The sequence below is a fragment of the Lepisma saccharinum genome, chromosome 19, assembly GCF_977018435.1.
Source record: "Lepisma saccharinum chromosome 19, izLepSacc3.1, whole genome shotgun sequence".
In the NCBI taxonomy this organism is placed as follows: domain Eukaryota; kingdom Metazoa; phylum Arthropoda; class Insecta; order Zygentoma; family Lepismatidae; genus Lepisma; species Lepisma saccharinum.
Window position 1 is genome coordinate 32,697,951 of NC_139247.1, and position 72,089 is coordinate 32,770,039.

Genomic DNA, 72,089 nt, shown 5'->3' on the forward strand with positions numbered 1-72,089 from the left:
GATGTTTTATTGAAAACCCAGCTGGCTTCAGGCAAATAAACAATCCCTGTGGCGACTAATACCATAAGTAAATTATTAAGCAAGAAAGGGCCGACCCTTCCTTCGGACTTGGCGTTCCCACCTGAAATGTCCATGCTACGCCACTGATGACAACTGATGACCACTTTCTCCTCAGGGTTAAATAAGACGTAGAACAGCAAAGGGAAAAGGTGAAAGAAATACAATGCAATTCGGGAGAAGGGGACGTGGGGAACAGGACGAAAGAATACGTGTTTGTGAAACTCACTTTATTTCCCTACCTTCATTTTTTAGTATTTGACAACTGCCCACCAATAACGGCGCCAGTCTGAACTAAGTGGGGCTACAGGTTTCGGTTTTAAATTATCCGGGGACGGGGGGAGGGGGTAACTAACGTGGACGCAACGTTGGCCTGATTTTTGGTGGGAAGAAGGGGCAGAATCGAAAAGTTTTCCATCCCACAAAAAAAATTTCTAGGTGAACTTTGCTAAAACGTGATGCGTTGGGATTACGCCACAGTTATACCAGTGTTGCCACATGAAGGAAAATTTCCTCTTTGCAGGGAAATTCAGACTGAAATTTTAGCCGAAAGGGAAAAGGGAATTTCGATTAAGAATACCACAATTTCAGAGTAATTTTTAGACATCTGACTACATTATTACAGTTTATGTTAAGTTCCAATTTCATATTCACATTTTCATTTTTTCTGTTCTTTTTTCTGCTCCCTTGAATATAGCCTGTATATATTTATATTTCTGTTAAGTACCTCGCTTTTCTGCATCTTCGGATAATAGTAACGATGAGGATTAATGATTAAATGGATTCCTGATCAGCATCCAAATCTGGGACATCTGGTCAGGAAGCGATGAAAGTGACATGTATGTGAAAAGTTTAACATTTTTTATTCACAAGGACATGGACCAACGGAAATACTACTACTACTGCTTCCACGACCAGCACCACCACTAATAATAATAATAATTACAGCAACTTCTACTTTCACTACTACTAATTATTATTATTATTGTATGATTTGCTTTGTTGAAGGTCCAAAAGGGAATTTTGCCCCTTGGAAAGGGAAATTGTCTTCACATATTGTGGCAACACTGGTTTGTACCATTACAAGCAAATCAAAATGGCGGACGAGTAGAGGTCGTTGCAGCAAGAGCTCTCGTTTTTTCCTCCAGTCTCGCTGGCGAATACTCATCTCATACATCACTACAAGAAGAAACAGGTGCCAGCATAGGAAAACATCACTTCCAGAACCTCAGTGGTGATCAAACAGCACACAAATTTACTAAATCGTACATAATTATGCAGAAAGCTTCCATGAACGTAGTTGCCAGCCACGTGGAAACGTGGAGAAGATGCTTCGGGCCTTCAAGAGCCGGCTTCGGGACGTCGCCGGACAGCAACCATCCGCTGGAAGCAGGAACAAGGGATCACAACGGGTGTTGCAGGATCTCAGCGCTGTCTTCCTCGAATTTATCGGGAGACGGAGGACACACTGAAGTCGGTCAGGCTGGATAACCAGGAAATCCAGAAATCCACAGAAAGAAACTCGACAATGATCGACGACATGGAAATGTATTCCAGGAGAAACTGCCTGCTGTTACACGGCATTCCTGAGACGGCCAACGAGGACACGGACGAACTTGTCCTCCAGACGATCCACAATAATCTCCACCCTGGACCACATCGAGCGCTCCCACCGCATCGGCCCCCGGAGGAGAACAGTGGCGGACGCGGTCAAAACTGGGAAGAGGCCCAACATCTTCCGGCTTTGCAGCTATAGAACCAGGGACGCCATCTGGAAGAACAAGAAGGCGCTGAAGGGAACGAGGTTCTCATCACGAAATCCCTGACTGCAGCCAGGCAGCAAGTGCTGAAGAAGGCCAAGGAGCAGCATGGCCCCAGGAACATGTGGACTCAGGATGGCAGAATCGTCATACTGAAGAACAATCAGAAGATCTCCGTCACCACGCTGGAGGAACTGGACAAAGTGGAGTGAACTCGAGGGGAAAAAGAGTACGTGCAGGGAATAAGCAGCCACTCAGAACGTTTATTTTGCTTACTGAGGGCGCATCAAATTCCGTATGTTAGTTATTGGTATTAATGTTTTTAGCTTTTCAAGAAGAGCGGGCATCTTACACTTTTTCTGAGGAAGGTTTTGTTGTCATTGCCTTTTTAAAATGTTGTGTACGTCCTGTGCAGGTCTCTCTCTCTCTGTCTCTCTCTTTCTATATATATATATATATATATATATATATATATATATATATATATATATATATATATATATATATATATATATATATCGCTTCACAGCTCTCTCTCCTGAGACAGGTAATTTAAATGCAACTTTGTTCCTTCAAGCTTAGATGGTTCTTGAGATACCGAGAGCTAACACCTATAAGATATTATTTTGCTTTGCTGATTAATATCCTGAACAGTCTCCCTAAAATAAACCTCTCATTTGTTTGATTTGAATTATTTTACATTGTTTTTTCTGAAACGATCGACAATTTGCGACGACAAGAATGAACGGCGAATAGATGGAATGGATGGAGGCATAGGCGAGAGAGACTCGTTAACCTGCAAGAACGTAGATCCACTGCCCACCCAAATATCTTACATCGGAGATGTTCATGATCATTTAGAGTAGAGGAAGATTCTCATGTGCATGAATCATGCAGTCACTTAACTAGATTCCCCTTCCCAATTCCCCTTTATTTAAATATTAAAGAGAAGGGGAGATAGAAACAATAGGAGACAGGGGAAGACAAACAAAGGAAAACAGATAATACAAATTGGATAGAAGATGAAATAAATTAACAGACAGAGAAACAGAATGAGAAGAGACAGAAAGAGAGAGGCAGGAAGAGGAGAATAAGAAAGAGGTAGAAAGAGAGAGAGAAAGAAATAAAGAGAGCAAGAGAAGAGGGAGAAGAAGAGGCAAAGAGCAGAGGAAAAAAGAGAGACTGGAAGAAGAGATAGAACAAAAGAAGATAGAAAGAAAAGAGCGAGAAGCAGGAAGGGAAGGAGAGAAAGAAGATAAAGAAACAGGAAAAGAAGAAAAAAGCAACAGAGCAGCAGGAAGAGCAGAGAAGAAAACAGATTAGAGAAATAAAAGAAGAAAAAGTGAGAGATAGGAATGAAGATTTAGATAAACAACTAAAATAAAATAGAAACAAAGGAATGTTAGAGAGAAAGAGAATACGAGAGGAAAGAAGAAAGATTCTCAGCGCCATAACCACCATCTTCATGGACTCTTGACCCTGAGCGAAAGAAAAATCTCTGTTCACCCCACTTCTTAGTTGCAGGGTGCCAAATCGTCAGTGTCAAGAGGGACCACATTGCCACGGTTGCCAGATCTCCTGGTTTTACGGGGAAAATCCCTGTTTTTAAAGAGTGAATGAAAAATGCTTTATGGACGCCTATTTTCCCCGCTTCTATTTTACCGTTTCTTTTCGAAGTTGGCAACACTGCTCTATTGTTAGAACTCAAAACAAATGGCGATACAGCTCTCAGTCGTACTTTCTTGTAGCTCTGTTACAAAATAAGCGAGTGTTTATTGTCGATCTGAAGAAGTTTGGCTACAATGGAAGAGTGACATTGCTGACGTAAATTAAAAACCAAGCCACGTTGATTCTTCTGTTCATTGAGGATCTGCAATTATACTACAAGGGTCGTTCAAGGTTGACCGGGATTTTCGTACGTAAAAAATCGATGAATAGCCGGATCATGATGAAACGTGCGGGTGACGTAATGTATTCCTTCGCGAGTAACTAGCGCCCGGCATGACGTATTTCGCGCATGCACAGCAGTTGCAGCGAACATGGCGGCAAGCAGTGTGTCTGTGGCTGTGGAGCAGCAGCATGTAATCAAATTTCTCGTGAAGGAGAAAGTGAAACCAGCTGAGATTTTCAGAAGATTGCAAGCACAGTATGGTGAAAAAACGATGTCGCGGACAAGAGTGTACGAATGGTGTGAGCAGTTTCGCGAAGGACGGGAGCTGGTGACAAATGAAGCGCATGGACACATTCGCCCGACTGCAGTCACACCAGTGAATATCGCACGTGTTGAGCAAATGATTCTTGAGAACCGGCGAGTAACAGTGCGGGATATTGCTGCTGAGGTGAATATCAGTGTCGGGAGTGTTGAGACAATCATTCACGACCACTTACGCTTCCGCAAAATCTGTGCAAGGTGGGTTCCCCGCCAGCTGACATTCGATCAGAAGTGGACACGCAGGACGGTCTGTGAACAGCTTCTGAATAGGTTTCGAGCAGAAGGTGATGAATTGTTGCAATCCATCATCACGTGTGATGAAACATGGTTGCACAATTCAACCCCAGAGACCAAAAGACGCAGCATGGAGTGGCGGCATAAAGGTTCCCCGCCCCCCAAGAAAAGCAAAACGCAGCCGTCCGCTGGAAAGATCATGGCAAGTGTCTTCTGGTACATGAAGGGCGTTATCCATGTGGATTTTCTGGACAAAGGGAGCACAATTAATGCCCAGTATTACTCCACATTGTTGAGTGGTGCTGTACGAAAGTCCATTCGCAAGAAAAACCTGGGATGTTGTCTGGAAATGTCATTCTTCTCCATGACAATGCCCGCCCTCACACGGCCAATGTGACAACAACAACTCTGGCAGACATGCGCTGGGAAGTTCTGCCCCATCCCCCCTACAGTCCTGATTTAGCCCCCAGTGATTATCATTTGTTTGCACCCCTTAAATACCATTTGGGAGGGAAGAAATTCACGACAGACGAAGCACTGCGGAGCGATGTCCTCCAGTAGTTACGACAACAACCAAGTTCTTTCTATGCCAAAGGAATTCGGGAGCTGCCAGAACGATGGCAACGGTGCTTCGGCGCGCACGGAGAATACCTTGAAAAACTGACATAGTTTGGTGTTTCTTCTGCTACCTATTTCCTCTGCAGAAATAAAAGTCCCGGTCAACCTTGAACGACCCTTGTAATAATTAGGTTTCAGTTACTTTAACTTTAAAGTTTAAATGTGAGCATGTACACAATAAATCATTAAAATTAGCTAAGTGTCTAAAACGTATGCTCTTCTTAACTTTATTATTTCTAATGTATTGTGTAATGTTGATTTCCAGAGTACGTTATTTGGAAATGTATTTATTGAAAAAACAAGATATTATTTATTATAATATAGCGACGGTACTAGAACAAAACCTAATATGGAAGTAACAGCTACTTTTTATGAATTGTAAATTTATCTAGCTAATTTTAAAAGTAAGTAGACGAAACATTAACACAGCTAAAGTTTTGCAACAAAAGTAACATTATCAATAGTTACTAGTAGTGTATATTAGCCGTTTCTACGCCACAGTTAGTAGGTATGCATTTGTAGCCTCTTTTTTTTATCAATTGAATATCAGTTTTTGACATATTTTGACAATTTTTTGTCGATGTTTTAGCGTTTAGCGATGTTTTAGTAAAATTTCCCTTTTTTCGCACTCGTTTCTAACTCACACTTAGTAGGTATTGTCTTTTAGCCTCTTCTTTTATTAATTGAATATCAGTTTTTGACATATTTTGACAATTTTTTGTCGATGTTTTAGTAAAATTTCCCATTTTTCCCACTTGTTTCTAAGTAACACTTTGTAGGTATGCTCTTTTAGCCTCTATTTTTATCAATTGAATATCAGTTTTTGACATATTTTGACAATTTTTTTGTCGATGTTTTAGCGTTTAGCGATGTTTTAGTAAAATTTTCAATTTTTCCTACCTCACACTTGTAGGTATTTCACGATCTTACGTGATATAACTTAACCTATCCTTTTTTCTTACTTGTTGTTTCAAAACAGTACTTTGTAGGTATCCCCTTTCTTTATCAATTGAATATCAGTTTTTGACATATTTTGACATTTTTTTGTCGATGTTTTAGCGTTTAGCGATGTACGTGATGAATCCGCAAACAGATTTTTCCTAAGTCTTACCGTTTCCAAGATAACACCACTTCCGGTCGCCATTTTGGATTTCCGAGCATAGGTTCTATTCATATTTTACTTACATATAAACGTACCTGATGAATCACCAAACAGATTTTTCCTAAGTCTTACCGTTTCCAAGATAACACCACTTCCGGTCGCCATTTTGGATTTTCGAGCATAGGTTCTATTCATATTTTACTTACATATAGGTGTACATGATGAATCACCAAACAGATTTTTCCTAAGTCTTACCGTTTCCAAGATAACACCACTTCCGGTCGCCATTTTGGATTTTCGAACATAGGTTCTATTCATATTTTACTTACATATAGGCGTACGTGATGAATCCGCAAACAGATTTTACCTAAGTCTTACCGTTTCCAAGATAACACCACTTCCGGTCGCCATATTGGATTTTCGAGCATAGTTTCTATTCATATTTTACTTACATATAGGCGTACGTGATGAATCCGCAAACAGATTTTTCCTAAGTCTTACTGTTTCCAAGATAACACCACTTCCGGTCGCCATTTTGGATTTTCGAGCATAGTTTCTATTCATATTTTACTTACATATAGGCGTACGTGATGAATCCGCAAACAGATTTTTCCTAAGTCTTACTGTTTCCAAGATAACCCCACTTCCGTTCACCATTTTGGATTTTCGAGCATAGGTTCTATTCATATTTTACTTACATATAGGTGTACATGATGAATCACCAAACAGATTTTTCCTAAGTCTTACCGTTTCCAAGATAACCCCACTTCCGGTCGCCATTTTTGATTTCCGAACATAGGTTCTATTCATACTTTTTCTCACGTATAGGCGTACATGATGAATCCGCAAACAGATTTTTCTCAAGTCTTACCGTTTCCAAGATAACCCCACTTCCGGTCGCCATTTTCGATTTCCGAGCATAGGTTAGTAGATCACAAATATGCCTTTGACTGCAACCCTGATTTTTCGACCCCTCAGAAAATCGCACCGAAACCTCAAAAACTCACTTTCTCTCCACGTTCCGCGTCTCATTTATTGCGCTGACGATGTTTCACGGCGCAGAAAAGCCGGTACGAGAAAATTCACTTACTCATCCTTGAAGTACGAATGCACCTTATCGTAATTTTTTTCTAAATGTTTATATATCGTGACCTTTGTAAACCTCTCGCGAACGATGTGCCACACACACACGCGCGCGCCTCTTATTATTTCTGTATTGTGACGCAAGCAACACCGGATGGGGGTGTTTTTCAATATATATATTTTTTGATAACTCTTAACATTTTCGAGATATTTGCAATTTAAGATTTCTTTTAACGCTATATAAAATAACATACCTGAAAATTGTATCGCTATATATACTAGACTTTTTGATTTTCTGTGATTTTGGAGAAAGCAATGGCATCCACCACCAGTTTCAATCGTAAAAATGATAAAACTGAATGTGTTACTTGTGGGAAGCAAATCTCAAGGAACAATTTATCGGTACATAGGGCAAGATGTAACGAAACAGCTTCGAGTTTAAATCGTTCGTTACCTTCTAAGCCTTGTGCTCGATGCGGAAAGATGATCAGCATTGCACATTTAAGTAAACACCTCAAAATTTGCAAACCATCGACCGAACAAGGAACATTGAAAAGAAAAATCGATGATCCAGGAACCGAAGCTCCCACTTCCAAGCAAATTAAATTATCCAATGAACGCAAACCAATTAGATCTGCATTTAACCGTCATATTCAGGATTTCTCTTTTACATCGGAACCAGGCTGCGACATTCTTAGTTTCTTGCGTGAAACGAAAACATCCGTGATAAATATTCTAAAAAATAAATTGGAAAATAATTCCATAAAAGTATACGTTGATCTATTTTCCGAATACGAAAAAGTCGATGGTACAACAAGAGTTTTTTATCATCGAACAAAAGACCAGGCTCTTCATTTGGCGGACGTCGATAATTTGGACGAATTTTATTCTGATCTTTCAAATGAGCTGGTTAAGAAATACGACGATTTCGAGGCTAAAGGATCGGGATGGTCTCTGTGTGGTAGTCCTCACACGTTAACTGTTTACGTGAACCGATTCTCGCCTCTTCGTGCATCCAGCTACGTTCCTCTTCCAGTGGATATTAAAAATAAAAAAGCCGTGCTGAACATTCAAAATATAGATGATAAATGTTTTCTTTGGTGTGTGTTGGCGGAACTTCACCCGATTCATTGGTCAAATCATCCAGAACGGGTTTATTATTACAAGCAGCATGAACCTGAACTGGAAAATGCAATGTCTGGCATCGAATACCCGGTGACCATTTCTGATATATCAAAATTCGAAACACGAGCACGAGATGCAGAAGGAAAACGCTTAATCATCAACGTGTATTCCTATACGTTGGATAAACATGTCGTGCATCCCGTCAGGATAAGCGATGTCGACGATGATGATGCTCGTGTGATTAATCTTCTTCTAATTTCAAACGACAGTGTTCACCATTACTGTCTCATTCGTTCACTATCACGTTTGGTCGGAAGTCAATCAACCAAGCATGCACACCACATCGAAGTTTGCCCAAGGTGTTTGACCACGTTCGACGATCAAAAACAACTCAATTATCGAAAATACACCGGACGTCAAATTGCTATCGATAAACTTGTTCAACATAAAATTTATTGCGGTGACAACAGACCGGTTCGAATGTTGATGCCCGAAAAGAACGAAGTGGAAGAATTTAGGATGCACAAGGCGTTGTTGGAACATCCGGCCATCATCGTTGCTGATTTCGAGGCGTTCCTCAAACCACTCTCATACTGCGATCCGGATCCCGAAGTTTCTTCCACCACATCTTACCAGCTTCACGAACCAAACAGTTTCGGTTACGTTGTCGTGCGACAGGATAAAATAGATGAACCGTACGTATACCGAGGACACGATGCAATCGAACGCTTCTTCGAAAAGATGATCGAGGAGGTTGGGAAAATTGGATGCATGCTGCAAACATCGAAACCGATGCTTCCGTTATCTGCTACCGAACTTCAAAATTACTATGACACTGTCAAGTGTCCTGTGTGTGATAACCACTTCACAGACGACAATCGTAAAGTGTTTCACCATTCGCATACGGACGGTCGCTTCATAAGCGGAATCTGTAATGCATGCAACCTCAAAATCCAAAAACCAAAATTCGTCCCCATATTCTTTCACAATGGCTCTAATTACAATAAATAACTAGCAAGGACAATGAATCTCTTTGGTTTCCGAAAGCAAACAATTGAGACTGTACACCGCACGGCAGATCATGAATTTCTACCTTCCATGTTATCTAAACTCAACGACCTGTTGATCAATACATTTTCGGAACGCTGCTCTTCTTGCTGGAACAGTGACGATTTCGGATTCGCGACGATCGACATGACGAGGAAACCCAACGACGGAAAATACAGAAACAAAATCAACGACTTTCTAAACGTTGCAACGTTGTGAGAAACGTTTCCATTGTTTGCTTTCGGAAACCAAGGAGATTCATTGTCCTTGCTAGTTATTTATTGTGTATGTGATAATTTGAGACAGTTAAAGTTTTTTTTATTTTAGTTATAGTTATTTAAGTTTTTTTTTATTTCATTTGTATTGCCTACAATTTTTACTAATTTCTAAACGATAGTGTCCCCAAGGCAACGTGTGGATTCCACAAGACAAAATACATCTTTTATCGTCATGCGGATCTAATGCTACTTTCCTAACTTTGTTTGTTGTAATCACGTGGTCTACACTTTGGATTCTTTGTTCTATACTTAGTATCGTCGATTGTGAGTAAAGGCAATCGACGTAATCGTGGAAGGTGAGTTTGTTCTCCATCGTATTCTTGCACACACCTTTTGCTTTCTTCGTGACGCTACTTTCTGTTCTCATGGCATACATTTTCGAACGCAAACCCGCGAACTCGACAATAATATCACCGTTACATTCATCTTTCAGTTTACCTAGGACTTTTTTGTTGAGGGAAGGAATCCCAAATCTGTTGGGTTGAGGATAAGGAGAAGTATCGAAATACTGAAGCATGGAAGGATTTTTTATGTCTTCATAGAGGTTAGGTGTTTGTATGCTGTAAATGAAGCTGTCGGTGTCCGTGTACAAAAGTGATATCTTATCATTGAAGAAGGGTTTCATCACGTCGTAATGAAATTCGAACATGTAAAGTTTCGACAAGTCGAGAACCGTTGCGCCAACGTAAATTGGTTTTCTGAATTTCATCAATTTTATATCTAGATTGAAAAGTGCCAAATTCTCATTGTAAATTTTTCTCGACTTGAATCTAGGATCGGCCACCCACTTCATGCATTTATTTTTATCCGAAACCAATTTCACGTCTACATGATTCCGCACGTTTTCCATCGTCTTGCCATACACCGCGTTATTCATCAATTTAAAAAAAATCTTTGTCTAAATCGGAAGTGGCAACCGTCCTATGTTGCGTGTTTGTTTCAATCTACGGTTTGAGCCACTCGGAATGTTTAAACCTGAGGACTCTTCTAATATTCGCTACCTTAACACCCTTCCCGATCAAGAATCGGAGATTCGTGTAATGAACAACGTATCTCTTTTCCCCTCTAGAGTCAATAAAAGCTTGCATTGATTAGAATGAGGCGAAGATTTGAACTCGGATACCGGTGGTAAATCGCTGAACAGATCGTGTAAATGGTCGGGGAATTCGATATCCACCTCTGCGAAGAAGCCATACTCACTATCATCGAAATTTTCTATATCTATTGATGCCCATTCGAATCCCCCGTAAGGAAGTTTCTGTACCATTGCATGTCCGTAGAGATTATTAACGTCGGCGTAGAAGATGTAATTTGATGCTCGATTTGAATCATAATCTTCTTTCATGTGCACGTTGTTGGCTTTTGCATATCTCTGTACACATTGTACCATCCCGCCCCGAATCCCCCTCTCGATGAAAAGTAACATGTCCACGTCCGATATCAGTTCCAGCTTGACCTTTGTCTGGAATAACATTGCCGACCACGCTAATCCCTGTAGGCTGTAGAAATACGCTGGATCTAATTTGTAAATATTCGTTGCCGTTTTCCTGAACGCTTGAAAAACATCCGCGAGTATCGTTACGTCTAATTTTAAGTAGGCATCGTGGTAGTCTCCGAGTGTCCTACATTCTAATTTCTCCCACATGAGTTGCGCGTGTTGGTATTCTTCGTCCGTGATTCCTTTCTCTCTGAGTCTGCTGTAAAATTCTCTTGGAGGTGGGAGAGCGTCGTCATTAAATTTAGAATTATCACTAACATATTCGTAAGGATAAATCCCTTTACGTCTAACGAGTTCTATGTCTACGTTGGGAAAACTAGCTTTTGTAATTTTGAATTGTTCGTCTAAAAGTTTGCTGGCAAGAGCGTTCAGGCTGGCAGAGAGAAATCTGTATGAATCCAGAAACCTCATCTCGATGGTATTTTTAGTCTCAGGAATCATAACTTTCTTACTTATAGAGATGTATCGTTCTTCGTTTTGAGCAAGAATATCTATTTTTTGAGCGTCGTATCCGAGTTTCCTAATTAAGGGATGAAAATCGTAATTAGAGCCATTGTGAAAGAATATGGGGACGAATTTTGGTTTTTGGATTTTGAGGTTGCATGCATTACAGATTCCGCTTATGAAGCGACCGTCCGTATGCGAATGGTGAAACACTTTACGATTGTCGTCTGTGAAGTGGTTATCACACACAGGACACTTGACAGTGTCATAGTAATTTTGAAGTTCGGTAGCAGATAACGGAAGCATCGGTTTCGATGTTTGCAGCATGCATCCAATTTTCCCAACCTCCTCGATCATCTTTTCGAAGAAGCGTTCGATTGCATCGTGTCCTCGGTATACGTACGGTTCATCTATTTTATCCTGTCGCACGACAACGTAACCGAAACTGTTTGGTTCGTGAAGCTGGTAAGATGTGGTGGAAGAAACTTCGGGATCCGGATCGCAGTATGAGAGTGGTTTGAGGAACGCCTCGAAATCAGCAACGATGATGGCCGGATGTTCCAACAACGCCTTGTGCATCCTAAATTCTTCCACTTCGTTCTTTTCGGGCATCAACATTCGAACCGGTCTGTTGTCACCGCAATAAATTTTATGTTGAACAAGTTTATCGATAGCAATTTGACGTCCGGTGTATTTTCGATAATTGAGTTGTTTTTGATCGTCGAACGTGGTCAAACACCTTGGGCAAACTTCGATGTGGTGTGCATGCTTGGTTGATTGACTTCCGACCAAACGTGATAGTGAACGAATGAGACAGTAATGGTGAACACTGTCGTTTGAAATTAGAAGAAGATTAATCACACGAGCATCATCATCGTCGACATCGCTTATCCTGACGGGATGCACGACATGTTTATCCAACGTATAGGAATACACGTTGATGATTAAGCGTTTTCCTTCTGCATCTCGTGCTCGTGTTTCGAATTTTGATATATCAGAAATGGTCACCGGGTATTCGATGCCAGACATTGCATTTTCCAGTTCAGGTTCATGCTGCTTGTAATAATAAACCCGTTCTGGATGATTTGACCAATGAATCGGGTGAAGTTCCGCCAACACACACCAAAGAAAACATTTATCATCTATATTTTGAATGTTCAGCACGGCTTTTTTATTTTTAATATCCACTGGAAGAGGAACGTAGCTGGATGCACGAAGAGGCGAGAATCGGTTCACGTAAACAGTTAACGTGTGAGGACTACCACACAGAGACCATCCCGATCCTTTAGCCTCGAAATCGTCGTGTTTCTTAACCAGCTCATTTGAAAGATCAGAATAAAATTCGTCCAAATTATCGACGTCCGCCAAATGAAGAGCCTGGTTTTTTGTTCGATGATAAAAAACTCTTGTTGTACCATCGACTTTTTCGTATTCGGAAAATAGATCAACGTATACTTTTATGGAATTATTTTCCAATTTATTTTTTAGAATATTTATCACGGATGTTTTCGTTTCACGCAAGAAACTAAGAATGTCGCAGCCTGGTTCCGATGTAAAAGAGAAATCCTGAATATGACGGTTAAATGCAGATCTAATTGGTTTGCGTTCATTGGATAATTTAATTTGCTTGGAAGTGGGAGCTTCGGTTCCTGGATCATCGATTTTTCTTTTCAATGTTCCTTGTTCGGTCGATGGTTTGCAAATTTTGAGGTGTTTACTTAAATGTGCAATGCTGATCATCTTTCCGCATCGAGCACAAGGCTTAGAAGGTAACGAACGATTTAAACTCGAAGCTGTTTCGTTACATCTTGCCCTATGTACCGATAAATTGTTCCTTGAGATTTGCTTCCCACAAGTAACACATTCAGTTTTATCATTTTTACGATTGAAACTGGTGGTGGATGCCATTGCTTTCTCCAAAATCACAGAAAATCAAAAAGTCTAGTATATATAGCGATACAATTTTCAGGTATGTTATTTTATATAGCGTTAAAAGAAATCTTAAATTGCAAATATCTCGAAAATGTTAAGAGTTATCAAAAAAAATATATATTGAAAAACACCCCCATCCGGTGTTGCTTGCGTCACAATACAGAAATAATAAGAGGCGCGCGCGTGTGTGTGTGGCACATCGTTCGCGAGAGGTTTACAAAGGTCACGATATATAAACATTTAGAAAAAAATTACGATAAGGTGCATTCGTACTTCAAGGATGAGTAAGTGAATTTTCTCGTACCGGCTTTTCTGCGCCGTGAAACATCGTCAGCGCAATAAATGAGACGCGGAACGTGGAGAGAAAGTGAGTTTTTGAGGTTTCGGTGCGATTTTCTGAGGGGTCGAAAAATCAGGGTTGCAGTCAAAGGCATATTTGTGATCTACTAACCTATGCTCGGAAATCGAAAATGGCGACCGGAAGTGGGGTTATCTTGGAAACGGTAAGACTTGAGAAAAATCTGTTTGCGGATTCATCATGTACGCCTATACGTGAGAAAAAGTATGAATAGAACCTATGTTCGGAAATCAAAAATGGCGACCGGAAGTGGGGTTATCTTGGAAACGGTAAGACTTAGGAAAAATCTGTTTGGTGATTCATCATGTACACCTATATGTAAGTAAAATATGAATAGAACCTATGCTCGAAAATCCAAAATGGTGAACGGAAGTGGGGTTATCTTGGAAACAGTAAGACTTAGGAAAAATCTGTTTGCGGATTCATCACGTACGCCTATATGTAAGTAAAATATGAATAGAAACTATGCTCGAAAATCCAAAATGGCGACCGGAAGTGGTGTTATCTTGGAAACAGTAAGACTTAGGAAAAATCTGTTTGCGGATTCATCACGTACGCCTATATGTAAGTAAAATATGAATAGAAACTATGCTCGAAAATCCAATATGGCGACCGGAAGTGGTGTTATCTTGGAAACGGTAAGACTTAGGTAAAATCTGTTTGCGGATTCATCACGTACGCCTATATGTAAGTAAAATATGAATAGAACCTATGTTCGAAAATCCAAAATGGCGACCGGAAGTGGTGTTATCTTGGAAACGGTAAGACTTAGGAAAAATCTGTTTGGTGATTCATCATGTACACCTATATGTAAGTAAAATATGAATAGAACCTATGCTCGAAAATCCAAAATGGCGACCGGAAGTGGTGTTATCTTGGAAACGGTAAGACTTAGGAAAAATCTGTTTGCGGATTCTTCACGTACGCCTATACGTAAGTAAAATATGAATAAAACCTATGCTCGGAAATCCAAAATAACGACCGGAAGTGGTGTTATCTTGGAAACGGTAAGACTTACGAAAAATCTGTTTGCGGATTCATCACGTACACCTATATGTAAGTAAAATATGAATAGAACCTATGCTCGAAAATCCAAAATGGCGACCGGAAGTGGGGTTATCTTGGAAACAGTAAGACTTAGGAAAAATCTGTTTGCGGATTCATCACGTACGCCTATATGTAAGTAAAATATGAATAGAACCTATGCTCGGAAATCCAAAATGGCGACCGGAAGTGGTGTTATCTTGGAAACGATAAGACTTAGGAAAAATCTGTTTGGTGATTCATCATGTACACCTATATGTAAGTAAAATATGAATAGAACCTATGCTTGAAAATCCAAAATGGCGACCGGAAGTGGTGTTATCTTGGAAACCGTAAGACATAGGAAAAATCTGTTTGCGGATTCATCACGTACGCCTATATGTAAGTAAAATATGAGTAGAACCTATGCTCGAAAATCCAAAATGGCGACCGGAAGTGGTGTTATCTTGGAAACGGTAAGACTTAGGAAAAATCTGTTTGGTGATTCATCATGTACACCTATATGTAAGTAAAATATGAATAGAACCTATGCTCGAAAATCCAAAATGGCGACCGGAAGTGGTGTTATCTTGGAAACGGTAAGACTTAGGAAAAATCTGTTTGGTGATTCATCAGGTACGTTTATATGTAAGTAAAATATGAATAGAACCTATGCTCGGAAATCCAAAATGGCGACCGGAAGTGGTGTTATCTTGGAAACGGTAAGACTTAGGAAAAATCTGTTTGCGGATTCATCACGTACATCGCTAAACGCTAAAACATCGACAAAAAAATGTCAAAATATGTCAAAAACTGATATTCAATTGATAAAGAAAGGGGATACCTACAAAGTACTGTTTTGAAACAACAAGTAAGAAAAAAGGATAGGTTAAGTTATATCACGTAAGATCGTGAAATACCTACAAGTGTGAGGTAGGAAAAATTGAAAATTTTACTAAAACATCGCTAAACGCTAAAACATCGACAAAAAAAATTGTCAAAATATGTCAAAAACTGATATTCAATTGATAAAAATAGAGGCTTAATGAGCATACCTACAAAGTGTTACTTAGAAACAAGTGGGGAAAATGGGAAATTTTACTAAAACATCGCTAAGCGCTAAAACATCGACAAAAAATGTCAAAATATGTCAAAAACTGATATTCAATTAATAAAAAAAGAGGCTAAAAGACAATACCTACTAAGTGTGAGTTAGAAACGAGTGGGAAAAAGGGAAATTTTACTAAAACATCGCTAAACGCTAAAACATCGACAAAAAATTGTCAAAATATGTCAAAAACTGATATTCAATTGATAAAAAAAAGAGGCTACAAATGCATACCTACTAAGTGTGGCGTAGAAACGGCTAATATACACTACTGTTACTTTACTACATTTAAATTGTAAACATAAAAGTTTGTACCGTGTGGAGGAGAATATAAATTTGGCAATCCTTTTTCCAAATATGTCTTTTCTGGGTGCTAGGGTGATAAGATTTTCGCGGAATGGCCTAATGCAAGGAAACTACGCTTTGTTACAGGCTAAATTTAGAGCTCTACGCTCAATTGTAATTCGACATTTATAATTGCATTTGAATATTCTATTTTTACCATTTTGTATTTTGTAGTAATAATGTTAATTACGAAGACTTATATAACATAGCAGAAGCATAAGTAAAACACATACACGTGTTCATATATTTATTTAATTTAATTAATGATCATTGAAGTGAGTACTTTATTTGCAAAAAGTTCGAGCAGAAAGTAATTGTTACTGAAACAGAGTTACTTTCTAGAATGAATAACTCTAACCTAATACACTTCTGTGTGCTGCAACTCTGTTAATTGTTTAAGAAAATTTTCCGAACTCAGTTTCCTTGTCTCGGACAGTTGTCCCTATTTTTCATTTACAACATCTGGCAACCCTGCCCCGAGCGCTCACTTTTTCTTTATTTTGTCAATAGTTAAAGAATCTATTACCTTCCCACTGTGCCTGTTGAAGAGCTGAAGATTTTGGAATGCAAATACACATGTCAGAGGTAAGCAGTAAGTGACGTCATCTAATTGTTGTTAAAATCTTTATTTTCCTGGTATGATACAAATCTAGACTGAAAACCTCGTCAGGAATCATTGAAAGGAAGAAAATCCTTCTTACTCTTTAGAAGTTACCTGCAGAATATAATCGAAGATATGAATTAAATATGTTATTGAAATACAAATAAGATTGAAAGCATTCAACCAAAAATGAAACTTCCTTTGATGCTACCTAGGTATCATACTCGTATTCACAACACGTGTACGTACAGCGTCTCTAAAAAGTCTTAGGACAGCGACATTTTATACTAGGTAACCCAACTTACACATCGCGTTGGTGGATTGCCTATAGTGTTAGGCTCAATTTCAGGGTTGCCACATGCATAGCAGATATCTACTTGAAGAAAGTCGATTTTGCACTATTTTATTCTTGATGCGTCTACTACACCAAAGAAGTGAAAAAAGGAGATTTGAATGCTTCTCTAACACACGCATCGGTTTTGGCTTTCAGCGGCAGAGCCCATGCGTATTTTGAAAATGTGTCTATGACGGTCAGGAGGTATTTGTCACCCTTGTTGACCTTTTGCAAGTTCTTCAGATTACCGCTGCTCATTTCGACTCCAGGAGGCTGGAGTTGAGCATGGATTGCAAGGCCTGCATGTCGCTCCTCAACTTTTTGACCCTGACGTCGAGCATGAGAAGCTCGTCGCGTTTCGTGTGGGCAAAGATGTTGTTAGGCATTGCTACTATGCTTATTTATTATAGGGTAAGTGATTCGTCACTCGACGAAGAGGGGGGATGAGTTTGTCGTAATCACCCAGAAGCTCGACATGCAGGCAATCGTCGGCAGACACATCGTACTTGGTGGTGCTGTCCATCTTATCGTGCTTGATGCGATAAATATTCTTGCCGAAGGAAACCTTGATTTCACCCGCATTCTTCGGATTCACAATTATTTGAAGTTTGCCACTGATCGGAATTTTGTAGAAATTTAGGTTGTTGTTAAAAACGTAAAAAGTTTTTCCAGCGTCGTCTTCGTATTTCGTCCAAATGCTGTTCAGGTGAATGATTAACAATCTGTTGAGTTTGGACAACATGGACGGCAACAGGTCGAAGCTTGGCGATGCAGCCAGACTCAATGCTTCCATGACAGACTGCTTTTTGAACCCGAACAAGTTCATAGGCATGGTTATTATTATATATATATATATATGTGTGTTCGTGTGTGTGTGTTTGCGTAGAGCAAGGGTGCCAGAGCATTGTCTTAATTTGTAGAAGCATTGCTGGCTGTAGGGTTAATTGGCCCCCTTTCCCTTTCACAAATTAAAAATTGCATTTTCATTATGTACAGCTCTCTCTGTGTGTGTGAGACAGAGGTATGTATGTTTAAATCCATAGCATATGCAATTAGTTACTAAATACACAAAATAAGCAGCCAATAGGGAGTCAGCGACAAGGTTTGCCAACAGCCAATCAGGGGCACACGAGATAAGCAGCCAAACAGGGTCCAAAAGACATAGTTTGCCAGTAACCAATCAGGCTCGTTAGTAGCCAATCAAAAGTTAGGTGACGTGTGATCCAAGATCACATGATTGTCAACAGCCAGTCAGGGAGCAGGGGCGAAGCTGCCAGCAGCTAATAACATGAGTTCTGGCCACACCTCCCAGTCACATGATTTCCGGCCACACCCCTCATACCGAAAGTGGACGGCTAATTCTTCTATTGCACCTAGTGAGGTTAACATACATCGTAAAAGGCTATGGCCCTCAAAATATGCATAGTAAAAGGCTACACCGAGCTGGCAACACTGCGAGTGACGCCACTTCCGGTCACATGGTTGAAAGTAGGTCAAAGAATGTGTCCAGCTCCTACCAATACTCACTACTACGTCATAAGCAGGGTTGCCAGCTCCTTGATTTAGGTTTGCTTAAGGCATGAGAAAATTATGGTATTTTTTCGGGACCGAGTTGGCAACACTGAGAGCTACTCTTAAACGAAGCATCTTACCTACTCTACACCTACACAGGAGAAAGTTTACATCCTAAGCAGTAAGACTTAGACTAAATCTGTTTGCGAATTTAGAATGTACATCTATATGTGAGTAAAAGTATCAATACAACCTATGCTCGAATCCAAGATGGTGACAGGAAGTGGGTCCATCTCGGAAACCGTTATTAGACTTACCTGAAATACGTTTACGGATATATAATATATTCTCGGTTATGAGTAAAAGTCTCAATACAACCTATGCTCGGAAATCTAAAATGGCAACAGGAAGTGGGTCAATCTCGGAAACTGTTGGTTGTAGAAAGTTCGGGTTTTCTGCATTAGCATTTGTCTTGGAGTCCAAGTTTGGTGTTTATAAGATTTAAAGAGAGGGGTTTGGTCCAAATGTCGATATTATGGATTTGTTAATGACAATGAAGTCTGATTCGGGGCATCCATGATAGTCTGCTTCCTGAACCCGAACACATTCATAGGCATGTTTTTTTTTTATGCGCGCGAGTTGAAATAGCACAACAATAAGTTGCCATTGTTGAAAATGGGGATTTTCGCCAAATGCTATATATCCGATTAGTTAGCCACATCACAATAAGGTAAGGTGTCATCCATTTAGATTAGATTAAATCGTAATAGAGTACGATGTTAGTTTAGATTAGGGTGTGAAAGAGTAACATGAGTCGGTAACACTTCGAGCTCCATTTTCCAAACAGCGTAAAAGGGTACAATAAGCTGGCAAAACTGTTAAATATACGTCTTAAAAAGGCTATGAGTTGTGTACACTGTAAAATATACATCGTAAAAGGCTAGAAGTTAGCAACACTGCGAGCCCCACTGACCCCCATTTTCGGGCGCAGAGCCGGTCCACCTACACTACTAATAATGTTCACGCAATATCAACTAGACGATATATCATCACATTATTTGGCGATATACGAGGCGTATTCGTAAAGTAAGTACCGTTTGCAAATATTGCCGCTGTAGAGATGCAGTCGCAAACGTGTGAGTTCTCGCTGACGTCCTTCATCTGTTAGTTAGCCACAGGCGCACGTGGGAGCAGGTCATGTTTTTTTCTTCGTAGTTTTCTGAAGGTTTGAAATGTTCAAGAAAATCAATCGGCCCGCCGACTGCGAAGTCCGGTCTGTGATTTGTTTTCTCAATGCAAGAATGGTAGAATTCTTGACTAGAGGACAGACCACCAACAAAGATGCCTGCTGTGACACATTAATCCGGCTGCGTCGTGCAATTCAAAACAAAAGACGCGGAATGCTTAGCGAAGGCACTGTGTTACTTCACGACAATGCTCGTCCGCATACGGCCGAACAAACTCAAAATGTCATCACGTCATTCGGCTGGGAACAATTTGTCCATCCGCCAACAGCCCTGACTTGGCACCAAGTGACTACCATCTCTTTCTTCATCTGAAGAAGAAGTTTCTTGCTGATCAGCGTTTCGGCGAGGATGACGACGTCGAAGCAGCAGTGCATGGATGGCTTTCGTCACAGGCTGGAACATTCGATGATGATGGAATACAAAAACTAGTTCCACGCTACGACAAATGCTTGAACAATTGTGGAAACTACGTAGAAAAGTAGTTTAAGGTCTGTAGAATGCAATGCAAATGAAAAAGGTACGAAACTATTTTAATTTATTTTTTACACCCTTTCGGTACTTACTTTTGGAATACGCATATCGTAACACTATTTTGGCAATGTATATCATGTTAGCAATTAGTGTTGTTCACGGGACGAGACGGGACAGGCTTTTAAAAATTCGAGACGAGACGAGATTGGCCATGTGTCATGAGACAAACGAATATTTTCGAGACGAGACAGCATTTCCAGGAGACTTCCACGATATCAAAATTCCAATATCGTCCATCCCTAATGCTAACCATTGACTGATTTGGTTTATGCTCTTCTGCCACTTTTGGCTAATTGCAAAAATGAGGATGAGTGATGATATGACTAAATTGATTAATGGGCACTCACAAAAAGTACCTATGTCCAGGCCGGTATTCAAACACAGGACCTATAGAGTCGTAGCACTATGCGCTAACCACTCTGCCAAGGCGGCTGCTGGATGATAACCAATCAATGCTGCTATAGAAAGCAAACTATGAAATTATTCCTCTTAAAAATATCTTAGAAAAGTGGTTACTTTTCCTCCTTTCTGGCAAATTCATAACAAAACTACTCAAACGTTTGGAAAACTTTATAACAAAGTATGCATTTTAATGGAAATATCAAGGAACATGTATTTACAAAAATAAAATTGGAAAATATTTAGCAATTATGCACTATATTGAAAAAACTGAAAATCTGTATCTTACTTGTTACGTTTTGGTATTTAGACACACTAATAAAAAATTAACAAGCAGATAGATAAACAAATCTTCATTTATTAGCAAAATATTTTTTAAAACATTCAAGATATCGGAAACGAAATCCAATATAAAAGATGTACAAACTGCTCACATGAGGTTACATCATGGAAACTCATCTGACAAGTGCATCATACTTACTGGAAATACATTCAAATTGATACAAACTATGATTGGTCAAAACATCCATAAAACTATTCAAATCTCACTTGGAAATGAGCTTGTACTTATTTTAGATACATGTGCTCCATCAGAACATTCATAAACACATAAACAATGATGAAAGAAATGAAGAGCAAGGAAATATAATTAATGAGAGAATAAACATGCTTTAGTCTTTAAAATAACACAAATCTATTATCATATAAACAAACAAAACCAGGTTTTCTGAAAAAAAAAAATGTATTTTACTTGAAGTGCAACGTCTCAACATACAAATTCAATACAAAGGTTAAAAAAATGAAAATCTTTAATTTAGTTTTGAACATGTAAAACCTAATCAAAGAATCGCTGTCAGTTGTCACATAATTATAGGCACTATGACACAATCATAATTATAATAATGTAGGTATGATTAATACAGACAATTTAAGGAACAAAAATATTATATATTCATCTTTTATCACATGGTGCACAACTCAATATGAATACAGTGTGTGCAAGGCTATAGTCTTCACACATAAAATTAATGTGTCCAAAATAAAACTAAAAATGCAATTGTTTTAATTCCTCAACAGTCACACACACTCTCATATGCATTCAAATGCATTGATTAAACTAATGGATAGCTTGCTTGAGTTGCAATGCCACAATGATTGTCACGATTACGAGCCATCATTATATATCCCTCGTTTCCCCAGTCGGTGCTCCATGAGTTTTTAACGAGCCAATAATCTTGACCGTTATTGTGAGTGCCATAACCGACGACAAGTACAGCATGGTCCAATACTGTGCTGTTACATTGGGGTTCGTAGTACACTCCTGCAAGAAAGAAAAATGAAATAATTTGAATCAGAAGGAAGCTAAATACAAATACATTTTAGGCAACTGGTATAGCATATCGGTGCATTAGTCTATTGATAATATTACAAACCTGATTTATCTATAGACAGCTTGTAATTGTGTTTGTCACTTTGTTTCTATGAAGAAACTATACCTCGTACATCCTGCTTTTATAAAATCCAAATATGAAGTTTCATTTGCAATGATAAAACCAATTGCAGTCTCCTAGTTACAAACATTACAGAGTAAGCATTCAGAGAACATTTGCAATTTTACATCGGAACTGTAGAATATCAGTTACCAGTAAATTTTTGTAATGGTACTTTAACAGTATGCCAAAAATTTGATATTGGTTCAATCATAATACATTTTAAGTCTCTAATACTAGATCATATTTTCGATGCATAAAAATGACAAAATTAGCACTTTGGATTCTGTAAAAATACAATATTTAAAGGACTCCAAAACCTTTCTGTTTGAAAGTTTAATAAAAGCAAGAATATTACCCATATTTAATACAATTATTATCCTGCAGTAAGAGAGAGCCTTAAGAAATTGTTTTGTTGTAATAGTTTCAAATGTCTTACATACATATATCAGAGTAAAATCTGAGGATAGTTATAAATACTATTACACAAACACAAAGTTTAACATTTGTATCCAAAAGTTTCTTTTCAGACAACTCCATGCTCAGATAGGCTAATCTGGACTGGAGCTATGGTCTAAAGTGGGATCCAAAGCACTGAGCAAAGTGCCTCCATTGTGAATCAAACACAGTACCTCTTGATAACAAGGCAACAGCACTAGCACTATTTTATCATTGACATCTCAACATTTATATTCAAAAAGCTAGAAATTTCAATGTTTTCATATTTAAAAATAATGTATATTGGAACGGCTGTTTGAAGCTACACCTTGATGCATGTGCTACTTGGCCTCAAACCTGGCCATCAAACCTAATTACCAAAATTGTAAACTTTGTCGCCAAATCATAGCTCTATTAATAAAAACCAAAAACAAATTTTTGAAGTACATAAAACACAATTTTTAACTTTAACCATGTTTATAGTTATGACCAGGCCCGTACCCAGGATTTTTTGAGGGGGGGCAAGCTCGAAACCTGGATATATATATATATATATATATATATATATATATATATATATATATATATATATATATATATATGTCATGAAATATGTCAATTATTAAAAGAATTATTAATATAATTTATTTATTTATTTATATATATTTATAAACATATATAAACAAATTAATTTGCTAATTTATAAACTAGTAAATTAATTCCTTTAACGACTGGTTCAAAATGTCAAGAAATTAGAAGATAGGTGAAATGTTTTTAATAAGTGTTAGATATTATTTAATTACTGCTTTTTATTAAAAATGATCATTAAATTTTCATACTTTATTGTAATATGTTTTATAATGGTGTAAATCTATTAAGAGTCTCTCGAAAGGAAATATCGCCTCATCAGATTTGTAGCTAGAGATTTCAGCGCCCAGGACGTGAATGATTTCGCACCCCCTGCACCGAATTTGCACCCCCGTTCCTAGATGTAGCTGGCATACTTAGACATTGTAGAAATGTTATGTACCTACTCTTTTCCGTTGAATTCGATAAAAAGAAAACTTAGCATTTAAGAAATGTGGCTAATAAAAGGACAGTCGGTTGTGCATCCCACACCATCTTCATTGAAGCAGTGTGTGTTATTGTTCACATCTGCAAAATCGATTTCAAATTAAATATAACTATGTGGAGGGACAAAAATGAGAAACTTTAAGAAGATATTAGTTTTCTAATAAATTAACATGTAAATGCTATGTTTTATTCCCGATGAAAGGAGGTGAGAAATGGAGGAGAAATGACAGGTCGGTCTAATTTCTATGTTCCAGGGACCTAGGGTGACAATGACAACCACCTCATAATATTATATAATTTTAAAACCTTATCTATGGCTCTAGAAGTACGTTTTTACCCCATACTGTTACCAACCCTAAAGAGAGAGAGAGAGAGAGAGAGAGAGAGAGAGAGAGAGAGAGAGAGAGAGAGAACCAGAGATGTATGCAACATTCACACGCAGGCTGACGTCATTCTTTGTTATTCCTTCTTTGTATGTGTTTATGATGTTATTCTTAGTAAAGTATGTTTAAAGTCGAAACTAATTGTTTATCTTCTTTGTTATAACACAAACTCTTACCCTCGGAAATTTTTACTGCGAGGAAAATTTTAATAGAACAAGATCGTTGGTGGGAAGGTGGAAGATCCCCTTCCGCCATGGGATTTCATACCTTGAATGTGACCACCAACGCTATGGAATTATCCTTATAATGAAGAACATGTCTGAATGTGAATTAACCACAAAAAGAAGACATTTTCTCATCAAGACTGCAGTTCGAAAAAAGTCAAAACAGGGAGTAAATATGATGATCTGTCCCGACCAAATCGGAACATTTAGTAGCTTCGCATAAATTGTTATAAAAATAAAATTACTAAATATAGTAGACTGCAGACTTCTTGAGTCTGCCTCTCTCCAGAGACAACCCATTCATTTATACAACAAGAAAACCTAAAGTCTTGCAAAATCTTAAATATTATACATGTTAATTTTGTAGGCCCTGCGAAATGGGCCTGGTTATGACCGCAAAGGAACAGCTCTTTTCGTTAAACACAGCCACCGTCGAGTTGGCACAAGTTCAAAGTATACTCACCAAAAATAGCAAACTTGAAATTTCTACATAGGTACACAACTAAAAATTCTAGTTGCATTTTGTAACTTGAAACTGCTAATCTTGAACACTGACTGGAACTGTAATGCAACTAGTTTCACTTATTATCAGGGAGTACATTACACTCGGAAAATGTTCTGCTTTGTCATATCTCCAGGTATTTACACATATTTAAAAGGTTTAAAAAGTTCTATCTGATAACATCCTGACCTGAAAAAACCTTTGTTGCTTAGTTGTAATGTCATTGCTTCTAACTAAAGAAGCTAAGGTAAATATCCTGTAACTTACTTAACAAAACACTCGAATTCCAACTTACCCTCAGAATATAATTGAAAAGATGTGTGGTTAGCATCAATTGCTACTGAAATTGGTCCGACGGTAGCAACTGCAGATTTCAACTTTTCCTCATCACCACTTTCAATTTCCGTATAGCCAACATCGGATGCTCCCTTATTAGAAGATTTGTATCTGCACTTATCATCCTAAGACACAAGTAAAATAGATTTATGTACTTTGTAATGAACAAATCTTCTTCGAAGTTATGAGCTATGATCTTTACTTACATATATAAACACTACATACACAAATAAAAAGTAATTTCATTGTGTGGGGAGCTTACATTTCTTCTACAAATGTTATTTATTGCACACAGTATTACAGCGCACTTGAATACACAATAACATATATTACTGATATATCATAATCCTCAAAACCAATGGTATGGCGTGACTTTTTCAAACGTGTTACCGGCCATCAGTACGACAATTTTACCTGCTAGACGTTATCATCTCTCCCTAAAAAAAATGCCTTCTATCTAGATTTTTGTTCATTCGTTCTCTCTCTCTCTTTTTTCCGCTCAGTGATTTAGCTACAAACACTTCTAGAAAGATCTTCTACTCTTGAGACAGTTACCACGAAAATCCAACTAATAGTTGTCGAGCCTTGTCAATTCTTCATCTCTGTTTCTTTTCAATGTGGTGGGAAGGAGAAGAACCACACAGTTTGACGATTGTTAGATGTTGGTGAGCAGACGATAGAATTCCGCTTCTCCAGCAACAGGGAAGGAAGTACAGCCGTACGTACTACTGTTGCCAACTTAGTTGTTTGGAGTAAGGTTTGTCCAGATCTCGAAACGCTCCAAGGAACTACGTATATTTTCTTCTATTACCTATCTGATCTTACTTGTAGTTAAATCCAGCCTGAGCTTTCCAGTCTAGCTCTAGTTGCTTCAGAGAAACAGTATCCCCATTTTTAGGTGGGATTTAGCTCTTCACTACCTGCCCGACAACTGTGCCCCTGAACAGGCATATGAATAACTCTGTAGCACACATAGCCCCAAAGTCTTCTTCCGCATTGGCATTCTCTCCTCTTTTACCTCTTCCGGTACAGCGCCTTGAATAACGCAGTGTGGAAAACGACACTGTTCTGTGCTCTCTGGTTGGTTCCACTCTACTATGATACCGCTAGAGGCGCTGGTGTAGGCACAGCTGCTTATAATATAAGTAAATGGAGTTTTCGCTGCAACGTCAGGTTCTTTTACATGAAGGATTTCTATGAATGTGATAATTGCTATGATATTTGGCACAGTGGTTGCGAATATATTAACGAACATTCTAGACAGTCGACCACGTCCTGTTATCGTTATTTTCATTAATAATACAGGACAAAATATACTCGTGAAATGCTATTGTAACTACATTTTTGTGTATGAATTAGGTTCGTTATTATTAGCATCGTCATCATTTGTTTTAAAGATATACACACTGAAGAAGCATTTGTATTTTTGGTCTCATTTCATCCGCTTGAAACTAATCACGGCGATGATGATAATGATGATTGCATGAAACGAAATGAGGAGACCAACAAAACTTCCTTAATGCCATCGACATGAGTGTAAGGAAACTTTCAGACCAATAGGACAAGCGACACGGGATGTTCACACTGAAGTGAGGGCCTCCCCGATGGCGCAATTGTAGCGTCGTCGCCTTGTAATCAAGGGGTCCCGGGTTCGATACCCGGTGCAGGCACAAGTGGTTCGGATCCCACTTTAAACTGTAGCTCCAGTCCCGATTAGCCTTACTGTGCATAAAGTGGACTTAAAACACCAAATCAATCAATCAATCACACTGAAGTGACTAGTGACACAGACACTTCCAGACTGTAAAATGGCATTCATTGCACATGAGGGTCCAAACAGCAAAGGACACGTTCGTATGCCGTATTCGCGTGCTACTTGTTACTTCGGTCTGAAAGCTCCTTAAAAGAAGCTTAAAATAGCTTGCAACGTGTTGCCGTGTTGTTGTTCGCGCATGCGCGATGCAATGAGTGTCTTCCTTTAGGGAGATTGCGCACCAAAGCGACAAGCGGCACGCGACACTTATAGTTTGAGGATTTCACCAACAGAACGCTAGCCTGTGCCGCCCGTCATGCCGCTACGATGTGAAATGTTTCTCTTGATTGGCTCGTTTCCAACTGACATGTGTCGCGTGTTGCTTCGGTATGAAAGTTGCCTTGGACTGAAGGACCCGTGCCGCTTTGGTGTGAAATCCCCGTATCGTTTGTCGCGTGTCACTTTCGAAAGGCTGCATTGATTGCCAACCGTTTGCTTCCAAGCGACACCTGTGGTTTGTCGTCTCGATATGAAATATCTCTCAGGATACTAACGTCCGGAATTACATTTGCGATGTTTATTCTTATGTTACGCATGATATATATATATATATATATATTTACATTTATTTCCAAATTAATGCCATTTCGTGACTGCATATCACTCCACAAATATAACTGTTTCGATCAATTCACGTACCGCCTTTCAAGACAAATAAATCTACACAATATATTCCAAAAACTAACCAAGCCGCATTACTTTCATAAGAAAATTAGCAGCTGTGCTGATCGTACTGACATCTATGTTGTCATCGTCTTGGGAACCAGTTTCTTGGGTCGTTTTCCACACTACGTTATTCAAGGCGCTGTACTTCAGGGAAGCAGAACCTGTCTCCCTCTGCACTTCTGTCGGTTACAGATAAAATCTCCTCTGCAATTTCTACTCGACAGCAACACTGCTGGTTAACGTATTTAACAATGTTGTTATTTTATTGGAACAACTTTTTAATTCTTCATAATTTGCTGTTACCGGTTACATGCTCTGCTCAAAACTTTTAAATGAAATGCACTACCTTTTTTCAGTATCATCAAGCACATTGTGAAAACATTCTTTTAAGATAGCAACAGAAATTCTGATTGACTGACTTGGATTATTTTACTTCACTTTTGAATAATTGCGAAAATGAAATTGACGAAGGAAAACTACAAAGAACAACCACACAGCATTAGCATTACTTCTGAGGAAAACCAGTTTAAAAGTGTCATGAACATGTGTATTGTAGAATATTAACCCTTTCAATTATTATTTCAAATCATATTGGGCAGATTCCAGGGAAATGTTTAAAACTATTGGAAGTAAACTTGGATAAGTTGCATTTTTAATCATTTTGAATCCAGTTGTTAAACCCTCCTTTAATCTCAGTGCAGTTAATACCTCCTTCGAGGACTTGAAAACCATTAGAAAGATTAATCATAACCACCAGGTAGGGAATGTTTATGTGTATATTTGTGAGTAAATACATATTTATGTTTGAAGCTGAAATCAGTTAAATTTTGTATTATCATTGAGCATCAAGGCACGTAGACTCGAAAAATTCAGTTTCAATTTTTCATATTTGTACATATATTAGCATTTGGCTCAGATTTGACATATTTTTGTTATTCATATATATTATTTCCATATTTCAAAACATTTCTCAACATATACTCCATATTCGCACAATAACTACATGTTCCCCTGTAACCGAATTGGGTTAGTTTCTTTTTAATAAAGTCCCAGTTGCTCATTGCTAATCCCACCGTCGTTACCAGTTGTGCGTCCGACAGCAGCATCAGAAGCAACGATTTTGTGGCACATGGATGGAATTCGCTTCTGGTTTCTGTTCAAGACAGTCACAGTAATAGTTGTATCTTTTGTTTTAAGGCCACTTTATGCACAGATGGGCTAATAGGGACTGAACATACAGTTTAAGGTGGGATCTGTACCACCATTTGCTTTAACTGGGTTTCGAACCCGAGATCTCTTGATTACAAAGCAACGATATTACCACAATACCATCGGAGACACCCTAATATATATAAATATATATATATATATATATATATATATATATATATATATATATATGCAGATATGCAGTCTTTATAACTACTAATTCTTATTAATTATGTATTTTTGTAACAAGAAATTCCCTATATTACTAAAAAAAAGGGAAAAGAACCGGAATCATTGAAATCAACATTTAGCCAATGAAAACGCGTTGAAGCATTGCCAAAACAAAATTTAGACTTAGTTTAAGCATGATCTACATTTTTATGCATATATAATTGTATAATACCATACACAACCATAGACAAAATATTTAAAAACATTACACACATTAACACAAGAACTCACCTCTGCTTCATACGGGTATTTGTCTTCTGTGTCAATTCCTTTGTTGGCTTTCACGTATTGGAAAGAATCCTCCATCGAACCCCCATTGCAACCATCGTTACCAAAACTCACAGAACAGTCAATTAAATTCTGCTCACTAAGAGACACTAACTTCTTTGTCTTCCTAAAGTGTTGACCTTCTAGAGATCCAGTCTGTAATGAAAAAAGGTAAAATATGCACAAAAAAAGCGAACAAACAGACATAGACTAAAAACATAAATTTAGGGTACTAGAAAACTGAGCAAGTAGTCTGGATTGGATGCAGGGTGTGTAGCTACAGTGTTAAAATGGGTGAATGTGTGCACCCCTACACATACGGCCTAATTTTATGTGTAATATGGGATTGATTTAGTTACTTGGAAGAAAAACCCACTCACAGTTACATCAATTAATTTCAAAGCAAGATCACAATGAAGTTAGTAGCTCCACAATTTCCTCACAATGGTGGGTAGCCACCGGTCTCATACACTAACCGAAATCTCAGGAGAAAAGTTCATACACTTCACCTCAGGAGACTCGATTCAGCGCATGTCCTGTAGACCGAGCACAAAGCCTTAGTCCGCATTGCCACAGGGTGCAATTAAAGTTGTAACAGCTAATGTTTTTGCTTAAAAATTATATTGCACGAAAAGAAAGTATGATACCTGAAGACCATTAGCCTAACCTATTCAAAATCTATAAATATTATCATCATAAAACAAAACTGGCTCAACTTATTCATGGGATTCATTATGCTAAGAGCACTAACCCCAACCCACTGTCAATAACTTACAGGTGAATTATTTTTCATATTAAAATACAACTTGACAAAACATGCAAAGAACGCAATTACTACAAAATTTCATAACAGTACCAAACACAACACATTTTGCAGGTGGCAGCACAAGTCTAGTCTGCAGGCACCAACAAATTGCTGCTTACTGTAAAGCACATATATGGTAACATATCAGAAAGAATAATCATTCTGCATTTAGGCAAATAGAAAATTCATATGAGAGAACCATGACAAAATTCAAACTAAGATGTTACACTTAATATAGATATGAATGAAAATTACAATAATGAAGCAGAGAGTGAGTAATGCGTGTTAAATAATTCAAGTCCTGGCTGAGCCTGCATTTTTTTCTGAAATTTCTATGCATTCCATCTACCGTGTGAACCAAACCATAAGGTAGTAGAAGAAAATAGATAAAGATAAATGAAACACCTTCAATAATCTTCCAACTAGGCAGGCTGCATGGAAATGTACAACGAACAACATGAGGAAGTGTGACATCAAAAAACACTGGAAATTTTACGTGACTTCTACATGAATTAATTCTCACCGCACTGAACGACCAGCATGATCCACATTCGCCTTGGTCTTTGACAGGTGTCACTGCTCCCTTCTGTCTCCAGTCTATGGACGGAGGCAAATCACCTACATGGGCAGGGCTCATGAATGTGGCTCCCTTCACATGTGTCATATTTTCATTATTTGTCTGCCTAAACCCATTCACTGTGCTAGCAAATTCGTGCAGTAACTGAAATTAGAGAGACATGAGAGACGAAATGAAATCATGTAAAATTTACTAAACTGCAAAGCTACAATGTTAAATGGTTGCAAGAATATATAATCTATGGTCTGATTCAATAACTACCAGTGTTCTGAGAATTGGATTTTAAAAATAACAGTCACAGTTACTCATTTTAAAGAGTAACTCACTTATAGTCTCTGGTACTTGAAAAGTAACTGCTGGAATTTATTTGAAACACAATCAATTGTAATGAATTAAATTTAAATACTGAATGTTTAAATGAATCTCAGAACCCCTTGATTGTACGGCAACAGTGTTACCACTATGTCTATGTCATCAGGGATGACCTTAAAAGCCAACTGATATGGCATAATGTGCATGTGATTTTAGCACGTAATGTCAGTATGTGATCTAGCTTCATGCATAGTACATTTAAATGAGTAAAATATTGATAAATAAGTAAAATATTGATTTTTTGCGTAGGTAGTACCAGAAAGCTACTCAAAAAGTAAACATAGATCAATAAATTTTATTCTCTTAAATATATACCTATGCTCGGTGTCCATAAAGTCTCTCCCCATCCTGGGTATTGTAAGAACGACTGTAAATAGGAAGAAATGTCGAAACACGCTGGGGTACGCTGGGTTGACTCATTTTTTTTCAAATAGCAAGGGGGAGGGGGGTCGAAGAATATGTCGTTTGAAAAGTCTTATCACAACAACAATAATACAGCAAATCCGGGGTCTCTACGTAGCTCCAAATGACAATGGCGTGAAATCAAATGTGGAACATAACCAACATTGGACAGGACTTCAACTCCTACAGTAGTAATACTAGACAGCAGTGGGAGCTGGAAAAATGTTCCTACACTGTAGTATGATTCGGAGATATCCTAGCAGTGTCTACAAATACGTACACCCTCCATCACCCCCAAAGAGATGGCAAGTATCCGTATACACAACCGCAAATCTTCGCGCCCCCTGAGATTGCTACCAGGAGAACAAGGACCGACATGCACAATCGCAACTCAAGTCAAATGGTGAAGGAGGCACGTAGTTACATGTACAATATCAACTGAAGGCAAATGGGGGGGGGGGGGGTACAAGATGTTACAACATGTACACAACTACTGTAAAAGTCAAATTGAGCTTAACTACTATTTACAGAAGATGTTCGAAATACGCCCCATTCACTTCTTGGCAGTAGAACAGAAGAGTATGAAATGCACGTCGCAATTTGCTGAACGTGTCTGCTGAAATGTCTCTACAGGCTGCTATTATTCTTTGCTGCAGATCAGCAAGACTACTAGGTTCTGTTTGGTACACAACAGATTTAAGGTGTCCCCAAAGGAAAAAAATTGTTCGGAGACAAATCAGGCGATCTCACAGACTATTCGATGGTACCACGACGGCTTATCCACCTATTGGGATAATGTTTAAGTTCAAGTACTCACATACGTCCGGGCTGTAGTGTGCAGGACATCCATCTGGCTGAAAAACAATATTGTCCTCATCAAATTCAGGCACACCGTTGACATCGACTGAGTTTTCTACAAGGTCCGTTACCAAGGGATCCACTGTGTCACGTAGAATTTGCCGGTACAGATTACCGTTTAAATTACCATTAACAAAAGGGGGCGTCAAATTATGTGGTTTCCTAAAATACCTACCTACACATTAACTTCCCAGGTCTTTGCGTATAGCTTTCCCTCACAACATGGGGATTAACCAGGGAGTCGTAACGTAACGAAATGGAACGGTATTTTCAATTACGGTTTCCGTTACGTTACAACCAGAAACAGAATAACTTTTTTCGTGAACAGAAACGTTACCTCAGGTATATGAACATTACGTTACAGGTGTGCATAACGGTACCGAACCATAACTGATCTCTAAAGGAGTAGGTCTTCACGTGACACTTTAACGTTACATCCATTGCCGGCACCCAGTAACGTTACAGGGTAAGAAAGAGGTTCGTCACGTATTGACTAGTAACTTTAGTGTGTGTGGAAAGTGATAGTAACGTTACAATTAACCAGTAACTTAATTGAGGTCACGGTTGTAAAAACGTTACACTCCTTTTCTCAAAGCAACAACGTTATTTATAGCTGGTATGATACAGACGTTCCGATGTGCAATACCGTGTCCGATGCCGTGTTCCGGAGAGAATAACATAGGTCTCTCGTATAATTGTGCTCGTTACTTTTGTAACGTTACAGTTCTTTTCCTCCACAAAAGTCTGTTTCGAAAAAGTGATACACATATCCGTTACGAATAGCAAATACCGTTATCGAAGGCGTTTTCGAAGAAGCCTCATAATTATGATCGGCAGCATACTAACATTACAGTACTTTGACCCCTTGAAAGTCACTAAGTTATAATACGTATTTTCGTTTTGGATGTCAGTGAAAAAATTAAATTGTAAAACAAAACGTTTGAAAACATCCGTAAACAAGATTCGGCGTGACAAAAGTTCTGGTTATTGGAATTTACTTATTAACTATGTATTTATCACAAATATATTTCTTTTCTGCATACTTAATCGCTTTATGTGAATTTGTTCTAATTTGATTATTTATGCAAGATGAATTTTAACATGTACGTTCACTTTATACGATAGCAAAGCAAACGTTTGTTGAGGGAAAACGTTTATATCTATCTATCTCATCTCTCTCTCTCTCTCTCTCTCTCTCTCTCTCTCTCTCTCTCTCTCTCTCTCTCTCTCTCTGTTTACATGTGTTACATCATTTTTTTTTAAAAAAAAATACAGTTGTTTGGCGATGAGAATGATTCGTGCTTAGATTAAGTTGCTGAAGGACGAAACATAAAGGACCAACCATGGTCGAGCCAAAAAATCATCCGTGCCAATCGTTCGTCCACCTAAGCGAGAGGCAAGCTTTCTCCTATCGGAAGACCAAAAATAATTGCTTGTTGCGCGACCTTGAGAAGGCGAACCGAACTGATAGCAGCAGCACCACGCAAAATCGGAAAATCTGAATCCTGAAACTTTGTACACGTGACTTTCGATCACGAAGCATCCGAGTAGACAACGCCTTGGGGCGATATGAAAGGCACTTTTGGCAAGTAGAAAATGCGTAGAAACGAAATGTTAGATGGAATTGTTGTACGAAACAAACGAAACCGCGTTTGTGCAACTGGTCTGTAGCTAGACAGGGCCATTGGACTCTCAAGAAGGCAAGAATTGTATGGAAAGTGATTCTTAAAACTAAGCGAATAAAATGACAGTATATTTTATCATTTACAAGGGCCCTCATCCGCTTACAATTTTGAAAATTACTTTCAGTAATTCTTGTCTTCTTGGACAGGAGGTGCATTAAACTTTTTGGTGTAGAAACAGACAGAATGCCCGCCTACCTACCACGTTCGAAAGAAGGTCATAGACAGACAAGAAAGTAATTTTCAAGAACGCAAGAACGGCAGTCGACATGGATATTGAGCAACGTGTGACTGAGAAATACAATCGGAACAAAGGACAAGATTATTCAAGAAACAGTAATTTTATAAAACTTCCTATAATTAACTCAAACTCAGTTCATCCTTTTATCCTCTTTTGTTTGTTATACTTTTGTATTATTCATGTTTTATATCGCTTTTCTGCCACTTGTAGATAATCGCGACTATGAAGATGAATGATGATCATATTAAATCTATGAAGGGATGTTATAAAAAAAAACAGCCATGCCCAGATGTCTACTCGAACTTGAAATGTTTGGTACGTACCGAGTGTATGAATGGATTACTAAACGACTTCGGCCTTCGAGGCTACGGTTTCAGTTGCAACATGCAGTATAATTACGTTTCTACTACTCTGAATTGACCAAAGCATGTGGTATGTATCCTTCATTTTACTTAAAAAGCCCCCTTTATACATGAGATACTACAAATAGTTTCAGGCATACCCTTGAATTCTGATTGCCTGGCACTTTTTTTTTTTAACTAAGTAATGAAGTGACGTTTATATTCATATTAGGCCTACGACTAGCTCGAACTAAAAACTCTTGTGAAATACTGTGTATATGTTATCCTTGTGAAGTGAGGAACTTCATATTTTGCTAAGAAAATATGTATGAAAAATTATATTTGTAGCTACTACTTGAAGAATTCAAATTATTATTATGATGGAATTTCAACTTACGTACAATCTGCATATAATGTGTTATCGGAGAGGAGTTTTTGTCTCGCAGTCAATTTATTTTTAGTTGAGGAACTCGAGAGTAAGCTGGAAATATATAATGACCCACGTTGTGGTGTGCTGTTCGATTAATCAGAATTGGAGTGAGAGAAATCTGTAGTTAAGTTCATTCAACACGTCAATTTGTAACTGTGAATGCAAGTTTTCTTTGATTTAGCAGGAAATCAGTCTGCTATTGTTGTAAGTAATAAATGGAAATATATATATTTTCCGCTCGAGTAGGAATCCGCAGCCGTTATCCAATCAATCAGTTTCTCTGTGTGAAACTTCTGTCTAGGAAAGCTACATACAATTTGCTTTTAATAACAGCAGCTTCAAAATAACCTATCCATTCTTGTCATGCCAAGTAATGTTTGATTTTGATTTGTTATATTTAAATTTGGTTTTATGCCAGTTTTGGCTAATCGCGAAGACGAGGATGGGTGATGAAATGGCAAAATTGATGAAAGGACATCACAAAGAAAATAATGCACAGGCTGTGATCCGAACTCGGAACCTGTGGCGTCGTATTGCACTGTGCTAACCACTCCGCCACGGAGCTCTGCAAAATAATGTTTGACCATACATTGTTCATGAAATAAAAACATAACATATACAGTGGCTCACATTAGTAATCAAATACGTAGCATCTTGCTGCATTCCTTCACAATATTTGAAAATTAACAACATGTACATAAATATAAACGATGGTGAAATATTTATACGCATTTCTTAAAGTTATATGTAACTTTTTTTAAAAAAATTTGGGTGCGTCAGCACTTAGGCTATTTTGCACCCGCCACGTTATACGGGGTGCAAGCCCCTTACCATAACAAATAACATAACTGTAATGTCGCATAACTGAAATATTAAAATATTCTGACTTAGGTTAAAAGCTGAGGCTGTAAAGAGGCACTCAGCGCATATGACAGAAAGCAGGAGAACACACAGAATTATACTGGCCATAGGGCCAGTCGCCAGAGTCTCGTTAGTCTGGAAAGAGCAGTCCAGGGCGTACTACGTGGAATGAAGTTGAGGATTGGATGTAATACGTGGAAGGTCACCCCTTACACCCCTATTACGTTTAAATATTTGAAAATAGTTATTTATGTTTGGATGTGAAAAAAGAGATCACTTTAATATTCAGACAAATCGTGAAAGCCTTCTGTTTCTGTTAAGCTACGTTTCCATTCTGACAAGTTCCAGACCCATGACGCGCAACATGTGCAGGCGCATGTTGCGCGTCATTCAGTGCACTGTTTCCAATTCAAAACTACTTCTGCAAAATACGCCTACAACAGCACCGGAGTGCAGGACTTGAGTGTAGCGTTGTTCCATTGTGCTTTAGAGTAGTCAGTGTTTCTTCTCTTGTATTGTAATAATTTGGTAGTGATTTAACTTGTGTAAAGATGAACAATACAACTATGGCGGGTTTTGTGGTTATGGCAGGCGCGTACCATGAACTTGTAAAAATAAGAGGCGAAAACGACCTAGATGGTGGATTAGAAGTTTTCTAGCGAAAAGAAATTCGGAAGGAGCATATAACTCGTTGATGAGAGACTTACGTCTTCAAAGTGGATACGAAAACTTTGTAAGAATGACTGTAAGTGATTTTGCATTGTTATTAAATCTTGTTGGACCACAGATTGTAGTCGCGTCGTCTGTTTCTACTCTAGTGCGCATGCCCCAGGAACTTGCTGCAGGCTGTTTCCATTGTCCGCGGCGCATGTTGTGCGTCTTAATTGTTGGGGCAATTTTGTCCCCGGCACTTGCGCCGCGGCATGTTGCAGACAATTTCCATTTCAACAAATGCTTGGCACATGCAGCGTCGCATGCCGCGCGTCATGTTGCGCGGCAAATTTGTGGTAATAGAAACGAGGCTTTACATCGTTTTTTTTTACTGGTCAACTACAGTGCGGGGAAGGAACAATTGATGCTACTTCCTGACTACATTTGTTACCAGTAGCTGCATTGCTCCCTGACTGAAGTACGAGAAAAATGGGTAACAAAAACAAAAATACAACATTTGACGAATGGCAGCTATTTATTTTTACCGTACCTAACCAAAGGGTACAGGGAAATTGAAAATGTTAAGTAGTATATGTAAGCGTACCGTGGGTGATGCAATAAAACGTAATGACAAGCAAAATGAGGTAGATTCCGTATCTCAGAAAATTCAACCAAGAGAAATAGGAGACTGAAATGAAGGAGCTTCAGTATAAAAAATCAAGACCCTTTCCTCATCCCGACCCCCTTTCCAAACCAAGAGCTCCGAAAGCAGCTGTGCAACTTGGAGTAGGCATTGGGACTGCTGTACGGTTCAGTAGCGTTTCGTCCGAAAGCGAAATTTCTAGAAAAATGCTACAGTTCGTCTGCGACGGTTTAATGAGTTGCGTTTTGTTCGATCCTGGCTGATGATGAGTCACACCTTGACTAACCACTGGCAGCGATGGAATTGGTGACTAGTATACCTCGGTTTACAACTTTTAAAACTACATTGCATAGACAGCGGAGTGCAGACTCAAGACAAATTGTCGAGAGAGAGGTCCCGGGTTCGATACCCGGTGGACGCACAAGTGGTTCGGATCCCACTTTAAACTGTAGGTCCAATCCCTATTAGCCTTAATGTGCATAAAGTGGACTTAAAACAACAAATCAAATCAAAACAAATCGTCGAGAGGAAGTGAACTTGGATCTAGAAATTTTAGTCATGGCTGATGGCAACACTTTCTTACTATCTGTCAACTACGAAGGTGAGATTTGCAATTTCCAGAGGGAAAGAAATATTAAAACAAAAAAATATATATTTTCTTCGATGGAGCATTTAAGAGTGTTAGCAAGAGTTTGCTTCATTAAACACTATTAGGATGGTAGCCCTCGGACGAAACGCTACTTGGTCAGGTAACCGTAAGTTGCCTGTTCCTGGAATTCGGACGCGAAACGCTGCGCCAGGTGCTGTACACCTGGCGGTTCAGAAAGCGAAGATGAGCATGAGCGACGAATGCTGAAACTGACGAAGGGACACTCACAGAGAACACTCATGTGCAGATCGGGATTCGAAACCGGGACCCCTGGCGTCGTAGTGCGCTGTGCTAACCACTCTGCCACGTAATATTTTTTATTTACTCATTTATAGCTACTTCCTTTTAAACTAACTAACTAACTCTCTAGCTTTCTTAAACCCGAAGGTTCATGGCTGCAGCAACACAGGCCTTCCATCTGTCCCTATATTGAGCAAGATCTATATACTCTTTTCCATCCCTACCGATTTCCTTTAGGTCCATGTCAACGTTGTCCCTCCATCTTCGTCTTGGCCTTCCTACAGGTCTCCTACCATCAGGTTTCCCAACAAGAATCCTGTAAACTCCTCTTTCCTCTCCCATTCGTGCCACATGGCCTGCCCACCTAAGTCTTCTTGATTTAATTATTCTAACAACATCTGGACATGAATACAAATTATGTAGTTCTAAATTATGTAACCTTCTCCACTCACCTGTCTCCTCATCCCTTTTAGGTCCAAATATTTTCCTAAGAACCTTATTTTCAAATACTCTCAATTTATGTTCCTCTTTCAATGTAAGGGACCAAGTTTCACACCCATTTAATACGAGCACTACATACAAAATTACTGTTTTGTATATTTTAACTTTTAGTTTCTTAGTTATTAAACTAGAAGACAAAAGTTTATGAAGAGAGAAGTAACTTGCATTTCCTGAATTAAGCCTACTCTTTATTTCCTCTTTAATATAATTTTCATTGGTTAATATTACTCCTAAGTATTTGAATTTGGAAACTGGTTCAAACGAGTTGTTATCAATAATTATATTTTGATTATTACCTAACACTTGGTTTCGGCCTGTAAGCATATATTTAGTTTTCTCTTTGTTAACTTCCAAACCTATGTCTTTAGCAGTTTTGAAAAGTATTTTAGCATTATTCTTAATTGTATTTATATCATCCCCTAATAAGTCTACATCATCTGCATATGCTAACAACTGAGTCACACCATTTAATTTTAGTCCTTCGTTAGTTTCTGTTACCTTCCTGACAGCATATTCTAAGGCAAAATTAAAGAGCAATGGATATAATGCATCTCCTTGTTTTAACCCATCATGAATTGTAAATTTGTCAGACACATAAATACCCACACGAATTTTACTTTCTGTTTCACTGGTGCATACTTGTATCATATTAACAAGCTTCTTAGGTATTCCAAATTCGACTAATATATTATATAATTTATCTCTTTTGACCGAATCATATGCTTTTTTGAAATCAATGAATACCTGATGGACATTTTGATTATATTCCCACTTTATTCAAGTGACTTCCTTTTACCTACGCTAAAAAAAGAAATTTTAAAAAATGAATATTAGTCTTTTTTTCAACATGTCCATTGAGAATGTAAATGATCTGTCCCTTTTTTATTTTGTCAGGAAACCTTTAAAGTTTGACATTATAGTTCTTGGACTTTTGTCGCCATTGCACTGAAAGTTTACATCATTGCAAAGGTTGATATATCTATCTACCAGATAGAACACTGGAATTGAATGAGATTAGGTAGTTGTTCTGTAATGGAGATAACACAATTCCATTATAACTTTGTCATTCGGTAAAATAATCGATTACTTTGATTTCACTATTATTCAAAATGTATCTATCTGTTAAAAGCAAAAGTAAGAACCGAAGTCCTCCATACCAGCAACACTACTACTTCTAAGCAGCTCCCACAATTGACTGAGGTTAGAATGAAAGTTTGTCTTGTTTTAACCTTTTGACGCCCAAGACCTTTTTCACAAGTAAGCCTCTGGGTACCGAGCCGATTTTGAGCAAAATGCAGAGTTTCAATTAAATAAGTGTAGATCGGAAGCTAATTGTCCTAGAGAGATGAGTGATATACCGTTGTACGCGGAATGAACCAGAGATTCAGACTATATGAAATTTTTGCAAATATGTGGCGAGGGGGAGGGGGCTAACTCTCAAAATTCCAAAATTTCGGGATAAAAATTGTGTTCCCCCACCCTCCCCTCAAGCATGTTCATGCAATAATTAACATATATTATTATAGCTAAAATGCAATTGCGCGATATATATAATTTTTGGTTGACTTTCCTTTTCCAGGTGGTTCGTGCCCTTGCCTTTTTTTCGGACATTCATGCAAAGGTTCTATTTTTATTTCGCGTCTACCACTTTCGGTTAATCGCGATGATAAAGGATGTGATAGGTGATGGAAGTGGTATAAAGACAAATGACCCATCCATATTTTCTAATCCGACATTAGACTTCGCAGTGTATTACGCTAACTAATTTGCCACGGGATCGGCTTCTTCGTGTTTGTCTACTCATCAAATGATTGATTAGTTATTCAAACTATATAGGTAGGAAAGCTATATAACATAACGAAACAGAAAAAAAATCCACTTGACGTCTTCTAGTACTATCATCAGCCTACAATTTCATGCTCTCAAATCCACACAGAAAACTTCTTGTGGCATTAGTTTTACGGAATGGCCTTGGGGAATAAAGATCGCCCATTTCCTGGTTCAGCTCGAAACAATTCAGGTGCCTTATCGAAGCTGCTGTTGAGCACGCAGGGTTTCTAACCTACTTCGCCGTAATTCAGTTGTTGTATGTATTGTAGAGCCAACCGCAGATTAAATAGGAGGAAAAATACTTTTTCCGACGGAAAATAAGTTGGCAATGCTACGAACACTGAGGCATTCTTGATAAGACGCCTGAGGAGGGTCGAGAAAACTTTCCTGAAAAAGCGCAACCCCAGTATCGAAGGTCATGCTACACGTGGATTGGCAACTTTCGGGAGCATGCTGTCTGTCTACACAATTCTACCCAAATACCTGTTTGAAAATGAATCTTCTGCTCGCATTTTATTTTTCAAATGTAGTTCTGACATTGTAGTCATTTTGCAATTATTTTTATTTGTTCTTATTTTGCTTTGCTTTTGTCACTTTTATAATTAATCGAAACTATGAAGATGGATGATAAATAGATGAAATTGATGAAGAGACACCTAAAAAAGATATTTACAGACCAGGACTCGAACCCGGGACCTAAAGTGGATAGGTTGGGGGGGGGGGGAGACCGTCAATAACTCCCGGTCACGAACTGGCTTATAATGTTTGTAATTTCTCAGGAGTATTTTTTGTTCTGTTCATGCATAATGCCTGCTTTCGGAAACTTAATTTATAAGTGACACACTTCGTTCGGTGGGGACAAGCCACGAATTGTTTGAGAGGAGGGACAAATCTCGTTCATATACTAGATACAATCATGGACTATACTTGAAATGGCCTCCCCGATGGCGCAGTGGTTGCGTCGTCGCCTAGTAATCAAGGGGTCCCGGGTTCGATACCCGGTGGAGGCACAAGTGGTTCGGATTCCACTTCAAACTGAAGGTTCAGTCCCGATTGGCCTTACTGTGCATAAAGTGGACTCAAAACACCAAATCAATCAATCATATACTTGAAAAATGACGTGCTAAACACTACTTTCGGAGATCAGATGGACATGGCAATTTTGATATACAAGATGCACTTTTTCTACTTAGATTGTTTATGTCCAAATTGTATCCTAATAGATAATCTCGCAACAACGCAAAATGTTTAAATTGACTCGAATTCACAATGACTCATATACAGTGTGTTTATAAATGAACGGTGCGGCTTCAAAAATTAATAATAAATCTATTTATTACCTTACACGGACAAAACTTACACCGTAATCAGCAGCAACTGTCCAAGTTTATATAACTTTTTTTAAAATTGGTATAAAGATAGAAATCGAGAGGGGGCAATTGCCCCTCTGTGCCCCCTTGCAGGTGCTCTTGCCGTCTGGAAGAAATAGTGCACGAAAGACGTGAAAACTAAATCCATCTTGAGTATCCTTTTGTCTTGCTACTCTTAGATTCTGCAACCTTTCTTTCTATAGTCCAATGTTTGCCTTCCTTACCTCCTAGAATTGATTTCTGTACAAGTTTGAGGGCTAATCTACCCTGCCCCCTGTGGTTGTGCCACAACACCTTCTTCCGCCGTTGTTCCTTTGTGAACTTTCATCGGCTTCAAAATACTTCATTTTCTTCAAGAGCATAATATCGTTTAATAACCGGCGATATGATTCCTCTACCCTAAATTTCTGGAATAAAGTATAATAATATAAGGGCATGGAAATCTGGAAGGGGGGCGAGGATGGCCACCTCTCCCCTTTAGAAAACGAATGTCAGCTAAAAGTATATATTTCACACGTATAATTTGATTTGTCATACTAATTTACATTAATTATTATAATGGGGATGCAGGAATGCGATAATTTCGAATTCAAGTGGTGTTTCTTGAGGGGGCAACACTATTATCGGGTTAATATGCAATTGCATATGGCATATTTCTCTGATGTCCATGACGAGGGGGGCATTTTACCCCTCCCCTTGCACCCCGTGCGCACGCCTATTGCTACTCCTTTCTACACTAGTTGGAAGCTTTATTCAGTTTCGAGCCAAAAATGTAATTTAATATCAAATCAGGGTTGTTAAACGTCCACGAACCCATAAATTCTAATGGGTTCTATTGGGTTCCGCAACAAGACTGGAAACTTTTTTATCGCACAGTTTAAATTCGGTCCAAGTTGCGTATTCTTTCATTTCAATATGGAACTTAGACCGTCTTTTAAATTGATCCGGAAAGAAGGTCCCTTTGCCGTATTTCAATTGATCAGGAGAAAAGGTCCCTGGAACGATCTGAAATACATAAAAAGGCTCTTTACGGTCCAGATCCATTTATGCTTGCTAATATTCCCTGCTGAACCGGAATTGAATTGATTTAAAATTCCTGACCCTTTAACAACCCTGGTTGAAATTCATTTGTTTACAAACAACCATATTTTTCACGGCTATTTCACATTAATCCCATACGATATACTGAGTTATTTTTCGCAATGTTCCAATGAAAGGTAAGAGATTTTGGCTATTCCTTTTTCTTCCGTGATGTTAAATAGATTATATTCGTCACGCGCCTATAACGTTACTAGCTAACATTTGTGAATTGTTCTTTCCTTGTAACGTTAACATCTACCATACTGAATTTATTTACGTTCCTTATGTAGATGGTATGTACCCAACTGCATTTTGTTCCGTTCCGCTACAGTGGTTTACATTTTGTTACATTCCTATGTAACGTTAATTAACCATATTGCCTTTCACTTCATTCCGTTACGGAGGATTGCATTCATTACGTTCCTATGTATACCGTTATTTACTACCATGTTGCATTTCGTTACGTTTTTTTGTAACGCTAGTATATACCATATTGCATTTCGTTACTACGTTCCTTGTAACTTGTAACGGTAGTATATACCATATTGCATATTACGTTATGTTCCAATGTGCTCATTTCGTTCCGTTCCTTTATAACGTTAATATCTACCACAATACATTTTGTTACGTTCCTTGTAACGTCAGTCTATAACATATTGCATTTCGTTACGTTACATGGGTACCAGCAGTGGAACCATACTTTTCCTCCTACAAAATGGAACGTACCGTGTAACGCAAATTGGGTACGTTACGACTCCCTGGGATTAACATATGCCCATACTCGAACATTGTTTTTATTAACACAGCCATTTAGGAAAGAATAACTTTCGTCAGTGCAACAGATGTTGTGTAAAAATTCTCGTTGTTAGCAATCCTGTCGCACATAATTTCGCAAAACTCAATTCGTCTATCGAAATTATTATCTCCTAGGTCTTGCTTTATCTGCATTTTGTAAGGATGAAAATTGTGTAACTTTAACACCTTACTGATAGAACTCTGTGAAATGTTATTTGCTTCTTCTGTTTGTCTGAGAGGTGTTTCAGGTTTCACAGTTACGCGTCTAACTTCCAACACTGTTGCCTCATCGATGTAAGGTCATCCTGGACGTCGTCTGTCATTGACGCTTTGCGTTTCACGGAATATTTTCACAAGTACTGAAACATACTTACGGTCAATACTAGGGCGTTGGGGATACAATTCGTTAAATCGTCTAGCAGTGGCACGGTAGTTTCTGCCACATTCACCGAAAAGAAAGATAATTTCCACTTTGACTGCGCCAGAACGCACCCTTCCGGCACCATTCATTTTTCTCAACGTTGCAAACACTTTAACCACCAATACACACACACAAACATAACCACGGTAACGGAAGATACAGGGAAATCGTTAGTAGAACACAGTGTGCACGACACTTCAACTCTTCTACGTCCAGTATTTCAAAGTCACATCAAACGTTTATGCGGTCTCTTTGCTTACGAGAACACAAGCAGAATGGTCCTGTTGAATCTTCATCGCGGTAGTAACACTGATTACTTGGTCTGGTTCGATACTCCGTCTGCATTCTCCTTCAAACAAGTGAATTGGGCTTATTTCGAACATATTCTGTAAATAGTAGGTAAGCTCAATCTGACTTTTAGTGGTGTTCGTGTTGTAACATCTTGTAACCCTCCCCATTTGCCTTCAGTTGACATTGTACATGTAACTACGTGCCTCCTTCACCATTTGACTTGAGTTGCGATTGTGCATGTCGGTCCTTGTCCTCCTGGCAGCAATCTTAGGAGGCGCGATTATATGCGGTTTAGTGTACGGACGCTTGCCATCTCTTTGGTGGAGAGGGGGGTGTACGTATTTGTAGGCACTGCTAGGATATCTCCGAATCATACTACAGTGTAGGAAATTTTTTCCAGCTCCCACTGTTGTCTAGGATTACTACTGTAGGAGTTGAAGTCTTGTCCTATGTTCGTTATGTTCCACATTTGATTTCACGCCATTGTCAATTGGATCTACGTAGAGACCCCGGATTTGCTGTATTATTGTTGTTCTGATAAGACCATTCAAACAACATATTCTTCGAACCGCCCTTTCTATTTGAAAAACAATTGAGTCGACCCAGCCTATTCCCTTGTGGGGGCTCCAGGTAGCGAATGGTTGGCCTCAAGACGTTTCTCGCTGAACATCATGGAATACGTGTTTCGCCATTTCTTCCTTTTTACAGCCATTGTCACAATACCCAGGACGGTGTGAGACTTTATGGACACCCTGTATAACCAGGGGTCGAAATGGACTGGAGCAGAGTTCGGGTTCATGAATATCAGGAACCTTCCCATTCATACTTGTTATTGGAGACAAGAAAGAACAAAAACATACAACAACATGTTAACAAAAGTAAGTAGTCCGTTCATGAAAGTTCCCATTTTGAGCCCTGTATGTAACTATGATGCAAGTGAAAAAAATAAGTAAAGGACATACCATATCAGCAAATTTATTGAGCTTTAATTTAAAACTCTCAAGTCCTTGTTCGTATCTTGCATTGTGCTTAGCTATCTTCTGTCTGTTCTCCATGAAGATTTTCATTCTGAACTTTTCTTCCACATCTGTGTCATATTTTTTCCCATATGCAACCTAGAAAACAGAAATCAAAATCATACACTATGTGTTGCTTGTTTCATATGTTCCAACTGCATTGAATAATGATTAAACATTTTAAATTCACAAAACTGCACGCACTACTTAAAGTACAAAATGACTGTAAGTTAAAAACTTTCAAATCTTGTAACCAATTTTAAACAAAACAATACAGTGAAAAAGTTTAATCAAGTGCAAAACACCCAATAACCTGTAAAATTCACATTACTTGGAAATGGTACAATCTTACAAGGCTAGGGAAATATTCAGGTATCAAGTTATTAACACAGACACACATGCAAAATTGAAGCATTCCACCGAATAACGCTGTATGGCGCTTTTGGGAACGTGCTGAGTTACCAGTGGATTCATGCTGCTGCCCTGCGGCTACGGGCTACAAGCTGGCCAGTCATAAGGTAGGATGTTGCTCAAAGATTGATACTATGCTTGCATAAGGTTTTATGTTTTTTCTATGGTAGTACAGTAACATACAACAGGTTTTATCCGCTGTTCTCGCAATCACTGAAATGTGCCATATAGCGTTATTCGGTGGAATGCTTCAATTGATAATTCCATGTGTAAACCAATAACGTTACCATTAAAATGATGAAAGAAAACGCAATAGAATATCTTGAATGCTACTGAGCATCCAACAAGAACTTTAATTATTTGGTAGAAAATGCAAAAGCAAGAAGTTTTTATATTTCATCAGCAACTAACCTTGAATGCCTCCCATTCTCCTGCTACTAAATTGAAAAACCTAACTCCACAACTTAAGACTACAAGACAGCCTAAAATAGCAGCAATGAACAACTTCATCTTAATTCTTCAATGTCCTGTTGAGAAAAATACACAATCATCATTCTTATATAAATTTAATATAAATTCATTAACTGTACTTTATAGAGGCTCGCTCTGACACACTTCAGAAGTCCTTCTCAAGAGTTACCATACATTTTGAAACATTAAGGAATACAAAAACTTTGCCATTACAAGTTATATATATGTGTGGATCACACTACAATCATGCTACATGCCAATGACGAAAGGCAAAATGCTTCAACTATTCACTGTAACAATAAGGTTACGTATATTCTAAATTTACCAAATTCTTCCATGTTATCTGGTTTACCAGTATACAAATTGCCGAAAAATTTTAGGTTGTCGGACTTCTATTTTTGTTTTACTTGCATGTCTGCATTGTTGTTTTATTTCTATTATGTATAATACATGCAATAAATAAGAATTGTAGAGGTAAACCAAGTCACATTTTCAGAATATGCTACTGTATAATTGACTTGTGTTATATCATTGTACAACTTGTACAATATGACTTATTGAGCAGAAATAAATAAATGTTGGATTTAATATGAAAAGATTGAAGTTAAGAAAATTCTTATTAAAATATGCTTAACCGTCCGTCATCCGCGTCCTCATATTAGCACAAATGTCCCGCGCGCAGCACTCAGTGCCGCCCTATCAAAACCAACGGTATTTACATGAATTATTGATGCAAATCGAATTTGAATTGCACTAATATTTACTGGAAATCAGGCGAAATATATATAAACGCAAACATGTCCATTTCGGACATTTTTATTAGCTATTAAAGAGAATAAACTTAAGAAATAAGAGAAGTGTCTCAGAATTACAAGCTCAGACTCTTGAAGAAAATGCACAAAAATATTAGGCCTATTCTAAAAATAATTAAAACTTTGCCATATAATGAAGGAACTAAAAAATGAACTCACCATTCACAAAATTTTCCACGTATTTTTCAATAATTTTCAACGCATTTTTGAAAACGAATTGAAATCGTACAACTTATATGGGCTTAGAAAGAAACTATTTGTTACAAAATTTTCAGTCAAAATCTTACTGACTCGCAGAAAAAAAAAACAATGAAATGTTTGAAACAAAACTCGATAAAACTCATAAAATATTTTTCAAATTTTCAAATTTCAATATGTTTCTCCTTCCCTTATGCATGGCCGTTTTTAGAGGGAGGTTCATAGGGTTCAACCTCCCCCTCCCCGAAAGTACTGGCATGTTGGATTAATGGGAGTTCAGAAACTAAAATTTCAAAACAAATATTCGCAGTTTCGCAAAAGTACAAGAGAGACAATTCTGAAATGATCGAGCTAGAATTTTCAAACGTTCTGAATTCTGAAATTTGAGCGAAACGGGTTTAATTCTCAGAATCGCAGCCCACCCGCGACCCCTTCATTTTCACTTCTGTTGTACTCTTTCCAGTGCTCTTCTGATCCATGTATTAGACTAAAAATTCCCTTGTGACTGTCATAAAATTACCACAGTGTTCGGAAAGTTACTTTTAGAAAGGTAACTAGTTTTAGTTACAGTTACCTACGTAAAAAGTAACAGTTACAGTTACTCATTTTAAAAAGTAACTTTTACAGTTACTTTCTGATGAAAATTTCCTTCCAACCAAATTACGCAAATCGATCATTAATTGTAATAACATATTTTGTGAAGACTAACATGTATTTTACTTATGTTACTGGTGCATAATATAAGTCTTCGTATATTTGTATTTATTACAAAATGAAGTGCTCTCCTGTGCTTTGCGCGACGCCATGAAGGCTTATAGGGGGTGTGGAGTTAGGATCCCACCCACACTTTCTTGATCATGGCCGAAGGTAGGGGCCATAGCCGATTTTACCCTGAAGAGTTTCCTCCAGGTACCCACTTTATGCGATGCTGGGTGGGTGCCGGAGCCGCTTTCACAGGTGGGAAAAAATCCCGGGTCTCTCGCATGGTAGTCAGGAATTTCATCTTGGGCATCACTATTGGCTCTATTATTATGTAGAAGCAGTAGCGGTGATTGGTTCTAAAACTGAAGGGGGGCTTAAGGACAGTTTACATGTACTTGATAGACAAGCCTCGACATAAAGAGGACATAGTGAAAGGTGGAGACAGCCCTCACACTCCTTAATCGCCGCCACTGTGCAGAGGTATAAATAGCTACGCTACGTACACCTTCTTGTTCTGAGTAGTTTCGGTTCTTCGCAGCGATGAACTGGAGTGATGTTTTCAAAAAGTACCTGAGGAACGCAACGAAATTCTTACAAGCCTTGGCCCGGGTACGAACTTGGAACGTTCGAAATGTACCAACGGTTTATGTTCTTTGTATTTACAACTTAAGGTTAGGGAGGGATGGAAATATTGACCACGACGAACAGTTTACAAACTGCAAAGGGGACGTACAGTTTACAAACTGCGAAGGGAATGCACATATTTGTTGCAGAAGCTGTCAGAAGGAATTATTACAGAAAAAAATAGAACACAGCAACATGTAACGTTTCAATTTAATCTTAGTGTACATTTACTTTTTAGTGGCTCACTAGTTTCTATTTCTTGTGCTTCGGTAAATTATTTGTTTGATCAAAAGTTAATTATATTATACTATTATAATACGTTTATCTGCGTTAACATAATATCCTGTCATGGAGTCGAATCCTGGGTGAAATTGTGATTCTTTATGATTAATCGACTATTAGTTTAATCAATTCCGATCATATTCATTGTCATTATTCGCTTTAATATGCAGAAAAAGTCACAGTTGATCTCTTAAGGGAAAATTATAGAATGTTATAAATTTGTGCTAAATTTGCGACAATTGCAAGGATACGGTGGAGTGGAGGGAGGGGATACTATTGAATTGTGCAGAGATGAAGGCTCATGCACGCTGTTTTCAATCGCAGTTAGTTTCTCGAGAAAGAAGCAAACAAACTGAGGACTGAGGAAAACATGATTATGCTGTCTGCGGTCTCGGGGTCAATGTTATCAAGTTTGACCGTTTTGATATGGGAACAAATAATGCAATATTCTAAACGATTTCCGGACGAAACCAAAGTTGTACAGTAGATCCAGATATGCTAACTATGTATTTAATTCTATGGAATACGTGGCTATAAACGTTTACCTGCAACAAAGAAATCACAAACTCTATTCACTTTTGTAAAGATAGGTTGCAAGACTTAAATTTGTAATGATTAATTTATTTTAATTTTTTTGAAAGTGGGGCGGTTGTCCTGTTCTCAATTTCAGTGTGGTGTTTCTTGTTTACACATCCGCTGCTTTCCTCTCATTTAACTTGGTAAAGAAAACGTGAACAACTATTGTAAAGTAAAGGTTACAAATCGAGTAGGCAAAAATCTGTCATTTTAGATCTATCAATTTATGAGAAAACAGCAAAGGCGGAAATCCCCAAATAAAAAAATAAAAATAAAATAAACATCTATCAAAGCTTAGTTTGAGATTAAACTATCCCTAAAAATGACATTTTTGGAGGCCACTTTATGTATTATAAAGACATGCTATTCGGGACTGGATGTGCAATGTAAATTATGTGTGTGTTTCTTTGTGAGGGGGAGGGGATGACGAGGATGAATGATGATTTGACGAAATATTTTTGTTGCTATTCTGCCTCTTTAGGCGAATCGCGACGATATGGATGAATACGGATAGTTTGAAATTGACAAAGATACACTCGCAAAGATACACCCATCCCCACACCAGGACTCTAGCATGACTGTTTGAGCCGAGATCATGAATCCAAACTTGGTAAGCGGCTTTACATTGGCTGGTTCGTGGAGAGCACATCGAGTCCCATTGTCTGTTTTCTGGCTTTCGAGACGGGATCGATCAGGCCTCACTAGGTTTGAGTTACTTTAGCTATAAGTCCACTTTATTCACAGATAGGCTAATCGGGACTGGACCAACAGTTTAAAGTGGGATCCGAATCACTCCGCAATGTGACTCCATCGGGTATAGAACCTGGAACCCCTTGATTACAAGGCGACAACGTTAACACTACGCCATCGGGGAGAACTGAGGCCTCACGCAGGATCGAACTCGGGACGCTGACACCAAAGGCCAGAGCGTTAACTCTTTGGTTAAACGGGAACCCTCGTAAACTTTCCTTCTTATGATTATTTCTGTAGGCTTTGTCGTTCGGCTGTTCCACAATGAATTCGTAGCTACTAACAAATTTCCCAACACCTCTGCCTCCCTGGATCCTCTGTTTTACACTATTTTTTCTATCCAATGCAGTTTCCACGTTGATTACCGTGTTCGAATACTAACAGAAATTTATTTCTGTTAAAATGAAAATTACAGTCTTTCTGATTATTTTTTTTCACCTTGAACAATACCAAATTTTAGGGCTTGTCGACTGACCTGTTCTTTCTCCCCTTCCGACGCCCATGCATCTTACCTATTGTCTAGATGTGCTTCCTTTGCTGAGCCTAGGTGTACAAGACACTGCATACATTCTCGATTATATTTTCATCTTATATACACCTTACCCGACATGGAATCGTGCGATAACAACATTTATAGCTCCATGATTGTCTTCTGTAAATTATTTCGCTTGCTTAATACGAGGAGTGTGCAATGGCTCTTGCATTATGAAACGTTAACGCCTTCATACAACTATCATCCATCGACAATTTAATGATCGATGTACGTAATTGCAATTCGTCCTGACGCTATAATTTTTAATCACTTGCACTCATTTTTGACATGTGAAGAGTATAAACTATACAATTGAATGCACGTTTTTTTTTCATTTCACAATAATCGCTTATTAAACAGTGCAACATCATAGCAACAACTCTGTTATCATTATCGTCTTTCATGTCGCACAGTTGAGCACGTCGAGTGTTCGAGTCATGATTTATCAGCTCAATATTCCCAGTTCGAGCCTTTGGTTGTTTTTATGTTCTCACCCTCATCAATTTAATCGAATTATGATCATTCATCTTGGCTGGCCCACCATGTTATGATGATAAATAACGATCAAAACAGGGGCGGATTAAAGGCCTGCCCGGGGCACCAAACCACCTTGATTAGAGCCAAAACGTTATTTCTGATTATATAAACGTGGCTGTTTGTTTTAAAGAAGTTGGATTTGTGAAAAAAAAATTAATTGAAGTTAACATATCATTATGGAGATATTAAATAAATACTTACCACCATACATGTGTTCTTTAACAGTAAATACTTAAGGTATTTTAAAAATAAATATAATATTTTCCCACGTTAAAACAGTAAATATATAACTTTCTTTTATTAAGGGCGGTTGAAAGAAGGAAGACCAGGGTGGAAGGTTACGAGGGTGGTAGGATAGAAAATAAGAGGGGGAAAGGGGGGGAATCCAACCTCGTCTGGTTGAAAATTTTATCTTGAGTTCTGAATCAAAATACATTTTATTCGAAGATCTGGCCACAACATTGAAAGTGCTCCAGTGACTCTAAACCAGAAAGTCTGGTGCCGCCACTAGTCCAGCCTCATGGTGCTTAGCCTCTAAAAACATAATAAAGAGTGACTCGCCGACAAAATTAATATAATAGGGTTGTAATGTTCTCAAAAGAGGACCGGGGGGGGTGGAGATAGCGGTTATTACTCAACTTGCCTTTAAAAATACGTGAGATACACGAAGTGATGGAATGATGAAAGGTCATATCCTTCTTTCACAAAATTACCATCACAAAGAGGGATGAAATGGGATTTCCCCATCCACCATTGATTGCGCTGTATGCTGTGATGAAAGCTCTGTTTCTTGTAAAACGTTTCCACTGTGGTTATTGTATGCTGTTTTGGCTAGAGCGCACCGACCTCTGTTGTGGATTGATTAGAGCAGCTCGCTACGACGCCAGGGGTCTCGGGTTCGAATCCTGGGTTGGCATGAGTGTTCTTTGGGTCTCTTCATTAATTTAATCATATCTCGGTCATCCTCATTTTCGCGATTAGCCAAAAGTGGCAGAAAAGCGAAGTAAAATAAATCAAATTAATCGGTGAGAGCATAAGGGCTTAAAATAAATTGGGGAAGCAGAGGTGCGAAAATATTTTCTGTTGGGATAGTCACATTCAATATAGCCCTAAAAACAATACAGACTGCATATTTGGATTAAAATAGCATTAATTTATCAAGTCTTTTCCCTTTGCTGGGGAAAAGGCGAAGAATAATCGTGAAGAATAAAACAAATTGCTTTTTTTGAGCAGACATGTTTCTCCACCAGGGACTCTATCAAAACTAACCTTACCTAAAAATCAAAGATCATTGAGGTCTTGAAACCCCCTGTTTCTTTGCTTCAAATCTTGGGTAAATCGTGGATGTGTCCTTATGTTTGTCCCATCATTTATTTTATTTGATCATCATTCATTCTCATCGTCACGATTACCCAAAGATACAGAAAACTACAACGGAAATAGAGAGATTAACTTATCATCCAACCTTCGTATTTGTGTTTGTTATTTTATGTCGCTTTCCCACCACTTTCGGTTAATTTCGATGACGATGAATTATAATTAAATGAAATTGATGAAAGGACAGTCACAAGAAATTAAAATGAAAGGAATCGATCCCTAACGTGCGCTATTTAGTGTCTTCGTAAGAAGTTGATTTGGTACTAGCTACTAAGGAAAAAAAAGCTTCAAATGTCAAAGCCGCAACCTAACCAAATAGTACCACATGCCTAATGCTCAAAGTCTAGCGTCAGACAAAGGTACGTTTTCAGAGGTTGCTCAATTACAACAAATATTTCTGACTCACGAGAGTGACGATATTGCATTCATGGAAACCAACTGCTTCCTCATTTCCACGTCACTTGCGGTTTCTGATAACATTGTGTTTTGCACTCTGGCTTAAGGTAAGGAAATGATTACAAGGGTATGAAAGTAACGGTAGGGGACTATAGACTGTCAGATTTTGAATATAACTGCTTGCAAGATGGCTGCGTTTGTGAGCACATTACGAGTGCTATGTTCAGAAGTACCAGAGACGTCTGAACCGGGGGGGGGGCAGGTAGCAACTTAACCCCCCCTCATCATCGAGGAGGGGCAAAATAGTAAAATGAGTCTATATTTTTTCCAACTTGTGTTACGTTTTGAAAAAAAATTGGAAAGATATTTTTGCACTAGTTACATGAACATGGACTCAAATTTTGCTACCAGCAAGAAGTATATGACAGAAAGATCCATGTGTAGATAAGAATCGCAGCCACATCTCCGCAAATCAAGTATTAGGTGGAATTATCCCCTTAGAAATTCGCCGCTTCGATTTTACGGACAGATGCGGTCGGTGTGAAACAATATACCCAGCGAACCCCGATGAGAAAGGGGCAGAGAGCAGCTTAATTTTAAACCTTCTTTTACATCTGCAACTACATTTCACGGATGCAAGGACTCAGAACCAGGGCGGCAGGTGGAGCTTGAGCCTTGTAGTCAAAAAGTTGAAGGTGAGAAAAAAAAATGGAGACGAAAGCGATGGTCAAGTCCATATCATGGTCGGGAACAAGGTAGCAGGGGGCGGGGTTAGCCCATAAGACACGATCCGTGCCCGTTTTCGCCTGTCACGGGGAGGGAACTTTCGCAGTGTTGACACAGTTGCCAACTTCAGACATAAGTCGCTAAATACGGCGGATTTGTAAGACTCGTTGGGGAAGTATTTCGGGAGAAAGGTACCATCTACTTTTCTGCCCACTTTTGGAGAAACGAACGCAGTATTTTTCGAAAGTTAAATTAACATTTTGATAATAGATAAATGCGCCTAGAGGATCATTTAGACTTTTTTAAAAATATGAAAGTAAAAAAGTCCTATGGTGATGCGAGTTTCCTTTGGCATTTCGACAATTTCTTTTTACAACAAATGTCTAGGATATTTTCGACATCCAGTTGGAATAAGTGTGCATTGGGGAGGAGAAGGTGAGAGGATTTGTCTTTTCCTTCCTCCTGTAATTGTGTTTTTAGGGAAGTGTCCTGTAGCTAGTGTATAAAATAAAGATTAGTGAGTGGTACGGGTGATGTGATCAAGAGGTCCCGGGTTCGGTACACGGTGGAGGCACAAGTTGTTCGGATCCCACTTTAAACTGTAGGTCCAGTCCCGATTAGCCTTACTGTGCATAAAGTGGACTTAATACAACATATCAATCAATCAAATCAATCAATCAATCGATTGTTGGAATTTCGGCTAGTGGTGAACAATATCTGGTGATTTTTTATGGTAGTTCCGGCCGGCTCGTAACTTCCGACATGCAGACTACAGTTTGTGTTAGATGATTTCAGGCATAATTTGTGATTTGTTTTGCTTGTATGCGTTCCTGTGCTAGGACTGACTGGATAATTGTAAAATACTGTGAGTTTTAGTTATCTAAAGTTTACGTATTTCGAAAATTTTAATTTTGTAAAAAATGAAATCAAATTATCGATATTCAAACAAAAATCAATTACTGCGTGTTTATCCAAACTATATTCATGTGTGGTGTGAAGTGTTGTTATGATGAACAATTCTTTTGGGGGGATTATGATGAAGGACTTTGAGGGGGATGCGTCCACGGCTTTGGTGGGATGGGCATCCCTGATCAGACCAAGAGTATCTCGTACCGTAGGGAACTCTCTTTGCGATCGGAGAGCAATGTTTAGGTAAAGTAGGCACTCTGCTGTAAAAACATGGCACAAAGACTTCAGTTGGGCCATTTTTAAAAGGGAAGAATGCCGACCGTTCCAAGCCACAGGAGATGTTCATCGTAGGCAAGTACTGGGTCTTCCAAGAGTAACAACGCCACAGCAGGAGCGATATCTGGCCTTAACTCCACGACGAAACTGGAAGATGCCTACAAGACAACTGGCTGTCCTCAGAGCCATTGGCGTCTCCAGAAATTCTTGCAAGGGGAAGAGGGGTCGGGCAAATTATAAAAGTTCAATAGTAAAAAATTAATAAGTATTAGGGTACCACGGTTATAAATGTTATTATACAATAATAAATATTATAAAGTAACAAAAATAAATTTTATTCGAAATAATAATAATTAATATTATTATTATAAAATGGGGAGACTCGATCCACCAAACGAGTGAACACCAGCACAACCATTTTCCATTATTTCTTTTGCATTAAGGCAGTTAGTATCTGAAATGCATTTTGATATTAACTTTTGCACGTCTCGTTTAAGAAAAGATTTTAAATGTTAGGGGGATTTTGTTTTCATAAAGTTTGTTGTGTGGCCTCTCACCTGCAACTGTAATTCATAGAGTTTTGAAAACTGTAGAACCATTTGTTCTTTGTACGGAATTGTAGCATATACTCTTATTCGTATATTATTCATTCAATGTTCTCCATCCAATGCATTTTTACTTTGATTATTATCTTCGAATACTAACTAAATTAACTTTATTTCTGTTCTTAAAAATAAGACTAACAAACTTTTGACTTTCTTGTATCTTTAAATGAACAATGTCGATTTCTAGGGGGTGGGGATGTTCTACGACCCGTTCGACCTCCCTTCCATCGCCCATGCTCAAAGCTTGCAACCGCCTCAGGGGTTCCTCAGCAAACTGTGTATCGGAGACTCAGGGCAGCTTTACACGCACCTTCTAAGGTCCTCTAGAACCTGTGACTGGTCACAGTTGGGTTACCAAAATCGGACTTCTCAGTTCGGCTAACAGGGTAACAGATGACCAGGCCCTGTCTGGTTACTGGTGTCGGATTTATACCATTCTTTAGTAGGGAAGTGAATGGATATGGAAATTTCTTCCATTTTTTTCCATTATTTGTTGTTCTTTCACAAAGTTACAACAAAACTTATTCAATGGCAATCCTGGATATATAGTTGTTTTCTTTTTTAATGGAAAATTATTATGTTTACCCCATAGAATGATATCGTGCCATTTTCTGTTTCTGTTGCCAACAAAGCAAATCAACAGGTCTCAGGTTCGAGAATCAAGACATTTTTAAAACTCTACTGTACATAACGTGGACCACCTACAGCGATGATGCAATATAGATCGATTTAATTCACGTTATGCAATGAGATTTGATGGCGAACTAATTTGATGAGGGTGTAAAATCCTTCTACGTCACATTCGTGTCCATGTCCGAGATCCATTACTTGTTTGTAAAAATAGTGGCCAATTCCATACGAAACAGAAAAATCAACAGAAAGTATTTTGAACATTGGAAAACAACAGATTACCTTTAACAGTATTTCATGTTATGCAAACATTGACAAGGGGATAGGACGTATGGCGAATAATTTCTCTCTTCCGCTGCCGGTGTAAAAGCAAGAAAACATTCCGTTGTACGACTTTCAGGTCTTGTTCTGTGTTAGAAATGTCAATAAATGTCACTTTAAAAAGCTGTAGCTTCACTCGCAATTAACTTTACTATACATAAAATGGACTTTCTTTTTTAAGACTTTTTACAATTCTTCATGCAGCTATGGAATCTTTTAATTTTCACAGATCTTTACAATGGGGATACTTTATGATGTGAACTTGATGAATTGATAGATTTATTCTGGACATGCAGTTTTTATAGTGACGTGCACCTTCACTTGGTATCGAACATTCTACATTATAATAATACACTAAAATCACGTACTTTTTTGTTTTGGGTTATTAACCTCTTACGTGTGGCTGTCACAGTTGTCATTGAATAGCAATGAAGAAAGAGCACCGTTATATATCCGTCGGTGCTCACGCAATCCATTGTATTCTACAAGTGTGTTATTCGATAGACAACTGAAAATTTACATGCATGACCTTTCTCATCAATCTAAAATTTTGTACTCCACATTATTTGTACTAAAACCGAGGATTGTAAGGAGGGATAATGCAGATGGGTGATACGATAGTAATCACTTTATCTCCTTGTCTTCGAACCCCCAGGCAAAGGGAGATTTGAAATTGCCAAAAAATCTTCATTATAACGAGTTAGAAAATAGGCATAAGGGGGAGTGGGAGAAATGACCAGAAGGTTTAGAAGTGACATAACAGTGAATGATGTAGATAACACCTAAAAGTATCAACATGTACAGTCTATTTTTTTCATTTTCACAACTTTGAAAACATGTATAAAAGACAATCGGGAAATCGTGCGTTCAGAGGAGTCTCTTTACACATCCTCTTTCCCCCTTCTCACGCCATCCCAAACAGCCACCAACTACGTCGATTCTCGATTCTCTCGCTTCCTCTTCTGCCGCCGCCGAACATCGAATTTCACAAATGCAAAACAAGAGGAGAGATGGTGACGACGAATAGATGCTAAAGAGAGAGACAGAGAAACCGACGCAAGTATGTAGGTTTAGAAGCGGCGCGCAAACGAGAATTGATCGATTATTTTCAAGCCAGTAGGAGAAGAGTAAAGAAGGAAACGCCGACACGATTAAAATTTGACCATATGATACCCCGTCCGAAAATTAGTAGTTTTCGAGATAATCGAATTTCAATTGTTTTTTTAAAAAATGACAATTTTCCACATAAAAAGATGAATTGAGAAAAAACTGCACATTGTATGGAACTTATTTCAGCGTTTTCTGAAAGCTAACAAATAAGTGGTTCGTTGAAAAAAAGTTTTCCCAAATAACATTCACATGTAAGTAACGGGTGGGTCTAAACTTACAAGTGATGATAAAAAAAGCACTCTTAGTTTACTTGGCAACGAATTAATAACAAATATGGTATGACACGAAGCGTACAAATTACTTAAATTACTTCCTTGTGACATCTGCTATCCAACAAGGTACAAATGTTGCTAACATTCACATTTGTGTACAAGAAATAATACTTCATTCATCCTCATGTGAATGGAATCAATGAACAATACATTTAAAGAACATTAGACGTCTTGCTCAAAGAGGGCACCTCCGTTACGAATGGAGGCACGCAGGTTTTTACGGACATTTGTTCTCTTAACTCGTGATGTGATGGTGTCCTTGATGTGTTCATCAGCTGTTAAACCCCACGTTTCTACGATCATCCTTTCGAAAGTGATGAGTGATCGAAAAAAAATTTAAAAATCGGCCCTTGACCTCAGGACCACCAAATTTTGTACACGTACTCTATGTTGCCAAAAATCGACAGGAGGTTCTAAGGGTGGGATTTTTCGAATTATTTTTGCGCTATCTCGTACCTTTTTCGAGATACGTTCACTTTCGGTCGCCATTTATTTATGATTTTCGGAAATCCGATTCCAGTCAGGGAGAACAGAGGACATCGAGACGATGCTAACATATACAAAATAACCAGCATGCCTGTGAACTTGTTCGGGTTAAGAAAGTAAGTATCCATGGAGACATCTGTACAGTCTGCATCATCCATACCAGATAACACATTTTTATCTTCCATGTTATCTACACTCAACGGTTTATTAACTATTCACCTGAACAGTATTTGGACGAAATACGATGACGAAGTTGGCAAGACTTTTACATCTTCAACAACCAACTCAATTTTTACAAGATTCCGATCAACGGGAAACTTCAAATAGGTGTGAATCCGGAGAATGTGGGCGAAATGAAGGTTTCCTCCGGCAAGAACATTTACCGCATCAAGCACGATAACATGGATGCCGCCACCACGTACGACGTTTCCGCCGACGATTTCTTGTACGTCGAACATCTGGGAGAATACGACAAACTCATTTCTCTCTTCATAGAATTGAGAATCACGTATCCGATAATAAATAAATAAATAATCATAGTAACAAAAATGCCTAATGATATTTTTGGACACACGAAGCACATGGATCATGCTAGTGAGATAATTATGCTGGATGTCAGGGTTAAAAAGTTAAGAAGCGATCAGATAGCTTTTCAAAAAACACTCAACACAAGACTACAGTCGGAAATAGCAAGTCTTCAGTCTCAATGATTGGACCCCATTCTCAAAATAGATACTGAACTGAAATCTTTGTTAAAAAATTATGTTGACGTACCGTCGGTTGACAACGTGCAAGATATACAGTTGAGCGTTGGTTCGCTTCAGAACGACTTAGTCAAATTGCAGCAGCTTCAAACGAAAGATATAGAAAAATTGAAACTTGAACTTGAAGAGCGAACTTCTAATATATAAAAAAAATTCTTCAAACTTGAAAACTTGATAGACGGTATTAAAAATGATTTTGTCGTTGAACAGTTACATAACACCATCTCTAACTGACGTGAGGAATTTTCCACGATCAAAAATGAGAAAAGTACGTTGGATTCTATCAAAGAGAAGCTTCAAACAGAAGAAATTCATAAAACTCTCGAACAAATTAAGAGTAAATTGCAGATTTTAGAAGACAACATTACACATTTACCTCTCTCCGACGAATTGCAGGTTATCAGTAAGAGCGTAGCGAATATTAAGCTTTAGTTAGAGGAGTACCAAGATTTTGAACACATTCAAACTACGATTGCTACACTCCAAGCGTCTTTGGAGTTGATTAATGACGAAATTAAATATATCCAGACTCTTATAGAGAACTTCCAAAATCAGACGACTGCGTTCATCAGTATTCAAGACACGTTAACTACGGTTCAGGAGAAGATTGATTGTTTAGAAAATTTGAACGTTGAATCTAATCTTAACCATTTTCATCATGTCTTGGGCAACATACAGCATGATCTCGAAACCTTGCAGACGAGTATTTCATCGAATGAAAATTTATAGAAGTTGAAAACAGCGGTGTTGACATTGTCCAAATCTAGTGATGTGAAAAGTATCAAAACTTCTCTGACTGCACTCGAAAGCACAATAGGTGGTCTTCCCACCTCTAAAGAACTTCACGCCGTTAAAAGAAATATTGCACGCATACTGAAACAGATAGAAACAAAAGTGAATAATACAGAACAGATTCAGGATGAAATTTCTTCGCTTCGTGACATGGTGCCCACATTACCAACATCGCAGAGTGTAATCGATCTCCATACGCAGTTTACCGAGATGAGAAACATAATAAACGATCTTACTGTGAGAAGTTTCAAATTGAATCTATTAGAAAATCTTCAGCAGATTGTCGTCAGTCTCAGAGAACAGGTTGGTGTTCTCGAAACCAATGCTGCCTCGCAGGAATCGACGCTAGACGCTTTCGGATCGAAGTTACATGAACTGAACGAAAACTACGAACAATTGAATGTTGAAATGAAAATCAAACCATCATTTTCATCTATAACGGATTATATCGTCGAGCAATTGTTACCCAAAGAAAATAAACTAGTACGTGTTCACAGTAATCTTGTTACTGTCGATACTAAAATTACCAAATTGTTTCCCTTGCAAGCTATCGAAATTAATAGCATACCAAACCAGAAATAACTTCCACGTATTAAGCCCACATAGGCCATATTACAGATTTTTAATCAATGGTACTATAGAAATACACGAATTTTCGCTGTTCGCAGCTCGCTATTCGTACAATGACATTAATAAGTAAGCGCGGAGTCTAGAAGGCAGGAAATATCCCTTTAGCATACAGGGATGAAACTCATTCTGTATATGAAATAAGTAGTGTAATTGATGCTATAACCAGGACCGGAAAGTATGGACCCCCTCAGGCAGATTTGCCTATACTTAAAACTAGCTCAACATGAGCATATGAGTTTTTTGCTCAAGTGTGGAACCCTGTCTAATCCAAGATTTTTGTAAAAATGCCCTCAAAAATTTCCTGAGAAAGTATGACCCCCCTCAGATTGATTTGCCTACACTTACAAAAGGCACTTCTGTGAGATTGTTGTCCATAAATTTGCTAAAAATATGAACCTCTTGATATTTTTTTTGGCCACACTTAAAACTAGGCCAAAAAGCCACCCACACCCACCCACACATATTTACTTCCGGTCCACTTCCGGTCCACTTCCGGTCCACTTGTGGCCAAGTTGTGGCCTATTTCTGGTTTATTTATATTGCATCATGCTTTGCAACAAATTATTATCCAATATAGAGTTATGATTTGAAACCCAAGAAATTTTATATAAATACCAAAGCCAAAAATATTAACACACACACATACACACACACACACACACACACAAATCACACTGCTGAACCCAACTGATATTTTTTATTAAGTATAGAGTTTTGATTTGACCCCCAAGAAATTTTATATAAATACCAAAGCCAAAAATATTAACACACACACACACACACACACACACACACACACACAAATCATACTGCTGAACCCAACTGATTAAGCATAGAATTTTGATTTGAAACCCAAGAAATTTTATATAATAAACAACAAAAATGCCAAATCAAAAATATTGTAATCAATGCAATAAGAATATATCCAGCCCCAATTGGGTTAAGCACCAAAAGAATTGTAATCCAGACAAAAGCAGAATTCTCACAAAAATATGCCCTAAATGCTATAGAACATATAGCATGCAATACTTCACTTATACTTGTTCTGCACAGTCATCAATATTTCCAAACAAAATTGAATGAAAATATTTGTGTGATTGCCCTGTATACTTAGATTGCAAGGCCATATCATACTCTGAAAATAATGAGAATCTAATTTTGAAATCAGGAATAAGAGATTCAGACCTAATATATTTTGCAACATTTCTTCTATCAAAAAATGACATGTAGCTATTACTCCAAGAATATGTGAATATTGCTCCTACCCAAAAAACTGTGCACAAGACCCAAACTGAACGATCCCTGTTGTGGAAATTGGTACTCACAACAAAATCCAACCCAGAATATATGAATCCTGTGTTTGTAGTTATAAACTCAATTATGTTAAAATAACATATAACAATATTATGATTGAGTTTGAAGTCTGATCAAAAGGCATATATAAATTGTACATGTATTTGTGAACCAAGTAATTGTTCCTGAAGCCCAACAATTCTCTTATGTGTGAATTCAACCTTTCCCAAATATCCCAGATTCAGGAATCATACAATTCTGCCATATCTATTATCATAGATTTATCAACATGACTACTGTTTATTCTTAATTTTAACAGCATCTGGAATTTTATCATAATCTACATATATACTCTGCTCATCTATGTTGAAACTGCCGGGTGTGCCGGGCTTATTGTAGAGGCCTGGATTCTTGAATTTCTTACCCTGTTGCATGTTGCTTGGGGGCTGATTGATCTCAACAGGTTCTATGTTGAAACTGCCGGGTGTGCAGGGCTTATTGTACAGGCCGAGATCCTTGGATCTTCTACTCTGTTGCATGTTGCTTGCAGGTTGAATTCATGTCCACTGTCAAGCAACCACCTGAACTCTGTTTTATTCCTATCTGCAAACAGATCATATTCCCGACAAGTCAGAAAAAAAACAAGCCTGAAATCACACAGCAGTGAATCTGATTTTATGTATTTTGAGAGGTTCCTTCTGTCAAAAAACATTCCTATATTAACTGCTCTATAGATATGTTAAGATTTGAAGGTTGCAGAAAATTGCACCTCAAAGGTTCAAAATATCTTAAATCATGAAATTTTATCTTCTGGCTCAGCAGATATAGAATAATCTTATTTGTATTGATAACACTTGTGATGTATTTTCCTCCCCTAACAAAATCCATACCAGAAAACACCAAGCCTGTATCTGTAGTTACAAATTCAAAATTATTATAAGATTTCAAATGAATATCACAATTTAAATGTTTCCAGTTCTCAGATATGTTAAATGGGATATTAAAACAATACAGTGCTTTAAAATATTTTGTTGTGAACCAGTAATTTTTTTTGTAACAATCATAAAAACCTACAAAGAGCCCAACAATTCTCCTGTGCAGCAGATATATGTATTGTTTCTTCCTGCCCAACAATCCCAGATGCATGCATCCAAATTCACGGCCACAGTCAAGCACCCACCTGAATTCTGTCTCATTTCCAACAGCAAACACATCATATTCACATAAATTGGAAAATACAAGCTTGAACCTATCTACAAGTGATTCTGATTTTACATATTGTGACAAGTTCCCTCTGTCAAAAAACATAGTGCAATCAGTGCTGTGTGTCATCCCTCTAGGACAATGACACATTCAAAAATGCAATGCTGTAATTTTTTAAGGGCATGTTCAACACTATGCCTGAGGATGTTGTTCCTCTGCTGCTGATAATCTCTGTTTATTTCCAAATCCCACTGCCGGGGATACATGTTTGATTGTTTGCATTGCGGGATTGATTCCCACTGTACCAACCTATGTATGTATTATTGGGAGTTTAGATAATTGTTTCCCGTACCTGCATGTTTTATTCCAAGAGGTTTTGTCTAGGCATAGTGCAAGGCACTTACTGCTGCAATTTCTGAATTTTTGCCTCAGAAAATACAGAACAAGCTTTTTCAGGCATTTGTGCTTTAAATACCCAACAAGATCCGGGTGGAAATCATCTGCACTGAACAAGTGCCCATCATCTGTGGTCACAAATTCAATATTCCTATTAAACAGATTGGGGTTGGAAATTATTCTGTTCAAAAATTTAAAATGCATCCAATTTAAGCTCTGATCAGCCATGAGCTCTAAATCATAATCTTCATACCCATCACAACAATTGCTGTACCAATATTCATCAAACAATTTCAACCTGCAGAAATAATAATAGCTCCCAGTGTGGTGATGCACAAACAATCCACAAATTCTCTTAAACTTGTTGTACATAAATTTTTCAAACTTGCTGATGCTTTTCAGTGAAAAGTATTGAAAATTCTTGTCACTATCAAACACCCAGTGCATTTCAGTTTCATTCTGAACTGTAAACAGGTCATACTCGGACAGGTTCAGGAACCTAAGCCTAAAATCCCCAACAAGTGATTTAGATTTAATGTATTTTGAAATTGATCTCCTGTCAAAATATTCTGCATTATGACAGTCACAATGGCAGTGTGAACAATTCACTGCCGCATTGGCATGTATTTTGTATGTTGTGTGCTTCAAGTGACAGGCATATGCATTCATGCTCACAGTTTTTAAAATTTTGCCTAAACATATACATGAGAATTTTATTGAAGTTTGTATGTTTTAAAAATTTGTTCATGCCTGGCTTAAAATCTTCAGGTAGGTATAAATTGCCCTCATCTGTAGTGACATATTCAAGAGGATTCAGGTCCACATAAACTCTGTTTGAGATTTTATAATGGACCCAGTTTAGACTCTGCGGCATAATTATGTCTATTCTGTGTACAAAACAATTCTTTTTGCAATTGTTGTACCAGTAATCATCATACATTGCAAATCCACAATGCCAATAATAACACTCTACAGAATAATGCACAAAAATCCAACAATTTTTTTGCATGTATTGAACATGGATATTTCAAATCTTGTCAGGGATTTCAGGGACAGGTAGTGAAAAGCAAAATCACTTGAAAGCACCCACTGCATCTCAGTTTTTTTCTGCACAGAGAACAGGTCATGCTCAGAGAGTCCAGAGAACCTATGCCTGAAATTCCCAACAAGTGATTCTGATTTTATATATTTGTAAATAGATCTTCTGTCAAAAAATTCTATACCTTTGATTCAATCCTCTCTCCCACTGCTCTGTTTTCCCTGCTGTTTCTGCTCTCTCTCTGCTGTTTCTGCTCTATCTGAAATTAAATTTTTAATCTAGATAATTGTTTCCCACAATTGCATGTTCCGCTGAGATTGCTCCCACCTAGAATCTTTGCAATGCAATCAGAGTCACAGTGTTTGAATTTTTCTCTTATGAAATACATAAAAATCTCATTCAAGTATATATGCTTAGAGTACTACACACAATCAGGATGAAAATCACCCCCACTGTACAAGTGGCCACTGTCTGTTGTAACAAATTCAATATTATGATTTGTAGATATCCTGAATTTCTAATGCATCCAATTCAAGCTTGGGTATGAAACAATATTCATCCTATGCTCTGCAAACAAATTATAGCAATTACTCAACCAATGATTATTGAATATTTTAAGCATGAAATAATAAGCATAATTATCTGTGTAAAAATTCCAAAAAATCCAGCAATTCTGCCACACTTGTTGTAAACAATTTTTTCAAACTTGCTTATATGTTTGAGGCACAGGTAGTGAAAGGGCAAGGCACTGTCAAGCACCCATTGTATCTCTGTTTCATTGCAAACTGCAAACAGGTCATACTCAGAGAATCCAGATAATCTGATTCTGATATTTTTTACCATTGTTCATATATAAACGTTTCAACGTATGTTCAACATGTTTTAGGCTTAGGTTCCTGAACCTGTCCGAGTATGACCTGTTTACAGTTCAGAATGAAACTGAAATGCACTGGGTGTTTGATAGTGACAAGAATTTTCAATACTTTTCACTGAAAAGCATCAGCAAGTTTGAAAAATTTATGTACAACAAGTTTAAGAGAATTTGTGGATTGTTTGTGCATCACCACACTGGGAGCTATTATTATTTCTGCAGGTTGAAATTGTTTGATGAATATTAGTACAGCAATTGTTGTGATGGGTATGAAGATTATGATTTAGAGCTCATGGCTGATCAGAGCTTAAATTGGATGCATTTTAAATTTTTGAACAGAATAATTTCCAACCCCAATCTGTTTAATAGGAATATTGAATTTGTGACCACAGATGATGGGCACTTGTTCAGTGCAGATGATTTCCACCCGGATCTTGTTGGGTATTTAAAGCACAAATGCCTGAAAAAGCTTGTTCTGTATTTTCTGAGGCAAAAATTCAGAAATTGCAGCAGTAAGTGCCTTGCACTATGCCTAGACAAAACCTCTTGGAATAAAACATGTAGGTACGGGAAACAATTATCTAAACTCCCAATAATACATACATAGGTTGGTACAGTGGGAATCAATCCCGCAATGCAAACAATCAAACATGTATCCCCGGCAGTGGGATTTGGAAATAAACAGAGATTATCAGCAGCAGAGGAACAACATCCTCAGGCATAGTGTTGAACATGCCCTTAAAAAATTACAGCATTGCATTTTTGAATGTGTCATTGTCCTAGAGGGATGACACACAGCACTGATTGCACTATGTTTTTTGACAGAGGGAACTTGTCACAATATGTAAAATCAGAATCACTTGTAGATAGGTTCAAGCTTGTATTTTCCAATTTATGTGAATATGATGTGTTTGCTGTTGGAAATGAGACAGAATTCAGGTGGGTGCTTGACTGTGGCCGTGAATTTGGATGCATGCATCTGGGATTGTTGGGCAGGAAGAAACAATACATATATCTGCTGCACAGGAGAATTGTTGGGCTCTTTGTAGGTTTTTATGATTGTTACAAAAAAAATTACTGGTTCACAACAAAATATTTTAAACCACTGTATTGTTTTAATATCCCATTTAACATATCTGAGAACTGGAAACATTTAAATTGTGATATTCATTTGAAATCTTATAATAATTTTGAATTTGTAACTACAGATACAGGCTTGGTGTTTTCTGGTATGGATTTTGTTAGGGGAGGAAAATACATCACAAGTGTTATCAATACAAATAAGATTATTCTATATCTGCTGAGCCAGAAGATAAAATTTCATGATTTAAGATATTTTGAACATTTGAGGTGCAATTTTCTGCAACCTTCAAATCTTAACATATCTATAGAGCAGTTAATATAGGAATGTTTTTTGACAGAAGGAACCTCTCAAAATACATAAAATCAGATTCACTGCTGTGTGATTTCAGGCTTGTTTTTTTTTCTGACTTGTCGGGAATATGATCTGTTTGCAGTTAGGAATAAAACAGAGTTCAGGTGGTTGCTTGACAGTGGACATGAATTCAACCTGCAAGCAACATGCAACAGAGTAGAAGATCCAAGGATCTCGGCCTGTACAATAAGCCCTGCACACCCGGCAGTTTCAACATAGAACCAGTTGAGATCTATCAACCTGCAAGCAACATGCAACATGATAAGAAATTAAAGGATCCCGGCCTGTACAATAAGCCCTGCACACCCGGCAGTTTCAACATAGAACCTGTTGAGATCAATCAGCCCCCAAGCAACATGTAACAGGGTAAGAAATTCAAGAATCCAGGCCTCTACAATAAGCCCGGCACACCCGGCAGTTTCAACATAGATGAGCAGAGTATATATGTAGATTATGATAAAATTCCAGATGCTGTTAAAATTAAGAATAAACAGTAGTCATGTTGATAAATCTATGATAATAGATATGGCAGAATTGTATGATTCCTGAATCTGGGATATTTGGGAAAGGTTGAATTCACACATAAGAGAATTGTTGGGCTTCAGGAACAATTACTTGGTTCACAAATACATGTACAATTTATATATGCCTTTTGATCAGACTTCAAACTCAATCATAATATTGTTATATGTTATTTTAACATAATTGAGTTTATAACTACAAACACAGGATTCATATATTCTGGGTTGGATTTTGTTGTGAGTACCAATTTCCACAACAGGGATCGTTCAGTTTGGGTCTTGTGCACAGTTTTTTGGGTAGGAGCAATATTCACATATTCTTGGAGTAATAGCTACATGTCATTTTTTGATAGAAGAAATGTTGCAAAATATATTAGGTCTGAATCTCTTATTCCTGATTTCAAAATTAGATTCTCATTATTTTCAGAGTATGATATGGCCTTGCAATCTAAGTTATACAGGGCAATCACACAAATATTTTCATTCAATTTTGTTTGGAAATATTGATGACTGTGCAGAACAAGTATAAGTGAAGTATTGCATGCTATATGTTCTATAGCATTTAGGGCATATTTTTGTGAGAATTCTGCTTTTGTCTGGATTACAATTCTTTTGGTGCTTAACCCAATTGGGGCTGGATATATTCTTATTGCATTGATTACAATATCTTTGATTTGGCATTTCTGTTGTTTATTATATGAAATGTGTGTGTGTATGTGTGTGTGTGTGTGTGTGTGTGTGTGTGTGTGTGTGTGTGTTAATATGTTTGGCTTTGGTATTTATATAAAATTTCTTTGGGGGTCAAATCAAAACTCTATATTGGATAATAATTTGTTGCAAAGCATGATGCAATATAAATAAACCAGAAATAGGCCACAACTTGGCCACAAGTGGACCGGAAGTAGGCAAACCGGAAGTGGACCGGAAGTAGGCAAACCGGAAGTGGACCGGAAGTGGACCGGAAGTAGACCGGAAGTGGACCGGAAGTGGACCGGAAGTAGACCGGAAGTGGACCGGAAGTGGACCGGAATTGGACCGGAAGTAGACCGGATGTAAATATGTGTGGGTGGGTGGCTTTTTGGCCTAGTTTTAAGTGTGGCCAAAAAAATATCAAGAGGGGCATATTTTTAACAAATTTAGGGACAACAATCTCACAGAAGTGCGTTTTGTAAGTGTAGGCAAATCAATCTGAGGGGGGTCATACTTTCTCAGAAAATTTTTGAGGGGCATTTTTACAAAAATCTTGGATTAGATAGGGTTCCACACTTGAGCAAAAAACTCATATGCTCATGTTGAGCTAGTTTTAAGTATAGGCAAATCTGCCTGAGGGGGGTTCATACTTTCCGGTCCTGGTAATAGCATCAATTACACTACTGAAATACATAAGAATGAAGATCTTACAGTTTTGATGTGGTCGCTTGAGATAAATTTTTTTATTCAAAATACCAGTGAAGTGCCGCCTTCAAAACATCCAATCACGTTAGTCATTCTCTTCAAGCGTAATCTCGCAATCAATGTCTAGGCAGGCTATAGTGAACGAGTTGCAATTACAAACGCTTAGCGGTGGTGACAAAAGGCGATCTCTGGCAATGTGACCTCGGGGAAATGAGCAGCGGTAATTTGAAAAAAATACATAAAATCAACAAGGGTTACAGATACCTCCTAACCGTTATAGACACATTTTCAAAATTTGCATGGGTTTAACCCCTGAAGGTCAAAACGTGAACACGTGTAGTGGAAGCATTCAAAACAATATTCAATGAAAGTGGCAAACGACCCAGATTCCTTCAAACAGATAACGGAAGGCAATTCTAAAATTCCGTTTTCCAAAAGTTTATTCAAAAGCACAACTTTCAGCATTATTCGACCTTCAGTCACATAAAAGCCAGCATCATAGAACCAAACCTTGAAAACGCGCATGTGGAAACGGTTCACGCCTCAGGGTAATTAGAAGTGGGTTGACATCCTGCAGGAACTCGTGGACGATTACAATCACACCGTTCACAGTATGATACGCATGAAACCAGCTGGCGTTACTCAATCTGACGAGCGGCGTTTAATTTCTACAGTTTATTGTCCAATGTACCGTCCCACGACCAAGAAATCAAAGTATAACGTTGAATACCAGGTGAGAATCAGCAAAGTCAAACGTACATTCGAAAAAGGCTTCACTAGAAATTGGAGTACGGAACTTTTTACTGTAGTTAGAGTTCTACCCGGAAACAGTCACACGTATATAATAAAGGATAGTCTCGGTGAAATTTTGAAAGGAAGGTTTTACGAAGAGGAGATCTCTAAAACTAAATACCCCGACACGTATCTCATCGAGAAAGTATTGTGTAGAAAAGATAACAAACTGTTGGTGAAATGGCTGGGGCTTCCGTAAAGGAGTTGAATCAATGCAAACGAAGTGATTTGTGAGTACGTGGAACGGGATAAAGCGTTTACCAGATTTTAAATTTCAAACTAAAAGAAAAACAGCGAGTTGCTACTCGATACCATTCCTTGTCTAATCGTAGGCCCTTCTGGTTGTGGAAAAACTACGTTACTGGTGGACAATTTTCTCCTCGCACCTAATTGGTTAGATTGGGAGAATAGACACTGTATGTGTTTTCAAAAATTTTGGAACAACCGAAATACCAGCAACTGGTTAATTTGTACGATGGACTGGACTTAGTTATCTTCGCATCGGGAAAAAAACCACTCGACCGTTGTCACGAAAATTCTATAGTGATATTCGACGATGTAATTTTAGAAAATCAAAACGAAATTCCCACCTTTTTCACTCAAGGTCGTCACAGGAGAATGAATTATTTTTACCCAGCTCAAACTTTTTCCAAAATTCTGAAACAGTTTCTACGCGACAGTGCTAATTTTATTTGTTTGTTTCGTCAAGATCACACTAATCAAAAGCACGTTCCGATAATTACATAGGTGGAGATATGAACTACAATCAATTATCTAAATGCTGCTCTTTTTGTTGAAACCAAGATGATTTCGGATTTATTACCATCGACATGACGAGAAAACCCAACAACGGAATATAGAGGAAAAATATCAACAACTTTTTAAATGTTGCAACGTTATGAGAAACGTCGGAACGTCGTATATAAATAACATAACATCCAAAAAATGATGAAACGCAAACTTGAAGACGACAATCTTAAACTGCGCGACTATCTCGTTAAGCGGTTAAGGGGTTGCAAATCCGAGAATAGTGGAATTTACGAAGAGAAGAAACGTCAGGATCATCCTATCATCGATGCCATCAGCGGACTCAGTAAACAACTTAAAGGTGTCACCGAAGAAAACAAGGATCTCATCAACGAACTCGTACAACTCTCTGCTCGAAATTACGTCGTACCAACACCAATATCCAGCATTCATACCCCTTTCGAACTCAGGCAACTGCCACCACCGAAACGTCAAGCCATAAGCAGCACTTCATTTTCTTCGGATAAGATCGAGTTGGGTCCATTGGCAAGGATTAACTGAGCACCGGTAAATTCGACAAGGACGAGGTGTTCGGATTGTACCCGACCATGGAAACGGACAAAGGAGTGATTTGGAAATTCTGAAATTCAAAAGTTACATTCGAAGGCGACGACGAGAAAATCAATTTAGGCGAAATGAACAGCTGGGCCAGGTATCCCAGTACGGAGGGACTGTGGGAACTCATAACCAAAAAGTACCCGAAAGATTACACGGACGACGATTATCAAAGTTACACGGACATTTCAATATTATCGGATGCGTTGAACCAAAACAACGACGCCACTCAGAACCGAGTCAAATCCAGCAGCGGCGACAAATACAGGAATCTCATTAAACCTATTTTGAACGATATAAAGAGTGGAAGCGGTGTCAAACGCTACAACACGTTACCGAAGTAATTCGTGTGGGTGGACGATGTTAGGAAACTTGTGGATCATTTACTTGTTATAGCAGGCGAAGAAAATGCAGGTAATCGTAACTTCGACAACGAGAAGTTGGCCATCGTGGACATGATCAGCATCAAACTCTTCAACTTCATCGTGAACGATAGTAAAGGAATAGGTTACCTAATCAAAATAATCAACTCTCTTCCACCGAAATTTTGGAACATGGCCGAAAGCAAGGGTTTCGTGAACGACATCATAAACAAATTACCATTTGAAATGCATATCCCAGGTTATCAGTACGGAGGACCGGGTACCAAACTCGGACAACGCTTGGAATCCGTTGGACGCCGCATGCATGGATCACGACATCGCGTACAATACTCAGAAAATTGGAACATGCCGCATTCGGGAGACTCATCAGCAGGAACGCTTCTCTGGGGTAACGGGTTGCAGCATTTGGGCACTACCCTCGCCATGAACACGAAACGCAAATTGGGATGGGGTCTGTAAGCATATAAATAACCGATGGTCAAAATAAAAATAACAAAGTTATCACGCAAATTATTATCACAATACTCATACACCTAGCGAAAACAACACCAGAAACCACCTACGAGAAATTGGCAATATCAAGACCTCAGATCACATCGAACACAGAGACCAA

General features: G+C 38.2%; 1 protein-coding gene across 1 annotated transcript; it reads right to left on the reverse strand.

Moving 5' to 3' along the window:
- Window positions 1-21,948: 21,948 nt before the first annotated feature.
- Window positions 21,949-50,919, reverse strand: LOC146002820 (procathepsin L-like). The gene is made up of 7 exons (XM_083140784.1): window positions 50,876-50,919; window positions 46,360-46,475; window positions 45,484-45,636; window positions 30,810-31,007; window positions 29,446-29,637; window positions 25,255-25,420; window positions 21,949-22,169 (listed from the first exon to the last, which is right to left on the reverse strand). The coding sequence occupies exons 2-7, from the start codon at window positions 46,456-46,458 to the stop codon at window positions 21,961-21,963; spliced, it is 1,017 nt and encodes a 338-aa protein (XP_082996910.1). The 5' UTR covers window positions 46,459-46,475; window positions 50,876-50,919; the 3' UTR covers window positions 21,949-21,960.
- Window positions 50,920-72,089: the final 21,170 nt, after the last annotated feature.

Excerpts from the sequence above, each read along its gene's own strand:
- LOC146002820 (XM_083140784.1), bottom strand. The coding sequence starts at position 46,458 with ATGAAGTTGTTCATTGCTGCTATTTTAGGCTGTCTTGTAGTCTTAAGT. Across the intron at positions 29,638-30,809 it reads CATGCTGGTCGTTCAGTGCG|ACTGGATCTCTAGAAGGTCA; the intron begins GTGAGAATTAAT and ends TTTTCATTACAG. Across the intron at positions 25,421-29,445 it reads AATACCCGTATGAAGCAGAG|GATGATAAGTGCAGATACAA; the intron begins GTGAGTTCTTGT and ends CTTGTGTCTTAG.